The sequence below is a fragment of the Lupinus angustifolius genome, chromosome LG17 (genome assembly GCF_001865875.1).
Source record: "Lupinus angustifolius cultivar Tanjil chromosome LG17, LupAngTanjil_v1.0, whole genome shotgun sequence".
Taxonomy (NCBI): Eukaryota; Viridiplantae; Streptophyta; class Magnoliopsida; order Fabales; family Fabaceae; genus Lupinus; species Lupinus angustifolius.
This window is the reverse complement of record NC_032025.1, coordinates 10,984,832-11,056,920: the sequence shown is the minus strand read 5'-3', so window position 1 is coordinate 11,056,920 and position 72,089 is coordinate 10,984,832. Positions and strand designations below refer to the sequence as shown.

The window sequence follows — 72,089 nt, the reverse complement described above, 5'->3', positions numbered from 1 at the left end:
TTAAAGATAAACATGTAATAGCGCTCATTGAAGAAGTACTGTTAAATATATAAATATATGAAGTATGATCTTTAACAACACTTCTTCAATAAGCGATGTTAAAGATAACACATTTAACAGCATTTGCTTAAATAAACCTTGTTAAATATAACACATTTAACACCGCTTATTGAAGACGTGTTGTTAAATATATGAAGTGTGATCTTTAACAACACTTCTTCAATAAACGATGTTAAAGATAACACATTTAACCGCACTTATTGAAGAAGTGTTGTTAAATATATGAAGTATGGTCTTTAACATCGCTTTCTTCAATAAGCGTTGTTAAATATAACACCTTTAATAGCGTTTTCTTCAACGAACATTGTTAAGTCTCTTCCACCTTATAATTAAGGGCGTTCAACACATAAGCGTTGTTGAATGGGCATTGTTAAATACAAATTCTGCCATAATGTGTGGGACCCAAATAAAAATAATGTTTGTGTGAACACCCAATTTGGTTTTGGTCGATGATAGGTAGTCTCTTTTGCATCACATCCATGCTCAAGTTAAGAAGCCACATGAGGAACATAAATCATCCACATGCATGCTCAAGTTAAGAATTACATAGTTTTAAAGAGATGTGAAGCACAATTATCAACACCCCAAACGAATACAAAGATTTCTGGAAAGAAATTTCCATGTTATTATAATACTGCAAATTCACAAAATATAAATCATGTAGTAATAAAAAATTATGTCAAGCTGCATTATTTCTTCCAAATAAGTCATATGAATAAACTTATAGAAACTACACACTCATAAGATATTGAACTATTCTATTTGAGATGCAAAGTGCAGTTGATTGTATTGTGATCGTGGGGTTAACACCAACAGCAGTAGGAAGAACACTTGCATCACGTACAAACAAGCCTTGTGCTTCCCAACTCTCTCCATTTTCATCAACTGCACCTTCTTTTTCATTCACTCCCATTCTGCAAACTTCCCATTTGATGTGCAGAAGTATATAAGTTCCAATATTCACCTGATGATAGCACCCCTTCTACTGGATTCACATTCTCTATAAACTCTTCTACTTCATTTTTTCACTAATCTCAGCACCACCCATGAAGTCATCTTGCAAGTCCTTCAAGCAGACCTCGAGATGAAGTTCTCCTGCTCCAGCAATGATGTGTTCCCCAGACTCCTCAATAGAACAAACAACCATTGGATCAACTTAGTTCCAAAGCCAGCCCTGTAACGAGATCATTAGTACATCATTAAAATTAAAGATCTTCTATGGACAGAGGTGTAAAACAATTCAGAATGAAGCATGAAGAAAGGCAGATTGTAGTTCAAAAGCAGCAAACCAGAATACATATTCTCTTTTGGTTATACATACACTTAAGTAAATAATAATTATTCCAAAACAATCAACCTATACACCGAAACAAAAACAAAAAAAACCTCATGACATCAAGAGTCTAGTTTCATAAATTGAGAAGCACAGTAATAAACAGCAATGGTTTGTTAGTGAATAAGAATCAAGGACAGCCAATATGCTGCACATACAGATACAATGTTTATTCACTCACAATGATATGTGAGTGTATGGTGAGAGACCTATGACTGATATGTTGCAACTAATAGCCTGCAATGCATACAAATTATTCAACAACAATCCTTCTATATCCTCTTGTGACATTGATGGGAACAATAACAACACCATGCGGTGTAAAAACAGCACAAACTTAGAAATAATAGCACAATAACATGGGAAGGGAAGAATCGGTGAAGGCTGATAATAAAGATGCTCATGAACAATTACCATTACAAGGAGCGCAACAAGAACAGATAAAGTGGTCTGAATATCTTAAACAGTCCATTTCTTCTTGGAAACACAGTGTAGAATCAGACTTCTCAGTCTATCTATGTGGTTAAACCAGAAAGTGGGTTCGTAACAGAAGAATCGAGTTCTAGTTGGCAACAACATAAACAGCAAACATATCATGATCAAACCAGTTATATGATTAATTAGAAGGGGAAATGCAAACCAGAAGTCATCACCAGTTGGCATATCTTTTTTTCAGTTACGTATTCCAGTAAGCATAAAAGGCAAATTAATAGGGAATTTTCAGAAAAGGATTCCAAAACAGCAGGGTTAGGCAGCAATCATGGTCATATTAAATGGAGTAATTAGTGGTAAAATGATTATTAGTAATCATTGAGCATTATTCAAAACTGAAAGGAATAATCAGAAAAGAGCAAGAGTCAGGGTATATGTTCTTATCTCTTAGGTGAGAATGCAGAAATATCTCAGCAGTTACATATAATCATAATCAGCATGAATGGGAATAGTTATTGAGCAGTTTCAGAATGGATAACCAGAAAACAAAAGGCCAGTGCAACATAAACACACAACTATAAAAGGCATACAGCTATCACTAGAAAAGGGGAGAGCATAAAAAATCCCAACTGATCAGAGAACATACAGTTATACATAGGAAGAAGCCAGAAATAGTGCAATCAAAAAGCTTTAGAGAGAACACCAAACGCTAGAGAGAAAAAGAGGGCATTCGGTAAGAAAAAGGGAAAAAATAGACCAAGAAAGCGACACACAAAGAGGTTTAATATCACAATAGTTCACACGGCCACAACCAGGGAGCAATTACTATACATATATCTAAACAAAAGCAATCTGAAGGTAGAGTTACATGTCACAGGCATTATAAACCAAGAGGGCAGGGACGTATACATCATACAGTAACAAAAGGCATACACTCAGGTAAGCACTCAAATCATAAAAAATGCTCTGGTTCATTTGATTTATGTTATAGATTTATACGCCTGGTTCATAAACGTTTCCGATTGATCATATAAAATACCCATAGATTTCAACAGAAACACATATATTTACGCCCATACCTATTACGATTCATTTCTAGATGTCTGTTTGTCCAGATCGGTTATATAGGATCAATCCAGTTCCGGCTGTAAAATTAAAAAAAAAAAAGGATAAAAAAATCGTTACCGAAAATACCTTTTTTCACAGAAACACATATACTAGTTGAGAATGTAAGGCGATTGTAAAACCACTGTTCGTAAACAATTTGGAACCCCAGACATTTTATATGCACATCACCAACTAATTTTAAGCACTAAAAGATACATAAAAGCAAATAGCAGGGGGATACGATACCGTACTGGTTCTCCTTGCCTCAAGTGGTTCTCCTTGCCTCAACCGCACAACTCGTGGCTCCAATAGGCCACCTTCTTCGCCGATACCGTGACCTTGCATTCGGGGATATTAAGAATCCCTTGAGCACCGCAAATGCATCTAGAAATCTCGCATGCAGGAGAGACAAGGATAAGTCGACATCCCCAAATCAACCCTAACCCTTTCGGAAAGAATTAGTCGAAGAGAATAGCTGAAAATTTACCTTACTTTGGCGGCCACCATGGGAATAAGAACCCCAAATCGGGGACCACTGTGAACCACTTCACCGCACCTTCATCTATCGGCTTCCCTCGCTGCCGCCTCTGGATTGAGGAAGAAGATGGCCAGATTCGGGAGATTTTCTCCCTTCTTCCTTTGTCACCAGCTTTGAAGGATCGAGGAAAGTGAAGAAGAAAAGGAATTGTCATCACCGCACCTTGCCATAGTTGCCGTCTATCGTCGCCATGGTCACCGGAAGAAAAGATGAGACCGCCACTGGTGACCTGGTCCAGCGTTCGTGGAAGTCGCAAGAATAAAGGAGAGGAATTAGGGATTTTGAATCCCTTTTGGGATTCTAAAAACCCGTATTCCACACTCTGTTCTTTTGTTTTGTTATTTTTGCTTTTTGATTTTTGTTTATTATACTAATTATTTGAATAATCTTTTCTTATGCCTAAATCCATATATAATTAAGCTTAAACAATCCAATTCAATGTATGACCGAATCCAGATAAATATTATCACTTAAATCCCCATATGATTAATAAAGCTATGTTTATCACTTAATCCAATATTTAAAAATAATAATTTCAATCTTAATTCTATATATAAACCATCCCAAAACTATTTTTATTACCGGATTTCAAAATTTTAAAAGGATGCAACCCTATCTTATTAAACAAATTAGTTATTGAAATTTTATAGTGAGGTTATGGTTCGAGTTGTCTCTAACTTTTCTGAAAATGAGAAGAATGTTTACGACCAACAGCGTCTCTGAACTATTAATTCTATACATATAATTAATAATCTATTTTATCGCTCAAATTCTATATATACGAATAATTAGAAACCCTTACCAAATAAATTTTAGGGGATCTTTATAGTGAGGTTATGGTTCAAGTCGTCTATAGCTCCCCGGAAATGAGGAGAAGGACCAACACCGTCTCTAAAACTATTAGTCTTATTGAATCGAAACAATTATATATTAACCAATTCAATAAATTGATATTTCTAAACTTACCGATATTTTCTAAATCACTAACAATTAATTGAAGTAACTAAACAATCTTCGAACCAGAATTACGTAGTCTTGATTTCCATATTGCACTCGGGGATATGTAGGAGCAGGATAACCTCTTGTCAGATACAAATAAAAATATAAAAACTATCCGGTTTTCTAATTGAACTTTAAATTAATAAGTGTTAAGAGTATAAAAATTTGTGTAATTAGTGAAGGTACCGTTTTAATACTATCCAAATTGGGCATAAATTAAGAGTTTTCTACGTTTTAACCGCAAAAAACGTAGTGGCGACTCCAAATCAATCAGAAGAGGTAAAATTCGAATTCACTTCTCCCTAAGTCGTAGGGCCGGTCTTCCAACCAAAAACCAAGTCGCGACAATTTGCTATTGTGAAAAAAATTATTCTTAAATTATTGTGAGTAATAATAAAATATAAAATAATATATGGACTCAGATAAGAGGTAAAACTTTGTTTCTTTGGGGAGATGCTCTACAACGTTAACTTTTGTTTAGACAATTATTTTTGTGCATGCATTATTGTTCTTTGAATGTGTCTTGGGAGTGGTATCCTGAGGTGTTGTTGAGTAAAGGTTTCTGATTTTTACTTTTTTGATGTTGGTGTTGGCTTTTATGTTAGTTTTGTCGGTGGTTTTTGGATCATGGGTGTGCTCATAAAAGGAGCTCTTTATTAGGTGGTTTTTAAGTATGTTGGCATTTTCTGTCAGCATTATTATTTTCATCCTTATCCTTTTGATTGTCCTTCATCTTTTTCTATTTTTTCTCTAAGTGGTTTATCTATCCCACCAGAAAGTTCTCAAGTTATTTTTATATACTCAATACATTTTACTTTAAAAACACACAATCTGAAGGGTATTGCTTTAGTAACTTCAAAGATAGTAGGGAACCAATAGTACCCTAGATGGCTCAATCATATGCAACTAATGGTTTTATTTCATTCTAATAATGGCTTTATTGCCATCCTACATCTTATGTATAGCTTATATCTAGTTATCATAATTCATTTTATGTAGTCAAAATTAAAATATTTTTTTAACTAACTTCAAAAAAACATATTATGACCCAGTGGTGAAATGATTATAATATGAGAAACTTATTTCTTAGTGTATGTATACTAACGTTGTAGTACAAGATACAAAATATATTTTAATAACATTCATCAGTGTTATAAAAATTGATTCAAACTACTCGATTTGATAGTAAATTTGGCATCTGACTAATCCCAATAGCTCATTTGGTTAGTCTTGCATTAAGCAGAGAGTTAAATTTGGATGGTTTAAACCTAAAATTAGTAATTCAATTGATCGAACAATCCATTTTTTTTTTAAATCCTCAAACAATATCGTTTTGAGATCGAAAAAATATGTTACTTGTAAATTTATTTGTTTAATATATACTTTAAAGTTAATGTTTTTGTACGACCAATGATATTTCTTCACATTTTGGATACGACATTAATTTCTTTTATGATGTGTGACTGCCCCTCCCAACAAGTATCGCTTCCAGAAATCGAACCCTCAATCTTTTGGTCATGTTAGACATCTAGCAGAGTCTTACACCACTAAACAACGATCTTATTGGTATATTTTAAAGTTAATTGTGTACTTTTGATGTGATTACAATGAAAAATCTATGTTGGTCAATTAAATTTTTTATTTTTTGTGACATTTTGTGCTAGTAAAACATTTCTAATTGGTTATTTAATTAAGTACTTTCGTGATAACAATATTTTTAAATTTAAAGAATAAAGTTATCAAATAATATAAGGTATTATTATGATTTTTAAATGTAAAACGAGTTAATCATTTTAGTCATTGACTCACTAAGTATTGACCCAATATTCTGATCCAATTATTGACCTTCCATAGTTTAAAAACATTGTTATTTACTTCCTAAAGATATTGGTTTTCAAGTGAAGGATATTCCTATTGGAAAAAATAAAATAAAAAATCCATTAAATTATAGATAATTAGAAAACTGATGGTGAGAACGTGTTGGTGTTGATGGGCATGAGAGGAAAGAAATCTAAGGCAAGGGTTCTAATCATGTTTGATAATGCTTGATTTATATATAATTATTATATTATGTATTACTCATTTATATATATTTTTTTAAAATCAATCATTTAGTAAATATGAATAGTAAATAATATAATAATAAAATATAAATATAAGTCAATGTATACATTATTCTCAATTATTAATTTATCCAATCTTGGTAAAACTTTGGAAGGTACAACAAAATAAGGGAACATCTATTTAATGTTTTGTTCAAAAAATCACAATCCTGTAACTCTGTAATTAATGAAATATTTATTTCCGATTAAATATAAATTTTCCTTTAAACTTTTTAAAATTTGTTCATTTTGTATTTTTATTGTATGCATAATTTGGTACAGTTTTTCCTTTTATTTTACAAAAAATATTGGGATAGAGGATATATATAAAAGATACAAATATATTTCTAAATTACTTTTAAGGAAATTATTGTTTATGTTTTTGTTGAAAAAAACATTTTAACGTGAGGGCATAAAGTTTTATATTAAAGGCAAGAAAAAATTTAATTTGAAATTATTTATTAATGAAGTATATAAGTTAAAAACAAATCCATTTTAAGATAGAAATAAATAAACAATTATTTATGCATAAAATGTATGCTTATTTATAAGGTAAGAAAATAAAAAAGTATTTATTTTTAAATTATTTATAAGTAATTTATGCTTATTGTTTTTCAAAAATAAATTCATTTCAATGTAACAACATAAAAATTTATTTCTATAATAATGAATTAAAATAACTTTTTTTAAAAGCGATACATATTTATTTTGTATATTAACAATAATTTTAATTTCCTAAAATAAAAATTATATAATATTTGAGCCAATCAAATACTTCAACATAGTTAAATGAGTTCAGGTAATGCACTACTTAAATTCTTTATGTTCTATATTTTTAGACTTAGACCTGCCCTAGATTAATACTAGTACTCAAAAGGTCTGCTACTCGTGGGCTACTAGGTTCCTAGTGGACCGCAAAATTATTTAAAAAATTAAAACTAACCTATATATTTGTCCGCATATTTTCTATAATAATGTGTATTATTTTAGACAATAAAAAAAGAAGAAAAATGATAACAATAATTACAAATTGTAAATTAAAGTATAAGTACACAATTTTAAATTATTACTTAAATCTAAATCTTTTTTCTAAAAACATAATTTAAAATAACATAATAAAACATATCAAACATCTAATAACATCCATTAACATTACATCACAATTATGTATTAATAAGCAAAGCATCATTATTTAATAACATAATATCAAAATTATAACAAAAAATATTTTAATTATGTTATTATATATATAGAATTAGGAATTGAGTCTGAGTACTCGTAGGTCCAAGTACCTCATTACATGAATTCAACCAACAATAAATTTTGAAATATATGTTCTCAATTATCTGAAAATCCACAAACATTGACCAAAATTAAACCGTTGCGAATATTACCAGTGAGTACTGATAAATCTTGGAACCTATTACTATTGCTTACTGGAAAAACATTTTTAGTGATATGAAAATATTTTATTGGATATGACTCTAAGTTTTATTCTTTATTTTAAGGAAACACTATTAAAGCTTTTACTTTTCTACTTAAATTTTTTCCCTTAAGGAGGTATACATTCATTTTGTAACGCATAAAAAAAGTATTCAAAGATGAAAGCATAAATATTTAATTATTAAATAATATTTCAATTTAAGGAAATAAAATAAAAACATTTTTTATTATTTATTTAGTTGATAACTATTTATTAGGTTGGTCAAAACATTTATTTAAGGTGATAAAACTAAAATTTAATCATTAAATGATTTTATATTTATTTTAAAGTAATAAATAAACAAATTATAGAATTATTTATTAAGGTGGTAATTTTTTTAGTGAAAAGATTTATTTACACGTGATCAAAGAAACATTCAAATAAAAATATTTTGACTTTATTTGGAAATTAGATAAATTAATTACAAGGTTATGAATTGAAACTTCATTTATCAACATGATACATTTATTCTTTAAAGTTAAAATAAAATAATCCTTTACGGAAGAAACAGATATATGGATAGAAAGTAAAAAATATATTTAAATTTATATTACTTTTTATGAAAACTATATTTTTTAATTTAAAAATTACCTTAAATAAGATAAAATGTTTATTGCAATTTAATAATATTAAAATATTTAAACAATACTATATATATATATATATATATAGTTTTAAACCACTTTACCTTTTCTTTAACTTGTTTTTGGTTTTCCATTTACCATTTTCGCGCTGCTGTAGCAAACAATATTTTAGAAAAAACTCTCTTTTTCCTCATGACTAATGCGTTATGTCGCTTTCCTTCGCTATATAAATGTATGTTACAAGATCTTCATAATCACCGAATTTACCCTATTTTCTCTCTCACTTCTTTGATCAGTCTCTCTCTCCATGGACTCTTACTCATCCTCGATCCTTCCTTCTTCTCCCCCTCACCGCCCTGTCGATGCCTACCCCAATCTCAACATAATCAAATCCTTCCCAAACCACCCTAATTCTCCTGCTACTCTTGCTCCTCCCCCACCATGTAATGACGATCACCCTTCTTATTCCAAGGTAACCTAATTTTAACCATTTTAAATTATCTTTTCATTTAGGAGTGTTTTTATGACCTAATGTTAATTTGATTTCCTGTATTTGGGTGTGATTAAGATGATTTGTAGTGCAATTAGGGCTTTGAAAGATGAAAATGGTTCTAGCAAGACGGCTATTAGAAAGTACATCGCACAAGAGTACAAAGATCTCCATCCTCCCAATCACGACACCTTGTTGACTCAAAACCTAAAATACATGAAGGAGAAGAATATTCTCATTATGGTTAAAAGATCCTACAAGTTCCCAGCTGCTAGATCTGACAAATCGATGTCACTTTCACTATCTTCCTCCTCCCTTGTCTCGAGGGGACATGATTGTCTGCCAACGTCTATCAAAGCCCAATCCTGATTCGAAGTTGACTCCTCAATTGGAGCAGAATGTTGAGCCCAAATCAACTAAGCTTGGGTTGAATGACGAGGGTGAATTTAGTAGTAGTGTTGCTGGTGCTACTACTGAAGTGATGAAAACGAGTCAGAGTTGTTCATTGAAGGTTTTTGGTGAGGGAGAAGGGGTGAGTTCAACGTTGAGACTCGAAAATGGGAAAAGGGTTCGTCGTCCTCCAGTGAAGTATCAATCTTTTTTGAGTGTGGACATAATTTCTGACGACCACAAGCAGAAGCCAAGGCGCCCATCGAAATCCCATCTGAAGCCCATTGTCGTTCCCTCTACTACTCGTAGTAATGATGGTGGTGTCCCTCCCCCTGCCGATGCTCATGAGCTTGCTCAATTGCCATCGAATTCTGTACCCATTGGCTCTCCCAAGCCCCGAGGGAGGCCTAAGAAGAATGTTGTTGCATCACCATCTATTGGTGGTGGTTCTGCTGCCTATGGTGGCGGTAAGAAGCCTGTTGTGGCGAGGAAGCCAATGAAGAAATCCATTGGAAAGCCCATGGGCCGCCCAAAGGTGATACTTCTTACTTCTTTTAATGCTTTTTATTTTGCTTCTCTTACCCAATACACAAAATTGATGCATTTAATTGTTATTAGATTGATGTGCTCATTTGTATAAAAGTCATAGTTTTAATGTTTTTGGGTGGACACATTAAGATCCGTACTAGATTTTATTGCCTAAATTAAATAGACTAGTTTTCAATTATTACCCTCTTTAATTTTGGAAATACATGCATTGAAAACATTTTGGCTCGGATGAAAAAATGGTGTTTGAGTTTTGTAATAAGTTCCTTCGGTTTAGATGGTTTTTGTAATAATACAAAGAGAAGAAAAAATTCATCTCTTTATTTGTATTAACTATTTTCATATGGAAAAAATTTGTAATATTTTTTACTTCTTGTAGTTTTGTTTTTACATTCGAGTAAAACATTACTAGCTGTAATAATTTGAGTAAAACATCAAATACTAATATTAGTTTTTCTTGGGTGGACTTTGGAGTGAAGGTGATAGTAAATGAAAATATCTTAGGATGATGTTTGATGAAATCTTCTGAATTTTATGTGTGTCTCTAATAACTGATGAATGGATTATGCAATTTGATTAAGTGAATTTATGGATTTATAGAACTTATGTACAATTTGTATATCAACGTTTTCATGTGATTTGCCATTAATTTTTGTTCCCAATACACTTAATATTTTTTTCTGATGTGAATTTAAGTCAGTGTGTGGTTGTTGCTTGAAATTCATTTGTTTTTATTTTCTAAATTCACGAATTCATTTATTGGAGGTAATAATAAATGAAAATCTCTTATAGTACTGTTGGTTTGAGAAGTTGTGAATCTTATGTTTGTTTTGTAATGTATCTCTAAAGTTTTCACCACTTTGCAATGAACAGATGTGACATTCACACTTTTAAAATAAATGGATCATACATTTAAAAAAAAGAAGATGAATGGATTATACAATTTTATTAAGGAACTTTATGGATTATAGAAAATATATACCAGTTATATATCAATGTTATTGTGTGTTTTGTTATTATTTTATGTTCCCATTGTACTTAATTAATATTTGCGTTATACTTAAGTATTTAAGCCATTTTATACTTGTTGCTTAACCTCCGTACATTTTTTCTTTTGTAATTTTATTAGCTTAATTGCAGTAAAATCTTTATTTTTACATCTGGATAAAACATTACTAGAGATTATAATTTGAGAAGAAAACATTGTACATCAATATTCATTTTTTCTTGGTTGAACTATGGATTAGGGTGATAATAAATTATAATATCTTACAGTAATGTTTGTTGAAAACCTATGAATTTTATTTTTGTGTTATACTAACTCTAATTTAACAGTTTGCACCTGACAAATGTAACATTTAGACCTTTATGACGAATACATTATGCAGTTTGATTATTATATTATAAATAAAAATAATTATATGAAGACTGAATGATGATTTGACAATAAAAAATATTTACATTGTCCATGTTCACATATTAAATAAGAAAATATGTAAAGGTTTTTTGTGTGATATGTGATTAGTCTTTGTTCCCAAAATAGTTGATATATTTTTTGTGCTATTAATTGAAATCATTTTATTGTTTATTGCTTAACCTCAATTTTATTCTTTTCTAAGTTTATAATTAAGTGAGTTTTGCATATTTGCATATTACTTTGCATCATTTTTGTGTGACAGGGATCAAAACTTGCAGTTAAAAACAAGCAAGAGGATATTGAAGCTGACCTAAGAGAGAAGATTCGATATATTGTAAGTTCAAGCAATCTTTGGTTTCAATTCTTATATTGTAAGTATGTCATAATTTTAGCGACCGGATTAGATAACTTATCTTATGATACGAGCAGACATTAATGTAATAACTTGCAGTCACATTTTATTTGCTTTGAAACTGTCTTTAGCTTCTGTTAATATTCTAACTTGCTGTTGTAGTCGCACTTGCTTTATCGCAATTATGTTTGTGACTCAGTTATTGTGGAAATTCCAAAACCACAATAATGCAAGCACAATAATAATTACGGGGTGCAATTTAAAACAGAAAAAAACAATTTACATTTTAAATTGTATGTTTATCATGTTTCAAATATGTTATAACATTTTCATCCTTTCGATCTTTGCAATTTAAAGCAATCAAAAGTGAGAAGATCTGTTGAAGTATTGAGGACTTATTTTCACATGAAAAGTCCAGTGGCAGCACGTGCAGCAATTCACCGTCTACAAAATCTAGGAAATTTGGACATCAATTTGCCATTATGGGAAGATTCACCACCAGTGGTGCCAATTCATAACGCGATTAACAGACGGTGACCAACGATAGATATGATATTTGGTCATCTTCGATTCCTTAAATAGCTGGAGAACCCTTGCCACCCACATTCATAAGCCTATTACAAAAGCTTTTGTTGGACTTTTCTATGGTTTCTTTATTTGACTTCTAAAAACTTAATTACTCTAGTTACATTATTAATGTGTATGTGTGATGGCTACTTTTATTCAACCTATATATTATGACTCTTCTCCTGTTTTGTTTTAATTTTTACTAGTAGTTTATGTGTGATATTTCTTGTCATTACTCTATTATGACTTTTCTGGGTTATTTGTGCATACAACTTAATCTGTGGTATAGGGTTTCAGAGAACCTAGGATCCAGCGAAATCTTCATATATGATATACACATAGATTCATTCAGATTAAATGATCCATTATAAATGGAATTTTTTGTAAAACTTTTTTCATTACTGCATGTTTTTATTATCCTTTGTTAGCTTTTAATGCTGTATCTAATTATGTGATTTAAGCTAAAAAAAAAAAAGTTTGATATGTGGGTTGTTGTTTAATTTGAAAATTAGAATGAGGGATCGGTCAGGATTAGATGTTTAAGTGGTATATGAATAGATTATAGAGAAGTACGCTGAATTCTTTCTTGTTAAGACTCCAAGCATAAATAAAATGCTCTCATCATCATCATGCATCTAATTGTGTTTATGTGTTACATGTCATATCTAGTTTTTGTTTCTATCTGTCACATTATCCTATAACAAAGTTGGACATTTTTTATTCATTTTTGTTTATGATCTATTTGGGAGTTGGATTTTGAGTTGAAAGAATAGAAAAAAATACTTTATAATCATTTCACAAATACATTTGATAACTCTCAAATCTTTCATTTATCTTTCTTACCCTTTAAAATTATACTCTCAAGCGAAACCTTAGGAAGTCATCATCTAAAAATTAAATTTGGTTGAATTCCTTTTATATGAATTAATAATATTTTAGTGTTAAAGCTACTGTTGTGAAGTAGTAAAAGACTCAAGCATAGAGCCAAACGAGTGGCCTAGAGCTGCTATATAGTTTTGTCTGGATAGGAAAAATAAGCAGAAGTTTTCACATGATGCATAATTATAGATAGGTATTGGAAAAATAATGTTTGGATGTATGAAGGTTAATAGAAAGGTTTAAAGCTCTAAAATTTATAGTGCAACAAGACATTTTTTATATAATAGATGCCATTAATAGGTGGGATTTGAAGGGCAGTACGAGGTTGAATTATAGGAAGGTATACGTTCAGTTTAAGGATCATGAACAAAATATTAATAGCTTTGGAAGAGTTTTTTTAAAATAGTTTTGGAAGAAAGATTTTGGGAGGCAAAAGAAAGTATTGGGTACCAACCCTTTCCTCTTTCTTCCTCCACAAAATCTTATGAAGCCAATTCTTTATCTGTTGTTTTTTCATAGCATGAGCTGCGATGGTTGTGTTGGATTTACCTTAATTATGGAAATTTTGGGAAGTTATAGTTGTAATTGAGGTAGTGATGCGATTGAGGAAATTTCTAGAACCATAATAATTGTGGAATATAATTTAAAACATGGTATATAAAAGCATGCACTAGGTGTATACATTGAGAAAGTATCTTAAATTATCTCCAAATTTAGTCATTTTCTCATATTATATAAAATATTGAAGTATCTCCTTCAGGTTTTTACTTATGCTACTTGTTGACTGTTAATAAGCATGGTGATTTTAAAGAAACCAAAAAACTGTTTATTCCAAAGGATTCAAAACAGTGTGTTATGCAACCAAAAATATGTCCATTATCCATGTTTGTATCTTAAATACAATATGAGTAAAACCTTCAAAAAAATTTGTCTGAGTAGTTTTATAGGCCAAAAAAAGTCTAACTTTCCAAGATATGTTTCCCTCAAGTTATTAACCCTTTTGCTTTTAGATATTCAAAAATGAAACTTTTGTTTTTCCTCATATTGAACTGAGTTAATAAGTTTCCTTGTTATTTGTATTAATAGGGCACGATGTAATTTATCCAAACCTCAACCCATCCAACTACTTCAGTTTTGTATATGTGGGTTTGTAGGACATGTTTCCCTTCAAATAAAACCCTTTAGCCTTCATTGGGTATTTTTTTGGGTTATTCTGGGGTATTTTTTTGAGCTTCACTGGGATGTGCAAAGACCTAGTTAACTATTTTTTTATCAGCAATAAAATAAATTAATAAGAAAAAATAAGATTAGGAAAACAAATACTACTTCTATCCACAAAATCTCTAGAAATTAATAAATAAGGAGATAATTGAAATGGTGCAATACACACCCCACATATGAGTAGTAAGATTCCAAAATTGTAAGAAAATAAATTGCAACATCTCACCTAGGTGGAATGAAAAATTCTTGAATATAATCTTATTCATCACGTGCCAAATAGAGTTATCTATTTAGTTTCATATTCTAATTAAAATACCTAGGGTTTATGTTATAATGTCAGACGTGGGCATACGTGGGTTGTATAGAGTGTTCTTCAAATTTGACCATTTGTCCTCTTTACCTTTGACAGATAGAAGAATTTAGTGAAGACTTTCCATCATTGAGCACTGTGCATAAATGGGAGATGAACTAGATAAAACCACGTGGAATGTGAAATCATCACGTCTTTAAATCAATCATATTATTTCTTGATCAGTCATTTTCCCCACCTTTAATTATGAACAGCTATAAAAGCAACCATTAAGTACCACCATTGTGGTTTACTCAGTGATGCTTTATATTCATTTTTGCATTAAACCACATGTATTTTCCACTGACTATAAGCAATCCTACTCAAACCAAACTGCAGGAATTTTAACTTCAGACATCTACTTAAACAAGAAGAATTCTTTAGAAATTGATTTATCCGTTTATTGGTGATGCTCTCTATATTCTCTTAGCTTCTTAGCAACCATGCAAGAAAGAAAAGAAGGGAATTGAAGAGCAAAAAGAGAAGAAAATATTGAACTTTCATTATTGGAATTAAATTATGCACAAAGGCAAAGTGAAAAGAATGTATACAAAGGAAAATTGGTAGTTGCTTGAAACTCAAGCTACTATTTAAAGTAAAACTAATTCTAACTACCATAACCGAAAACTATCTAAGAATGAGTCATCTTGATCTTTAACATATTCATCTAAAGTTGTAATAATTTATTATCAAGGAAAATTGCATGTTAATCCAATGTATATGGATGCTTTAAATTACACTCAACAACTATAATGTGACCTCAATTTTGAGGATTTGTGAGTCTCTACAACGACATCACAACCGTAATTTCACCATATTCAACCACAAGCTTTCACAACTGTGATAAAGACAACACAATCACAATAATAACCACAATTTAGAACATTCATATGCACATTTATTGTCCGTAGTTTCATATATTCCCGACCATAATAATAATATATGTTCTCTGTATTGAGGTTGTCGGGTTGAAGGGTTGGAATCCAGGCAAGAGATTGTCTGAATGTTGTTTGAGTTCTGCGAGCGCTTAAGTGGATACCTGAAAAATATACTTTGATGCTCAAGTCAACATTTGAGAGATATGTGTAAAGAAAATATTATGCAAGAATATTATAAGATATAATATTATATGATGACTTTCTTATGAGGGTTTCCTCTAATCCTTGATGGTAGGGGGGAAGGTTTCTCCATTAAGAAATCACCCAATTTAGGATCTAGCTAATCTCCAAATTAGGGGTACAAACAACTCACACTGGTTTGGATCTACAAACTTATTGTCTAAGTTTAGCATCCTTAATAATCTAAGTTTGACTACATGCCTTATAAATGACTTATGGAGATGGTTAGAGGGAAACTAGGAGTGAAACTTAAATTGGAGAAGATTTGTTTGGGAATTTGAATTAATTCATAATCTTTAAATAATTCATAATCTTATGTTGGATATCGATAAGTTACACGAAAACATAAATGATTTCATGGGAATGACCCTACAATAAAGTCAAATATTATTTGGCCAAATCAACATACAAACTCATCATTCTACAAGTTACTATGAGAAACACAGCTGCTATCACTTATATTTCTTTGATACTGATATTAATATAAGCAATGAGTAAATTACCATATCAATAATACATGTTGTAAGTATGAAAACTTTTTTTTTAATAACATAATTATACCCTAAAAATGAAATTTTCTATATCCAGAGCATAGAAATTTTCCAAATAGCTCATAACAATCTTAAACTTTTATTTGATTTTGTTCCAGGTGGCACGACTCTTTGACCTTTGGCTTCAAAATCGTATTCACGGTGAAACTTGGCCTTCCATAGATCTTTAAAGAAAGTAACAATCTTTATTGGAAAAGATGTGTAAAGCCAATAATACTACAAAGTTGTGAATGCAAATCCAAATAACTTGTTTTCTTGTATGAAACCCATTTTGCCGAGAAAGATGTTATTTGAATTTAGATAATAAGCATTTGAATTTAATGATTAATAAAGAAAGATTTAAAATGGAAGATTATGAAAGTCTATGGATTCAAATGATATCATTTTTTATTAAAGAATATACATTTATTATAAATAATGGTTATATTCTGCAAGTTATATGTAAATAATCCATAATTCATATTATAACACTTTATGAGTGACTTTCAATGGTCAAGATCAATTGTAAGTTTAACAAATAATCTAACTACATGTTGCTTCATTGATATAAAATTAGAGACAAAATAATCTAGCTACATGTTGTTTCATGGATATAAAATTAGACACAAAATAAAGGATATGTAAGTTCAGTTTTCATATTTCCTGTGAATAAGTTCAAGCATGGTTCTACTCTACTCTTTATTTGATATAAATGATCTTGATTGTACCGTGATAATATCCATCTTTAAGTAACTCATTAATTGTCTATCTCTCCTTCATTATATATATATATATATATATATATATATGAGAGAGAACAATTAACATAGACTGATATTTAATTTCATTTTACTTTTATGTGAAAAAAGATCTAGGTATTATTAATGTAAAAACTTTTTTACAATAGTGTAATAATTATGCATTGTAATATTTATAGATAGTTAGTATATAAAACTTATATATTGTTAGTGAATATAATTTTTTTACTGCATTATTATTATTTATATTTAGAGAAAAATGTATGAACTAATAATGTATAAGCATATAAGTTTTACTCATATTTATTATATTATTCATCATTTATGTTTAATCATTATTAACTCTTCAAAAAATGAATATAAATAATGATAGACTTTTGGTAAAATCATTCCAGGAGATCACAAGATATCAAAAAAGAAAGAAAAATAATTATGATTTGCTCGTTTCTGAAAATATGTAGTAGAGAGTTAAGAATTCTAATTTGTTTTCATCCTAGAAATCAAAAGCATATTTATAGAAAAATAAAATTTTCCAAGGAGAATAAAGTCAATGTTGAATATATATAAAATTTTATACTAACAATATATATATTATATTCTTATATTTAATCATCATTAATTTTTAAATATTTCTAATACAAGTAAATTACACATAATATATTATCTCTATATAATAATCCCGAGATATTTTATAGTAGCCCTGATTTAAAATTTTAGGTACAAGAGCTATAGGTTTTAATATTGAATATTTTATCATTATTATTTGCAATTATCATTTTTCAATCGTTGTAAGTCCCGAGGCTTTTATGACTTTGGAAGAATTTAAAGCATGCTACCATATTGCACAAAGCTCTATTATTAAGATCGGTTATGATATTGATGAAAGTCACTGAATTTTGAGTTATGTTATATATTTTATATTAAATATAATATAGTTATAAATATAAATATTATTATTTGAAATATATAATAAAATTATTAAAATAGTTCAATGGTCCATAATACTAGAAATGACTATCAGGTTAATTCATTAAGTGTCATTTTGAAAAGATAAAATTTGTTCATGCACAATCTGGTTCTGAACAATTGGATACCATACAGTTTGACTAATTTTAGTTGGTATTTTTTATTTTGACCGATTGAATTGAGTATTCGATATATTTGTCACAGTTACACACTTAAAAAAAATACATATCTATATTTTACTGAAACGGGATTAGAATATACATAAAAGGGAATTAGAATTATCTCTAGTACCAAAAGGAAGACTATTATGGAAAAACAAAAAAAATCACATGTATTTACACTTTATTTATAGTGAGAAATACTTTTACCCTTAAATCTAAAAGGAAAACAATATCCTCTTCTCTAGTTTTGATGATCCTAACACATGGTGGAACTTTTCATGTATTGGTTGATGTTATCTTGTTAATGTTACATGTTGTGGCAATTTTGTTTGTCGTATAAAGTTGGGTCATAGCCTTAAGCCCACGTTTTAGTATTTATTTTGTAATAAAAGAAGCCCCGAACGTGCTTTTATGTATAATTATGCATGACATTGTCTAGATTCACGATTTAATAGATTAAATTAGTTATGCCTTATACGATATCTTTTTTAATTTGAAGTCCAACTCAATCAGGAAAGTGAGGTATTTCTGCTTCCACTTGGTTGTACAGTTAGAAAACGACATAGGATAGACATAGAGTTTGCTTGAAATATCAAGAATGAGTGAAAAAAAGATTGAGGAAAGAAAGGTTGACAAAAGAAGATGAATAAAAAATATGGTGACATTTTAGTTGTTTAATATAATAAAAAATGAAAAAAAAGTAAGGAGAAAAAATATTTTTATTATTAATAATGACGACATTTATCTTTTAGTTTACTTTCTCATAATTTTAACAAATTAGTGACATTTACGAGCATTGCTAACATAAAATATATTTTTTATAAAGTTGGCGAACTAAACTTTTCCATTTTAGTTTTCCTCCCAAATTTGAGAGAAAACAAAAAGACATGATTGTCATCATTTTTTATTTCATTCCCTTTATTGAATATACTATAGAAAATATTATTTGTACTCCCTTCCCATTCATTTTTCACTTTTCATCCCAACGGGGCAACCAAATATGTCCATTGATGATCACTTTACTACAAACAAGTAACTCATGCCACCACTTCCTACTTGTATTGCGAGATACTCCTCAAAATACGCAATCATATTAGGAAAAGAAAAGAATAGTATAAATGAGAAAATTAGTAACATTTTACTATACATTTTCATTAAAATAATTTATTACTGATACATTTTCATCAACATTTTTCTATACATTTTCAAACTATATTTATCATATATTTATTGCTTCATTAGAAAAATAATTTTTAGTTTTAAGATTGTATGTCACGAACCCAAAAGAGATTAGTTCCTTACTCATGAGATATTGGATAATCTTGGTACTAAAAAATATTCCAAATTCATCATTAATAAACTTCAGTATATAGGGCCAATTATTCAAAGCATCTCCTTTTTACTTAATAAAATTTGGGAGGTTCTTATTCAACATATTTTTTGGAAACTAAACATGATAGCTAACTTCATAGCTAAACTTAGCTTGAGTCTTCAAGTTTTCTTAATGTTCTAGGATGTACCACCTACAAGAACCTTTAGTATCTTGCATATGAACTAGTTACCTATGCTTTAGTTTGGTTATTTTCATCTTTAAGTTGTACAAAAAAGAAGATCTCAATTCATCAAAGAATGCATTTTTTTTGGTATATCGACAAAGAAAAAAATTCAGACTAATGGAGAAAGATCCATCTCTAAGATGTGAGTTACTACAATAGGAGTTGTATTCCAGAACTGGACGTCATCATAATTATGGATTCTAACTTTTGAATAAAGTATGCCACCATATTAGCATCTCTCAACACATGATTGTAACACCATCAATTTTTAATGTATATTGTAGTAATTATTTATTTTAACAAAAAATAATTTTAGAAATTAATCGATAATAATTTAGGCTAAATCGTAGTTGAGTGTTAGTCTTGTTTAGTGAATTCCTATTTTGTGGTAAATTTTCATAATTTGCTGTAACGGAAAGTTTTTGAGCTACTGTCGGGCCCAAATTCGGCCCAATAATGTATTTTTGAGTTTCATAGTTCGGAATCGAATTCTGATTGCGCCATTCGAAATATTATTTCTAGTCAATATAGACATCAAGTTTGTCCATGACACATTTCTAAATATTTTTAACTCCAAAATCGGTATTTCAAAATTCTAACCATAAACCGAAATCGGAAGATTTTAATATCTAGCCGAATGTTAACCGATAATAGTTGGACATGTTTTAATCGCGAATGTTTCGCCAAAGAGGTCACTTCACTGTCACAAGTGAACCTTGCATGTCAAGCAAGCAAAAATACTCATTTATTACACAAAACCCTTTAAACCCTTCATCTACCCATTACACCATTTACTCTTGAAAACCTTTGGTTTGTCTTCTCTAAATCTGATCCATTTCCTTTTAAAAGAGCCCCTCTATAGTTAGAAAACCCTTGACATTTTATTTCACTCTCCTTCTTCTTCATTTGGGTTTTCTCAAAAAACTCCAAGGTAAATTCTTAGTTTTCGTTCTTCATCTCTTCAAATCTAACCGTTAGTTGATTACGAAATTTTAGTATGATGTTTATACGTATGTTATGAACATTTTCAACCGTAGAAAATTTCTAATAATCTTCCTAACTCTTGTTTTACTCAAGAACTCGAAAAATGAGTTTTTGTGAATTTAGAAATTGTTGTTTTGAAACCATGAAACATTGTTGTTCATGGGGCTGTTTTAGTGTTTAAAATATGCATGTTGTTGATTTTGATGAAAGGAGATGATGATGAAATCAAGGCTATCTTGATTTAGATTGTCGTTTTGAACATGAGATCAATCCTTGTAAAGAAGTTGTTGAAATGATCATGAACACGATAGGAATCGTGAACGAGACTTTCGAAGATAAAGGATGGTTCAAGAATATGAATCTTGGACCGAATGGATGAAAGTATTGGATGTTCTTAAAATAGATTAACATGATGTCTTTATCTTAAATAGCATGAAAACGATTTAACTCACAAATCACTGATTGTTTTTTGTGTTTAGTTTCGAGGCGTTCGAAGTCGGACAACCTACTCATTCACGTAAAAGAGATCAATCATGCTACAACCTAAGGTGAGGGAGAATACATTGTGACATACTGGTATCCGAATATGACACCCGGATCTCCCAACTACCTCAAAAGTTGGGAGCTATATTTGTTTTTATTTAGAAACTCGTACTTAACCAAATGATTGTATGTCTGGATTAAGTACGGATGATTTCTTAAGTTGTATACCCTAGGATAAATTAAAATATCAAGTATTGCGGTAGTTATCCATAAAGGAACATCACTCGAGAAACTAAAACGCGTAGGGATCGAAAATAACGAAGATTTTTGATCTAGTGGCGCAAAAGGGCGAGGAAGCAGTCCAGGCTGATGGACATCTCTCGCCTAGGCGAGGGATAAAAAGTAGCTAGAGAATTCCTGGTCCCCAATTGTCGCTTGAGCGAGCCACTCTCGCTTGAGCGAGGGCCAAACAGTGCATTTCACCTGTTCTGGGCAATTCTGGTTGCCCGAGCGACAACATCTCCCCAGGCGAGACCCAAGAGGTGATTTTGACCAATTTTTGATGGATTTTTCACTTGAGCGATAACTCTCGCTTGGGCGAGAGCCATGCATAGAATTGAGTCTGTTTTGATGAAATGTCGCTTGAGCGACAGTTTTTTGCTTGGGGGAGAGACAAACAATATTTTTTATTGCTTTTGATGGGTTGATTGCTTAGACAATAACTCTAACTTGGGTGAGAAGTATATTTAATAATTGAGAGAGATCGTGGCTCGAACGAGGAGCTCGATGCCCAAATCAACAAACTTATACAATTACCTTTGTTCTTGCGCCTTATTCGGGCAAGGATTCCGACGATGACGTCGTGAGCAAGGCGATGCCTAAAAAGGATTACATGATACCACTCAACGAGGTCGTCTAACTATAAGAGGCTTGGCCATGTGGCCATCCAGGATAAATTCAGCGATGGTTCATAGTGGTAGGGATGTTATTCATATATTACATGATAACGTAAGATCGGGTGCCACAAGAAGCATTCATTTGGGAGATATCTTAGGATGAGTCAATCGATATATAAGAATGATTAAAAGATTTAATCGGCTAACCTCGGTTAGTGTGCATACTCATTATGAATAACGAAGTAGTGGAGAGGATATTTACAGGACATGAACGAGCTCCGCGATGTTGTGAGGGACGACGATGGCGGTGATTCATCAACAAAGTCTTGAGGGCGAGTATAGGTGAGACAAGTCCCTTGTATTCCTGGATGAGGTATTCTGTTGGACTGGATAGTTCTCATAGCATAAACTAGATAATCTCTGACAACCCCTCTTTGCAATCAAGATCAATGAGAGGGATGCTCAGAAAGTGTTTGATACGACACCGTACTCTTGGTTATTTTCGAATAGTTTATTGGGAGGATATTGGTGTAAGGATGGATGAAATAAGCATAACATCCATACATTGAGATTGTGGATATTGATCCTCATGATCTGAGTTATAACATCATTCATCATTGTGCATTTATGTATGAGCTATATATTGTGTATATTATGTGTGTCTGTCTGGATGTGATATTCCGTGTAATTCCACATCGTCAATGAATAATATTCATTAGATGTCTTACTCCCTTTTCTTTCTACTTGTCTTTAGTTCTCGTTCTCGTTCAGATGGACCGTACCGCAAGGATTCAGAGCTACTGATTCTCGATGTCTCAGGAGGGGACATGGAGAAGTGATGGACACCAATACACCTACAGATGCCCATGTGCCTTAGAGCTAGAGATGGTTTGTGATGGCTCTACTATTCGATTCCCTTCACATCATACGGACTTGGAGGCTTCTTTCACCTTACTTGTTTGGAGATTAGCACCTATTGCACCATCCATTCAGTTTGTGATTCCTCAGGGATTCACTATTGCGGGACCATATACTAGGAGACGGAGTTGGGACAACGTGCTTAATTCCCCATCGTGGAGGAGAACTGCTCGACGGATGCTGCCCAATCTTCAGGCTAATGCGGGAGTGGGAAGTAAGTTGCAAGGTGCGTTCAATGACCTGGAAGAGGAGATGGAGGTTGAAGAGGAGGAGCTGGAAGCCGAAGAGGAGGACTGTGTGGAGTGAGTCTATATAGAGGACTCCATTGAGGTGGTGGACCTCTCCTCCGATTCTGAGACGGAGGACGATCCAAGCGAGTGTCCTAGCACACTCGTTAACACAAAAGCTAGTCACTAGTAGTCATTTCCATTTCTATTTTTCTTTTGAGGCGGGTATCTGTGTAGGGTACTTTTAATGTGTTGAATAAAACAGTCTATTGTGTATATTTAAGTTCGGATAAAAATTGTATTTCCGCCTTGGTTTTTGTATAAACGCTTTCCGTATTTCAATAAAGAATTATTCCGCGATATATTAAGTAGCTTTTAGTTACCATTAGGTAACGATCATTGTCTTTTCCGTAGTTTAGGTTACTTAACGTGATGTTCCAAAAAAGAGTCAAATGTAAATGAAGAAGTTTTACATTACAAAATTTTTTTACCCATTTTTGGGCAATATTTTTGGATTAATTTTTGTAGCGTACATTGATGAAGCTAAACATCCCAATTTTCCATAAAGTAGACGGCAAATGTTGTTAATAATTCGAGCTAGATCACGGTTCCACATTTGTAAACATTTGGAAATGATGTTGATTGCCTACAAACAATCACTCTCCAAAATCAATTTCGATGACCCAAATTCCAAGTCAACCTTAAGCCATATTCAATTTCCTGAAGCTTAAAAAGGATGGGAGATCCAACACCAAAGTTAGTTAAAAATCCAGAAATATAGTGGCCGTTATGATCACAGATCACATCACCACCACTAGTCAAATTATCATTACATTGCAACTACCATCCACATTAAGTTTCAACACTTTATTATCTGGTTTGCACCAAAGCATGCTAGATTTAGAATCTTCAATAGAGAAACAATCCAAATAATTCCAGTCACTCATATCGTGATAAATATTATTTACAACATAACTAATATCTCAAGATAAGCTCCTAAATATAGAGTTATTCTTCCACCTATAGGCCCACCAGGCACCAGCTAAAAATAAATTCCCATGTAGACTTCAAGAGTTCCCCATTAACTAGGATATGCACGACTGATTATCCCAAAAAGGTTGATTGTTGAAGCCCATGCATTGCCAAAAAATATCTGAATCCTCACAGTCACGAGGAGTGTACATGATATTTTCCACATCATTATTACACATAAGACAGAGTGGTGAACTCACCATATTTCTTGTGTATCTAAGTAGATTAGTAGGCGAGGAATCATGAGAAGATAAACAACAAGGAAAGTTGACTTTTTTCAGAATTTGACTTTTCCACATCCAGCACTAGTAAGGCATGAAGTTGCCTACCCCATTCGTAGATTTTAACCAGTAATATCCCGAGTTTGTAGTGTAGTTACCAATAGCACGATTCTCCTAAATTCAGCAATCATCTAAATGAGTAGAGGATGTTGGGACTTGAATACCGCTAATAATATCTGATACCAAAGTAGGAAGCACCATTGACAAAATATTAAGGTTCCAATGCCCATCTCTCTAAAGATCATCCACTCTCATCCTAGTATTTGAAATGTGAACAAAATCCACCATAGTGCAAAGCTTGCCCATTTCAATCCAATTATCATACTAGAAAGATTTTCCACCACTACCTAGTTGTAGATTGAACCCATCACAAAGAACGGTTGTAGGTTTCACAATATTCTTCCAAATTGGTGAAGCAAGCGACTTAGTAGGAGCAAACAACATGAAACAACCTTTAAGGCACTTCTCTCTCAAGATATTGCACCATATTTTATTGATATCTTGGATCATACTCCAACTTAATTTTCCAAGAAGAGAGATATTTGCTGAGCGTAAGTCTCAAATCCCAAGACCCTCATGTCTCTTGTGTCTAGTAACGACATCTCATCCAACTAGATTGAGACTCCACTTTCTAGCATCACCACTCCAAATAAAGTTTCTACACATCCTATCAATATTGTTACACACACTTTGATGGAGCCATATACTCTGCATTGTATAAGTCATAATGTAAGTGGGAACAAATTTCACTAGACATAACCTACTAGCTTTATTTAGGAGGTTCAACTTCCAAGTAGTCGGACGAACTTAAATCTTCTTCATCAATGGATTAAAATTAGATCTATGAATTCTCCCCTTGAACTAGAGAGATTCCTAATTAATTACTCATATTAGTAACTGGATGCATACCACACATATTCATAAAGTTGGTCTTTTTTCTGCTAGTCACGTTCTTAGAGCACATGAATTTAGATTTAATCACATTAACCTTTATAGAAAAACATTATTCACATAGTTAAACACTATAACTATATGATACCCATTTCAACATGAAATCAAATGAGTTAAAGGAAGTATGTAAAAAGGAATAATACGTTTTGAGAAAAAATATATGCAAAGTGTAAGAGTTTTTTATATTATTATTGTGTCATCTATTATTTAAATCTTTACATTGAGTGTATATATATATTAGTGTGTGTTTGGTATAGATTATATTTTTAGTTTCAGTTTATAAGATTATAATCTGTTTATGTTCGAGTATCTTAGCTAAAAAATGAATATAAACTAATATGTTTTGTCTGAGTAAGGTAGAAATATTGTTTTTTATATAGTAAATTACAAAAAATGGTATGAGGTTATTTGTTTATGTTATGATTATTTTGATTGCTTTTTACACTATTTTTTAAATATAATTTTTTTTAATATTTACCTTCATATATTTTACTATAAACTTTTAAATTTGTAATATTGCATAAAAAATTCTAGAAATATATATTAAAACAAAGTACAATATAAAAACCAATATCAATATTAAAAAACAATATAACACACAAATAAATAGAAATCGCTAAACTTGAATTACATAATTCACAAAATAAATAATACACAAATATCAAAGAAAACCAGTATTTGTTGAAACTATTTTATGTGTTCATATACGTGTTTAAATAAAGGAAATTGTTATGAGAGTAAAGGGGTTTGGTGGTAATAGAGATGGAGGAAAATGAGAGTTATGAAGTTTGATGGTGATAATATAAAAAGTTATAGTATTTGGTGGAAGAGTAAAATAAACCAATCTATAATTATGGAGCTTCTATTTTTAGCTTGTTTTTTCAACAAAAAAACTAAGTTTATAATTTCATTTATTGTGAAATATGGGCTAAAACTCATACTTTTAATATAACTTCATGTAGTATACCCCGTAAAAAATAATAATTTGTAGTACCAATCACAGATTTTTTTTTTGGTGTGAGAGAGAATCATAGGTTAATAAGACAAAGGTATTACAAACTATGAGCATAAATGGTTAATTTATACCCTTGCCTTAAGTTAAGCAGTGTTTTGGTAACATTAATGGTTACTTGAAACAAGAAGGAAGAGAAACCGAGTTGTTTATGTTCCCAACCACTAAATTCACATTGTTTTTTTGTGGGAGTGTGAAATCCTTCTGACCCTAAACTCAAGTGGGTCATGCTTTGTGGTCCCTACACTTCCCACTTGCTACTATCTCCTGTCTTAGCCTCTGCCTCTTTGCTTAGCTGCCACCCTTTATTGTTCTGCTCAATACTCCATTCTCTCTTCCATTTTTGTGCTTCTTCTGTTTCCTTCAATTCACACAAAGATCCATTCTTTCTCCATATGGGTTCTCACTTATCTTGGTTTCCCTGATTTCTAATGGTTATGTATGGTTCAAAAATGATGTTCGTGTTGTTTTGGTATGTTTCAGTGTTGTCTGGTATATAAGAGACTACTCCAATTCAGTTCAAGCATAAGGGTCATTTTGATTGAGAAGGGTTTACTATAAAGGTTTTTGCTTTAATCTGTTTATGATGTTCTATGGTTTTGATTGTTTTGGTTTCTGGAGTTAGTAACTATTTGCCAAAAAAGGGTAGGTTTAGTATAAGTTTCTAAGACTTGGATTCATGCTTGGTGTAAGAAAAAGATGGAAATATTTCCAATTCTTTAACATTCAGTACTATAGCTTAGTGAAAAGATATGAAGAATATTCTTAAGAAGCTTCATATCATGTCTAACCAATCAGAAGATACAGCAGCACAAGGGTCTACTACTTCATCAAGGGGAAACAAGTTCAATGATGGTTCATCTACCCCGAAAAAGATTTCGAATTGGTTGCATTCAGTTTCTAATAGGCAGAGTCCTAGTCCTCCATCTCCCCAAAGAGTGGAGCTATTTGATTCAGTGAGCAGTGGTGGATTGGATATTGTTTCTGATCCAGTGAGGCGTGATTCGGGGTCTAGCACTTCAAGGGATCCTGAAATGGAAGAAGAACAGCAAATTCAATTGGCTTTGGAGCTGAGTGCAAAAGAGGACCCAGAAGCTGTGCAAATTGAAGCTGTTAAGCAGATCAGTTTAGGATCTTGTGACCCTGATAATACACCAGCTGAAGTTGTGGCCTACAGATACTGGGTAAGTCACATTTACTTAAGGTTGATTTCAAATACTTGTTATATGATGGTGCCACAAGAACAGAGGGAATTTGAAGACATAAGTTTAATTATCATGTGTCATTTGCGCCGTTTCCGCAATTTCTTGAAGAAATTTCTGACGCAGTGATGATGCTTAATTTGCATATTCTAAAGTATGAAGTTCTATTAACTGTAAAGATCTTAGCCTGGTGAAGTGTGGGGGGAATTATGAAAGGAAACATTCAGGGACTGTTTTATATTGCATTTGACCTCACTCATGTGGGCTATTTCCCCTTAAATGTTCATATCCTTGTGAAATGACATGGATATCAGAGTGTGATCATTAGTAGAATTTCGGTGTTGTTAAATATGATAGTAGCATTTTAAGCAATGCCGTTTCGGTTGGAAATACCTATAAACACCATTTGCTCATATAAGTGATTTGTGTTTTAAAATGTCCAGAACTGCAGTCATACGCATTGGAAAATAATGCTGAAGTTTCAGCTGAGATGCTTTGTTTACTTGGATTTTTGACTTATCTGGACATTAAGTGGGGTAGAATTATAAAAATAGGAAAATGCTTAACTTTACGAAAGCGGATTTGTGAATGTTTAGTGATGAGTATTTTGGGAAGTAAATTCCTTCCATTATCTCCTGTTCCTCATTTTTCTCCAACTGGTCTCCCTTTTCTCCCCATTTATTGTACAGCCACATCAGTTTGTGGTCAGATTTGTAGATTTTTTCATAGTAAATAGCACTACTCTATTAAAAAAATTGTCAGCATCTTGTTATGAAGATATTTCAAACTTCTTTTGGAGTTAAGGTTGTATTTAAGTACTTATACCATAATATGCTTCTTAGGAATTCATAAAAAGAAAAAGCTTCTTAGGTCTTTGTATGTCAGTCAAGGGTGGCCTTCCTTTTAAGATTCCGTGACTGCCTTGATAAAATGACCACTTGACCCATATCATGTTTTTTAGAAAATGGATGTAAATTATTTAGATTTGAATTAGTGCAAATATGTGCTTTCACAATTTAACTTCTAATTTTCAATTGTTTGGTCATATATATTGTTAATTATTGTTAACTTATGATATGGCTAGAGTTGTATACTTTGCCACACTGATTTCTTCAAAGTCTGTCCATCCTCTAGTTTTAGGATTCACTCAAGCAAATTCACAGAAACATTTTTTCTAATATTGTTAGCCTTCTCAAGTGATAACATTTATTGAACAGTTCTGACTTGAGATGAACTTATTACTATATGCCCCTTGGTTGCTTTACTCTAATTTATCCAATTTATATTCTTTTCTAACTTATCTCATATGGTAGATTTATCCATGCTTCACAGAATTACAATGCTCTTGGTTATGATGACAAGATCTCAGATGGTTTCTATGACCTTTATGGGATCTTAACCGAGTCAACATCTGCAAGAATGCCTTCCTTAGTAGATCTGCAAGGAACACCAACCGCAGATGGTGTCATATGGGAAGCAGTCTTGGTCAATAGGACTGGAGATTCCAATTTGTTGAAACTTGAGCAAAAAGCGCTAGAACTGGCAGACGAGTCGAGAACAGATTTTGAAGTTGTCGTAGATAGTAGTTTGGTGCACAAGATTGCAATATTAGTGGCTGACTATATGGGTGGACCTGTTGAAGATCCTGCAAGCATGACTAGAGCATGGCGGAGTCTTTGTTACAGTTTAAAAGCAACCCTTGGTAGCATGGTTTTGCCACTTGGTTCACTAACCATTGGATTGGCTCGGCATCGTGCATTGTTATTTAAGGTATTTGTCCCAGCATTTTCTTTTCTGGTATGCATTTCAACTAAGAATGTTCCCATGCATTAGTAATTAGTTGATGGAAGCCTCTAGTAGCATTAATTAGGGATAGAAAATTAAGAGAATGGCTGATCATGACAACTTTGTGCCATGTGCTATGAGATTTTTGCTGTGTTTTTTACGAAACTCCATGCTTAATGTAATAAATTATATTGTTCTATATTCACTGTAGGTTTTAGCTGATAGTTTAGGCATCCCATGCCGGTTGGTGAAAGGACTGCAATATACTGGTTCGGATGATGTGGCAATGAACTTTGTCAGAATTGATGATGGAAGGTAACTGCTATTAAAGTTGTATTTTGGCAACATAGGCAAGTAGGGAGGGTTTACTTGTTTACATCTAGCTCTTTCCTCTGTCCACTGATACACATTTTTTTATGCACACATGTCTCAATTATTATCTATCATCAATACTCAATTTGAGTAGAACACAAATGAAATTTTGATACTCAATCACTCCAATGCTACTTTCTATCTTCTATTGTTCCAAACCATAAACTTTATAACCAACAAGACGTTGGTCTAGTGGTGTAAGGCGTCACTAGATCCTAAGGGTTCGATTCCTGGGAGCGACACTTGTTAGGAGAAGCAGTAACGCACCCCGAAAGGGATTAGTTCCTTACCCATAGGGTGAGGGGATACCCTTGCTTATACCAAAAAAAACCAGAAACTTTATTTTGTTACTAGTGTCTTTGTCTTTTAGTTTGACTTTCCTCTTTTGGCATTTTGTTGATTTTTTCAATGGATTCTTTGAAATTGCCTGTAGCTGAATGTTCTGTCATTCTTCTTTGTAACTTTTTAAAGTTGGTGTTGCATGCAAAGCCTTGCTATTATGCATCTATAAGTTGTGGTTATGTGAATTACAGGGAGTACATTGTTGACCTAATGGCAGATCCTGGAACACTTATTCCATCTGATGCAACTGGATCACATATCGAGTACGATGAATCTTCTTTTGGTTTTGATTCCTCTCATATAGCATCGTTCAACAGCAGAGTTGGAACTTTGTCTAAAGAAACTTCAGACTTTGGGATACTGGATAAAGGAAACAGATCAAAACATAATGCATACACAGAAAAGGAATCTGTAGTAAGCAAACCTGCTACAAGGAAAGACGAATTAAAGAAACCGTCAAGTGAATTAAAAAATACTCCCAATGAAGAGAACATCACAGTGAGTGAATCTCCTACCAGACCTAATTATCCATATATGCATGTTAGATCTCCTTCTTGGACTGAAGGCATCAGTTCCCCTGCAGTACGTAGAATGAAAGTCAAAGATGTTTCGCAATATATGATCGATGCTGCAAAGGAGAACCCAAACTTAGCTCAAAAACTTCATGATGTTTTACTTGAAAGTGGTGTTGTTGCTCCTGCAAACTTATTTTCTGAAATTTATCATGACCAATTAGGTTCCTCATCCGAGGCTAGTTTACCAACTACAGAAAAAGATGAATTTAAACAGGGAGGTGTGCATAAAAAAACTAAGGCTTTATTTTTGCCTCCTTTGCCTCACCTCAGACATCATTCCAAAGCAAGTCCTGTAAGTCAGCCAGTGCCTTCTGAGCCTGTAGATGGTTTAGGAATCGGCATTCCTCCTGATACAAGGACAAACTCTGGACAACATGCACTATCTCAGGAAGCAGCAACTCAGGCAAAATATGGGGAAAATGTACCAGTTGCTGCTGCAGCAGCAGCAGCTGCTGCTGTTGTGGCATCTTCTATGGTAGTTGCAGTGAAGAAGTCAAGCACTGAATCAAATATCGAGATTCCTCTAGCAGCTGCTACTGCGACAGCTGCAGCTGTAGTGGCAACTACTGCTGCTGTCAGTAAACAGCATGAGCAGGGCAGTCGGAGTGACGGAGATACGGATGGTTCTGGTTATGAGCTGAAGGGTAGTGGTGATGGGGAGAATATTGCTTCGGGAGCAAACTCAGAAGGCGAGAGAACATCTGATAGATCAGGAGGTAATGACAGCACAAGATCTGAATCTGCGCTGGATGATGTTGCCGAGTATGACGTTCCATGGGAGGAAATCACCATGGGCGAGCGTATTGGACTTGGTATTAACTAAACACTTGTTTTTAGAAAGTGGTTGTGGATAAATAACAATTGAGCCCTATAAGACTCGTTTACATTCTTAGGTTTAGATGGTGCTATTGTGTAGAGACACACATTTTATCTGGTGTAAGATAGAAAGACTTAATTGCTACTGTTGTGGCATATGTTTGGCATGCAGGATCATATGGGGAAGTGTACCGAGGTGAATGGCACGGAACTGTGAGTTTATTATTATCCATGGACCTAATCAGTTGTAATAATTATAGTCCTGCATATGTTTTGCATATTTTTATTTTATTTATTTATTTATTTTTGTTTGCAATGAAGTGTAAACCATTAATGCTTCAATACTGTAACTGTGTATGTGCATGTGCTACAAATTATAAAATGTAACTATATTAACAGAACATGTTTCAATTATTCACAGCATTTAGATTCATTTTAGCCTGCACAAAATAATCATCAATGTTATTACCAAATCTACTGCTACCTTACTTGACCACCCCTCACTTATTGTTGTCAGTATTTAACGTTTGTATATTATGGATTTTTTATATTTACAGCATGTTTCTGCTCTTTGATTTGTAGGAAGTTGCTGTGAAAAGGTTTCTTGATCAAGATTTCTACGGTGAAGCACTTGAAGAGTTCAAAAGTGAGGTAAAAGCCACCTCTACTTTCCCACAGTTTATTCCTTTGGAATTTCTACACATTTATGTTCCTAATACAGCTAGCTGTGGTCATGTGATAAGAAAATCTATAGTGGCTCTAGTGAGAAAGGTAGATCAAATGGAAGATAATCCGATTAAAAGGTTAGAAGATCTTCTAAGAAAACTTTAGGAGAGAACAGTAAGAGGACCTTAGTTTGAATGAAATTTTAATGTATAATTTTTTTTGTTAAAGCCCAACAGCATCAATCGATCCATTTACTTGTAGCTGAGCTCACCTGGTGGGATAAGACTTGGTGGTTATTGTGATAACATATTTTATTTTTTAGATTTTGTTCACGTAGGGTTCTACATTGATTACGACATAATAAAGTTCAAAATGTCTTTGAGATGGCTTTCTGATAGAACACCAGTTTTGATCTGAATAATATTACTGATAAACACGGAAATTACGCACAATACAACAATAGAGTTTCTGTCCCAGAAACACAAGTCTATTATACATACAGAATACAGCAATGACTTGCTGTCCCATAGGGGTCTCCTAGAGAGAGTATTCTCTGTGCAAACTTACAAGATAACCAGACTACTATCACAGAATATATAATGCACCAAAAATAACTGTTCTTAATAACTACTGACATCATATATGCCTGCTAAAAACTGACAACATCGCTTCTGCATCGAAATAACTAAATCTGCCACATGGCACAATTATATGACTCCTAATATTTGTCTACATCAGAACTTCCTACATAATGGATATGTCATCTTCCACATTTATTTCAGATAATTACTAGGGAGTCTTTCATCCAAGATACTAAACTAAAGTGAAAATACTAGGACAATTATCATCGAATTATCATGTTTATCTAACATTACAGGATTTAAGTTTGAAAACCATCAAATTGAACCCTTTCCTGTTACATGTCGCGGGTAGCAATTCTTGCTGTGAAATATTTATAGATTATGGAAGTGCTTATTTGATTTATGATGTAGGTCCAAATAATGAAAAGACTGAGGCATCCAAATGTTGTTCTCTTCATGGGAGCTGTAACTCGACCACCAAATCTTTCAATTGTTACTGAGTTTCTTCCCAGGTAACTTGAAATTCTTAATTTCCTGAGCTTAATAGAAACTGTTGACTGCAGATTTACAATTTTTTGGAAGTTAATATCTTCTACCACTACCGGTGTAACTAGTGAAAATTGAAATAGATAAATTAGTTGTTACATCTGTGAAGACAAGTGAAAATGCGACATGTACCAAAAATGTTTTCTTATAGTAAAAAAATGTTTATTGGAAAGTAATAACAGCTGATTCACTAAGATTTTTTGGGAATAATAGCAGTACTCTCAAAAACACTTGCTAATTCTTTTTTATATTTTGTGATTATGCACAATCCATTGCATGTTCTAATTTATGAATTTCTTGCGGTGAACTCAGAAAGTTGTAGATAACTATAGGCATGCATTTGCAAATGCACATTTCTTATGTTATTGATTTAACCCCAACGAAATTTTGTATACTAGTTTATTGATTTCGAGGCTCGTCAATGAAGATTTATTTTATTTGATTAATGTCTTTCTGGAGGACATTCTTTTTTCGATTCTTCAAATACTGAGATGTAGATAATTTTTTGCAGAGGGAGTTTGTATAGATTAATTCATCGACCTAGCAATCAATTAGATGTTCGAAGGCGATTGAGGATGGCCCTGGATGCTGTAGGGGGTCTTGTCTTTTAAGTGCAATGCATCTTCATTCATAAAATTATTGCCATAATAACCAGTGAATCTCACATGATATAACCTGTCTCTTCTGACTATTCAGGCTCGAGGAATGAACTATTTGCACAACTGCACTCCAATGATAGTGCATCGTGATTTGAAGTCCCCGAATCTTCTTGTTGACAAAAACTGGGTTGTAAAGGTGCCAAATGAATCTTACGATTAACATTCCTTGGTAACATGCTGAATGCTATTTGTTGAAGCAGTAAGATATCTTTTTGTTTGTTGAATAATAGGTTTGTGATTTTGGCTTGTCGCGAATGAAGAATAGTACATTTCTTTCTTCAAGATCAACTGCAGGAACAGTAAGCTATCATAATTTTATTTCCTTAGTCCAACTGCTGTCTAAAATCCATTGCTTTTAATTTATTTATTCCTTCATCTTCTAATTTTGGCATTGTTTATGACATTCATTTTCTTGTATTACCATTCTGTTGTCTGCATTTATGAAAGAAAACTTCAAACTCACTGCAACTTAATATATTAGTTACTTCAATATGTTTAATATGTTTCAGGCTGAGTGGATGGCTCCAGAAGTGCTGAGAAATGAACTTTCAGATGAAAAGTAAGCTATGTTGTAAAAAACCTTCTTTTTGCTTTTCCTTTACTTAACATTCCCCTTCTTTTCATGTGTACTAATTTTCTGAGGCTCCCCTATCTCAAACCTATCTGCTCATTGGTTTTTTGCCACTTTCGAAACCACTTTTATAATATATTTTTTGTATAACGAAGGGTATCTTCTCACCCCATGGATAAGGAACTAATCCCTTTCGGGGTATGTGACTGCCCTCCCAATAAGTGTCGCTCATAGGAATTAAATATTTGACCTTTTAGCCTATCTGGGGATCCAGTGAAGCGTTATACCACTAGACCAATACCTTGTTAGTAGACCACTTTTATGATGAATATAATAAGTTGTGATTCATTTTGTAGGTGCGACGTTTATAGCTACGGGGTCATATTATGGGAGCTCTGTACTTTGCAGCAACCCTGGGGAGGAATGAATCCAATGCAAGTTGTTGGTGCAGTGGGTTTCCAACATCGCCGTCTTGACATTCCAGATGATATAGACCCGGCTGTTGCAGATATTATCAGGCAATGCTGGCAGACGTGAGTGGAGTATTTTTATTCGTTTTATCCCTCCATTCTTAACTGTGACTTGAATATGTTATATTTCTTTGTTGAAGAAGATAAAATATTGCTTTTGTTACCACAGTTTGAGAAAATTTTCTTTTCATTTTGTTTGGGTTGTTCATAATTACCACTGAGGTGCTGAAATAATAACAATCAAGTCTTAATCCCACTAGGTGAGGCTGACTACTTAATCAAATGACGCCATAATGCTTATCATTTTCATTGGAAAAACATTGGTCTCAAAATTCCTAATCATTTCTTCCGTGGTTTTTCTTAGCTTTCCTTTAAAAATTGGATTAACCTCCATTTGATCTATTCTTCTTGTTGGGGCTTCTAATGGTCTCCTCCACACATGTCCAAACCACCTAAGGCATGATTCTACCACTTTTCTACAATAGGAGTTACTCCAACTTTCTTTAGTGTGCCTACTCATCCAATGCAACATTCTCATCTATCTACATGGACTTTACTCTCTTGTGGAAATTTTACCTCTCAACATTCAGTCTCATATAACAATGCGGGTCTTATAGTTGTACGTTAAAACTTCCCTTAAGCTTGACCAACACCTTTCTATCATGTATGGCATGTGAAGCACTTTGTCGCTTCATCCCCGCTTGAGTCTTATGGTTTACATCAATTTTCTCATCACGTTGTATGATTGACTCTAGATATTTAAATTTAGTGACCTATGAAACAATTAGACATATAATATGATTCAAATGTTTCATAACAAATAGATGTTGTGATGCAGAACATATTAATATGATCTTTTAAAGGGTATAAACAAGCTTTTATGGTTGTGGTGTGGATATGTTAGTTTGTGGTAATGTATTTCTTTTAGTTAGTTCATGTAATAACTATATGCTTTTGAAAGATTTTCTTGCTACAATAAGATGTCCCACTCGGCATGCCAATGAACAGTCGACCCCACCTAGTGGGGCTAAAGTTTGGTTCTTATTTGTAATAAGATGTATGACTAAACATGTTACTTTCTTGTACTATAGAGATCCAAAGTTGAGACCAACATTTGCTGAAATCATGGCTGCTCTGAAGCCATTGCAGAAGCCAATTACTAGTTCTCAAGTGCCTAGACCAAGTTCTCAGTCATTGCGAGCTGCTGAAGATGCCATTTGATAGGAGACAATTGTGCAGCTAACAAAATCTTTTTCATTTTCTCTGCTAAAAATGTCAGAGCAAGTTTTAGAGTATATATGCCATTTGGGATGAGAAATGGTGATTGGTTCAAAGACCATTCTTAGCAAAGGTTGTGATTCTTTTCACTCCACCTTTTCCTTTCTTTTTTTCTGTTCTTCTGTTTCTGTTTGTTTCTTTTTTCTCCTCTACTATATTCAGTGCAGCCATTATCAGGTTGTGACATTTGTTTGTACAAAATTCTTTGGAAAATGTTGTAATTAATTTCTAAATTTTGATGTTCATAACAGCTTTAACTTGAACAGGAAGAAAGGATTAATCAATAGTGAGGATTGTTTGGTGTTGTAATTCAATAACCATGTAAATTGGGAAATTGTATTAAATTGTGAGCCCATTTGCATTGTTATGGGAAATGCTCTACCTATGTCACATTGGGAAGATACTATTTTATTCTCAGCTATTCGGGTACCTTGCTTCTAGCTTATGCTGTTTGGCAATTCTATTCTTATATCTTGTGATCATGTGAAGTAATGATGCTTGTACAACCACCAAATTGAAAAACATGGGTGCCAGTTTTGTCCACGATTACCTAAAGCTCAATCATAAATTATATTCATTAACAAATTATTAATATCTAAGCTTTTTTCTTAATTATTTTGCTTATAATTTTGTTGGTCTCCTTCTTTATATATAATTGAACTAGTTTTATTTGATCTACTCTTCCTACGAGACTTCTAATGGTCAACTATTTATATGTTTAAATCAACTAAGGTGTGATTCTACCATCTTTTTTACAATAAAAGTTACTATAACTTTTTTTCAAATACATTTACTTTTTATCCTATCTTATCGTAGAATTTCATGTTTATACTAGAAAGATAGAGAATCAACTATCATAAACTCATAATTTATATGTTGCACCCATTGTTTTTCGTGTATATCAATTGTGAGAGATGCAACAAAAGATTAATATGGAACCTACACATACATGTCCTCACAATGATGGATATATAAGGTGGGGGCTACTGCCCCTCATTGCACCTTGTAAGATGTTTTTTTTGCCATCATAATGTACCTAAACTAAACTTTTTGTCCTAAAATTATGGCAAAAAAAAAAAGCCCATAAAACCTGACACTTATTCAACTAAGGTTGATTCCACAGATTGGATAGCTACTTCCTTGACCAAAAGGTTTGGACTAGGAGCTGGTCTTGCATGGTTTGGTTTTCTTGCATTTGGTGTTATCTCTGAACAAGTTAAGACTCGCCTTGAGATTTCTCAACATGAGGCAAATACAAGGTCTTTGTTCTAAACACTTTTAGAAGCATGACTTTTTCCTCCTTTTTTAATAAAGTGATGGGCTTTGGTTGTACATGACTAAAATGTGTCTTCAAGTTTCCTTCAGAATATTTGGGCATGAGTTTTTGGGTCTGGTTAAGAACAAAACACTCAAGCTCTATTTGTAGCCAACTTATAACAATCATGTAATCCAACTTAAATAACTCATGTTTACAACAAACAAGTGCATTGAAATAAAAAATAAGATGCTATGTTAAATAGATGTATGCCAAGGGTTCGATTCTTGGGAGTGTCATAGTTTTTTATTAAATGGATACCCTTGGTAGTATCAAAAAATAGTTGTATATCTTAAAAAAAACAAATATCTTATAATGTACCATCAAAGCATCACTTGTATTGTATGGAAAAAATCCATCCTCATCATGTTGTAAAGAAAACCCAATAAGAGCAACAAAAAAAGTGGAAAGAAGAGTTGAAAAAATAGGAAGAATCAACCACTCATGTAATTCCCTTAGGAAATTTAGCTCTCATGTTCAACAGCAAGTAGCATTTTTAGTAGTGGTAACTTCATCAGCAACTATATGAATCTCCTTCCCACTCAAAATATTAATTGGTTTCTCATCCATTTTAGCTTCTAAACCTCTTTGCCTTGTGATATCATAGATCTTTGTGATCATTTCTAAGAACACTTCCTCAACATTCAGATTCTTCAAAGCAGATGTTTCCATGAAACATAACCCTTCTGTTTCAGCATACCCTTTTCCTTCTTCTTTCTCAACTTCTCTTGTTTGAACAAGATCAGATTTGTTTCCAACTAGAATAACCACCATGTCTTGTCCTCCAAATTCTCTTAACTCCAATAACCATTTACTTACATTTTCATAACTTGATCTTCTTGTTATATCATATACTAATAATGCCCCCATGGCTCCTCGGTAGTATGAGCTTGTGATAGCTCTAAATCTGTCAAAAAATATATTATATCCACCTTTCATAGAAAGAATATATAAATAAGATGAAAAAATGGATGCCCTTACCATTTATGATTTTTATATATTGTGATTGTATTATCTATTATTCATGTTTAATTATTTATTTATTTTTTAAAAAGTAATATAAATAAATAATAGAAGATATATTGAGTGTGTATAAATCTTTATATTGATAATGCATAAATAACTCACTCTAAAATAATAGGAATATATGGGATTACAAAAAAAAATTGTGAACTTAATGTTTGAAATAACTGAATTGGTACATTGTTAACTAGAATAAACTACTATTTTTAATCCATGGGTCATAAAGTTAACATCCCTTTGGTTCCTTAATGATTATTGACATTATTTTAGTCTTTCAAGTCTCAATCATACAAATACCCATTTAACCTCTTAATAATAAAAAAAACATAAAATATCAATTCAGTCCATTTATCAGAGAAAGTTAGCATCATTTTAATCCCTCAATTTCAAAATTTGTGAAAATAACTACAATTTTGATGTCACTTTCACTAAATTAACATTAGCCCTATTTGGCCAAAGGCATAGTTTACCTTTACTCCTCTTATTATAAAGTAAGAGAAATATCTATGTTTCACTTGATACCATATTTCCCTCTTTCTTAGGTTACATTAATATTATTTTGGCTTTAACTTCATACCTTACACTTTATTACTGAAACTAAATTTTGTATGAAATACCACCAAAGTGATGTGGTAAGCAAACTTGGTAGGGTCTTGACACATGTTAATAGTCTTATTGGGATGAGATTCTCTTCATGAGAGTCCAATATTGGAATATGAAATTATGACAAATTTTGACATTATTTTATTTAAAATTAATTTAAATCTGGAGTATTAATATATATTTTTAGGACACATCACAATCTTCATCTAGTACTGGAGATACTCATTACTTGACCTTGAAAGGATCATCATTCAATCTTATTATTAGGAAGTGGTCTGAAATCTAAATATTACGAACTTAAGACTCTAACTCCATGAATTTGGATCATCTCCAGTAGTCCACTACCATATTGATATTATGTTAGACATGGTATCTCATATTGCTTGATTATTCATAATGCAAAAGAGAAGGAATGTTGAAGACAAATCATTGATGAATAATACTTCTTATTGAATGAATTGAATAATGGATTTACAAACTATTTATAGGAATTTATGTTAGATGGAGTAACTAACATAACAACCAACTCCAAACTAACATGCCTAAAAGGGAAACTAATGAGACGTGCCTATATAAAATTAAAGCATGCCCATAAGACTACTATAAGCAGAAACAGTTTTAAGGCATCATTCCATCTTTTCTTTTAGTATCATTTTCTTTGGAGAGTAAATGGTGGAACATGCAAGGAGAAAGGGCTTTGGTTAGTAGGTTTACTATTTGTGAACTAGTAGGAATGGAAAGCAAATGCAACAAGCTAGCTTGAACCTTTTCTTTGACTGAATGACAATCAACTTCTATATGCTTTATTCTTTCATGAAATATAGGGTTTGCAGCTATATGAATGATTGATTGATTGTCATAGTAGGATATGATTGGTAGAGGATGAGCAATGTGCAAGTCTTGCAACAGATAAAGTAGTCATTGGGCCTCACAAGAACCTAGAGCCATTGCTCTATACTCTGCTTGCAACAACTTGTTGCTTGTTGCTTTTCCATGAGAAGAGAGAATTTCCTAGATAAAACAGTATGCAGAAACATATTTTCTAGAGTTAGGACATGCTTCCCAATCTGAATCTGTATGTCCTTTATCTTGAAATCAGAAGTTACATGGAAGAAAATACCAACACTGATGGAGCCCCTAATGTATCTTAAAATTCTCTTGGCCCCCTTGAAGTGTTTGTCGGTAGGTTTGGATAAAAACTAACTCAAGTGTACAATTGAAAAACTGATATCAGGTCTAGTATGAGTTAGGTATAGGAGCTTACCCATAAGTCTTCTATTGATGTTAGGATTGGTGAGTGGTGTTCCCGACTCAAGGCTAATTTTATGTTTTGCATATTTCGTTGGAGTAGAACATGATTTTGAAGCAAGCATTCCAGTTTATTCCAAGAGATCAAAGGCATATTTTCTTTGATAGAATAGAATACCTTTCCTAGATCTTGCTATTTCAATGCCTAGGAAGTATCTTAAATGTCCAAGAAGAGGTATTAATTTCACTCATGCTATTTCCTACTAAAACAAGGTCATCTACATATATTAAAACATCAGTAAATGAAGAAGAGGTAGATTTAGTAAAAAGTGAATAGTCAGTAGAGGATTTCTGATAACCTATTTGGAGAAGGATGTTGGTCAGGTTTTCATGTCATTGCCTTTTAGATTGTTTTAGTCCATATAGGGATTTTTTGGAGTTTACAAACCAGTCCTGGATGGATTTTCATATACACATTCTCCTTAAGGTCACCATGAAGGGATATTGTATTAACATTCAATTGGTGGAGATGCCAATTATTGGCTGTAGCTAAGGCTAGGATGACTCTAATAGTGGTCATTTTAATAACTAGGCTAAAGGTCTCCATATAATCAAGGCCTTCTGTTTGAGAAAAGTCTTTGGTAACAAGTTTTGCCTTATGACTTTCTATAGACCCATCCGATTTATACTTGAGCTTAAAGACCCACTTACATCCTATTGCCTTCTTGGTGCTAGAGAGATTGGTCAAAATCTAAGTGTTAGTGGCATTAAGAGTATCGCACTCATTTTGAATAGCTTTCTTCCAGCAAACATGTCTGATGGCTTCATCATAGCTATCTGGTTCAACATTAGAAGATATGCTAAGAGAGAAATGTTTGTGAGCACTAGACAATTGATTATAGGATAAACTCTTCGATATTGGATGTCTTACCTTTGAGATTTTGGTGAAGCTGAATAGGATGCAGAGGTGGTCAAAGCACAATGATAATGTGTAAATATTAAGGTTTGTGTTTGGTCCTAAGTGATCTTCTAGGGGTATGAGTCTGAACATCAGTCTCAACTTATATCTCAATGATGGCCACATTGCTATCAGTAGGGGTAGTGGACTGAGGGATGACCATATTATGGTCTCTTATTGTGGTATCAGATGAGGCTGATGCATCATTATATGTTTGAGTATTAGGCCCATTATTTATATCATTATAAGTCCAGTTCGTGGTACTTCCAATAAGTAATATTAGACTAAGGTTTCTCATAGTGTGCACTAACCCATGGAAGGGGAAAAATATGTCCATAAAATATAGTGTTTCTAGATATAATAATATCATGTATGTTGGTGTCAAGTATCACATATCCCTTTACTTTCCTTTTCAGTCCAAGAAACACACCCTCCTTGGACCTATGATCAAGTTTTCTTCTTTGTGAAGTAATAGTAGCAGCATAACAAAGGCAAAGAAAGGCCTTTAGGTGAAAGAGATTAGGTAGTATGCCATATAAAACCTTAAAATGACTATCACTAGAAAGGTGATTGCTAGGTTGCCTATTGATTAAGTGCACAACATGGGTCATGGCAAAGTTTCAAAAACAGTGAGGTAGGTTGGATTGGAAAACTAAAATCTAGCAACACCTAGTATGTGTTGGTATTTTATTTCAACTACCCCATTTTGTTGGGGTGTTTCAACACAACTAGTTTGGAGTTGGATTCCTTGTTCAACATAAATTGGCTAAGGGAAAAATCTTTCCCACTGTCACTTCTTATGCACTTTATTCTTAACCCAAACTGAGTAAGAACAAGTGAACTAAAATTTATAATCAAGCCATGAACTTCTGACTTAAGCTTCAAGAAATACAACCAAGTAAATCTTGACTTATCATCCACTATGGTCAAAAAATACTTATGACCAGATGTACTAGAAACAAATAAAGGAGATGGAAATCAGATTGGAAAAAGTTAGCTGACAAGAGATAGAGTGAGTAGCTTTGAGATGGAAATCAGATTGAAGTTAAAACAAGGTATGTATAAGACATCATTCAACTATAAGTTGGGAGAAAAAGTGACACTTCCTGAAATTTTGGCAGACACTTGATTACCATTAGGAAGAGTTAGAGAGACATGATTCATTTTCTTGTATGTTTGGAATTGTGAGATTGTGTGATACATGTGATCAGTTGCTCATGTATCAAGATACCAATCAAAGGCTCTAAAACAAAAACTCAATGAATACTTGTTACCTTTATCATTTGATCCAACAGATTGTGTGATGACCTGATTTGCATTATGAACAGTCCTTGATGTTGGTTGTTGTAATATGGACAGAATTGTTTGGTATTGTTGAGGAGTGATATTGACTCTAGAAGCTTGTGCGTCACTCTTGTTGAAGTTAGGCTTCTCTCTTATTTCAATTTGGTTGTCACCATTACATGATTCTCTTTCAAAGGTAGTGAGATTGTTGACATTATAATTCTTGAAATTTTCAGGTAGTGGGAAGCCATGTTTCTTGAAACATTGGTCAATTGTATGCCCTGATTTGTTGCAATAAGCGCATATCTTGGTGCTTCGTCCACCTTGATTCCTTCCTGAGCTTCTTCCTGCTTGATTTTAGTACATTCTTCCCATGCTTCTCCCTCTGTTAGTTTTAAAATTTGTTCCAAATTCATTGTTGTTATATCCATTCTCAGCAGTGTTCATGAGGACCTTAGGCTCACTATAATGTTAGTTAATGTGCCTTTCTTGTTGTATTAGGATATCAAAGGTCTTATTGATAGAGGGTAGAAGACCCATCAATATAATTTGGGATCTTACCCCCTCATATTGATCATTGAGTCCCATAAGGAAACATAGAACATAATCGTTTTCCCTATATCCCTTAATTGTGGGAACTAAAGTGCATGTACATTTGTGTATACATGTACATGAAGGAATTGGTCTAAAATTATCCAATTCCTCCCATAGGTCATTTATATGATTATAATAGGCTCCTATGTTAAGATTACATTTTCTATAAGTGTATATGTGTACAAGAAGTTCTGAAATTCGGAAAACATCCCCTTGGTAGTATATCTCATGCAGGTCTTCACATATTTCCAAGGCTGTCTTCATCCACAAGATGCTTTAGGCAATTGAAGCATCAATGTATTGTATTAACCAAGAGACAACTAGGGTGTTTCACCTGTCCCAGTAGATGAAGCTTGGATCATCAATGGAGGGTTTAAGAAGGGAATCGTTTATGAATTGAAGCCTATCCTTTGATTTCAGGGACATAGCCATGGTGCAGGACCAAGAATGATAGTTGTCACCATTGAGGGTTTTATAAACAATGATGGCTCCAGGGTTCTCATTATGGTTCATAAAGAAAGGTGAAGATGGATCTTGGAGGGGATTGACAAGTTGGATTACTCGGTTTTCCATTGTGTGACAAATCTTGGTAATGATTCAAAAGGATGAACACAAAAATAGAAACAAGGCAAGTAAAAGAAGAAGAAATATTGCAACGAAAGCAAGATTGGGAAAAGCAAAAGATATTACCCAGAGTTAAGCTCTAATACCATGTTAAACATGGTATCTCATCTTGCTTGATTATTAAGAATGCAAAAGAGAAGAAATGTTGAGGACAAATTAATGATAAATAATACTTCTTATTGAATGAAATGAATAATGAATTTACAAACTATTTATAGGAACTTAAGTTAGTTGGAGTAACTAACTAACATAACAACCATCTCCAAACTAACATGCCTAAAAGAAAAACTAATGAAATGGGTCTATATAAAATTAAAGCAGGCCCATAAGATTAATATAAGCCGAAACAGTTTTAAGGCATCATTCCAACTTTTCTTTGGTGTCATTTTCTTTGGTTTGAGTGATGGGATGATGAATTCCTTCCTTGAATTCTAACATATTATAATATATGACAAAAATTCTAATTTCAATTTATTTTTTAATAAAAATTATAATTTTCAATTTTCCTTATAACCCAATACCGAAGATTCCTTCATTGCATTTTAAGATTTCAATTTAAGCTAATATTCCCTTAATACCATGACATTTTACTCTTAGAATGAGAGAATAAACTTTGTAGTTGGTGAGCAAATTTTTCACCATCCTGATGTATTTCTTCACCTGACTAATTGATATCCAACTTGCTTTTCTGTTCTACTTCTCAATCACTTCCATCTTTTCTTTCTATAACATAAGATGAACAATTCCATGTCCTGGACCCACATTGCCCAATAGTTACGTTATTTAAGACTTCATTGCATTATGGAAAAAAGAAAACTTGATTTCTACACTTGCCCAACTAAAGTGTGATCCTTACTCTTTGAACCCACTTATTTTTCATTCCCATCATTAATAATATTGGTAAAGTAGCATATTCATTAATCAACTCAGCTAGAAATCTCATATAAACTAGAAATTTTCATCTATAGAGAGGATTTTCTGCTTTTCTCGTGATGAAAATATAAAGAAAAGAAAACTCTATAGAAAGGAAAAACTAAAAGGAATAGCAGGTTGTGCGCATGCACCTAAAGGAAAAAAATAAGACACCGGAGATGTGTGCACTGATTCTTATATTATCGTTGTATCATCTATCATTCATATTTGATTATTATTGACTTTTAAATATAGGTAATATAAATGAATGATAGATAATATACTGTCTGTATATAAATTTTTACATTGACAATGCATAGATATTACACTAAAAAAATAATGAAATTACTTTTATGGAATGGCAAAGAAAAAGCACCTTTAATGAGTGTACATGACATTAAAAAATGTTAGATGAAGCATCCATATAAAAGGAGAAAATTACGGTGAAGTTCCAATAAAAGCATCTAGCCATTCTTTAGTAAGAAATTTAAGCTAAACTCTCCTTTTATTAATTTATATATGCTACAAGTGATATAACTTGTAGGTGATTTAATTTATGCTACACTCCAATAACTTGTAAGCGATATAAGTATAAGGGCAATATAAATATAAAAGAAATAAATGGGTGAGATTGCATAATTTCTTAGGAAAATAAAATGGAAGAGAGGATCCATATAGAAACTCTTATTATTTGTTGTTGGGGTTTCAATTATGAATATGGATAAAAAAACTTATATCGGAAAAGAATAAATAAGTTAAAGTGCATATAAGTGATGATACATAGAGATTAGACAAAATATCTTATAATTTTTAGTTAAGATGTAATATCAAGTATAATAATGTGATAATAAAACATATGAAGAAGATACAAGCTTATGAAGATCTTGTGTTTGTGTATCCAGGGTTCTTAGTGTTCCTAACAATATTGGAGGCTAGGTGGTATGTTCCTACAGGTTTACACTCTAAAGGGGAAGTAATAGGTTCATACTATGAGTAATATGCATGAAAATTTGATTCAATATTGTAACAAAGAAAAGCCCATCTGTTTTTCATTAGTTTAACTCAAAACATTAACAAACCTTGGAACTTGGCTAGCTTATTTGCAGGACTAAAACAAAAGTGGAACATGATGTTTGTGGAGAAGTAAATAAGGGAAGAAAAAGAAAAACCGAAGTAAGAAGTCTAATAATAAGTAAGTCAATTGAGCTGAATTCATCTATCTTCTACCTTAAGCAAATTCAGTGGGCACCAACTTTTAAATTGAAATTAAAGTTTAAACCCAGATGAAAAGCCTTCACCTTCCATTGACACAAGAAAATGAAGACACTATACAAGAAACAAAACACATGATAAGACAAGAAAAAAGACAACACCTAAACTTTGTTCACCATTAAAACAATAACATTAAACAAAAAAATAAAAATAAAGGACCAGAAACTAACAAAAGGGACAAATAAAAAAGTAAGCAAATAAAAGTTATATCAAATGGTGGTTCCAAACACATGCCAGAGCTCAAAGATAAGAAACAACAAAGAAAACGTTGAACATTCTAGATGGATTTGATTGAATGTAAAAAACTCAAAATAATACTAGTGATAATGAAATTATCCAATGCTATACAATACAATGTAACTTACATATTCTAGTAATGCAAGTAACAATGTAAATAATCCTAAATAATTTTTATAGTTATATCTCTAAGACAAAACATACACTCATTCAATTCATTGGAAGTGATGAAATAGGTACAAAGAAGAATAATGAGTTAGAGTGAGTTACCTTTCTTGGCCAGCAGTGTCCCATATCTGAGCTTTGATGAGTTTATCACCAACCTTGATGTTCCTATAAGCAAATTCCACTCCTATGGTTGGCTTAGAATCCAAACGAAATTCATCTTTTGCAAACCTTGATAGCAAATTTGATTTACCAACTCCAGAATCTCCAATAAGAACAACCTTGAACAAGTAATCACAATCTTCATCATATGTATCATCCATAAATACATATATTATTAGTGATCTTTCTCTATTAATCTCTACCCTTTTTACTTCTCAACTCTTCTTACCCTTTTAGGAGAAATTCAAAAGGAATAAGGCTAATGTGGAGGTTAGAAAACTTAAGCAAAATATGTTGGGTTGTAAACTATAAAAGCAAGGAAGAAGGTATAATAGGGTCTAAGGTCATAATCATATGAATTTAATGTATGAAATTAGATTAGAAAACAAAAGGGGCACTAACCATTTCTTTTGGTGTTATTTTTTTGGAGTGTACTGAGTATTCACATGTGAAACCATTGATAAAGATATGATGGCTAGTCCTTAATGTTGTCCAAACTTTTAAATGTCATTAACTAAGTTAATTGAAGAGCCAACCATGGTTACCACTATATTCAAAGAAGGTCCAATAGTATTCTTCCACCTACCCCTTTCAATTTTTTTAAACTTACAAAATGGGCATTTTCATGCTTATGTGGCCTTCATAGATTGGCCTTTCATTGCTTGTATACATCACTGATGTGATTGGTTATCAATGACATAATTTAGATCATTGCTATCATAAGGTCGTAGAGGGCTAATGATTCAGAATTATCTCCTAGGAAAATATGGTTGTACATGTGATCACATATGTCTGTGGTTGGATGCCTTTGTAATGATCAAATTAACATTAATGGATTTGGTAATGAAGTTCTCTGAGAAAAAAATATATATATTGACAGTGTAAGAATTTTATATACTGACAGTCTATCAACTTTTTAAAAAGTAATATAAATGAATGATGAATGATGTATTTATTTATATAAATATCTACACTAGTAATAACCGAACGTGACTTGATAACTATATGCCTCTATGTATAATTATCAAGCTTAACATAGGCCAGATTCTTGTCTGTTATCAGATTATCATGTTTTCTGATTTTAGGGAGTTTATGTTTTTTATATTTCACAAAAACAAACAAGGAGAGAAGATTTTGTTTGTATTAAGAAAATGTACACATAGAATTCATACTTTATTATCTAAGATTCTTTATATTTTGAAGTGCGTTAGATCCTCACACATTTAAGTTAGGTTGTGAAGAGGAACATAGATTACTCGCCCCAATTTCTATGGCAGTCCAATAAGAAAGTATCGCTAAATTAAAAATAAAAATTATAAAATCACAAATTAATATTTTTATATTATTTAAATGAAGTTGATTGGTCCAGAATATAAAAATATACTTATTTTAAAATAGATGATCATTATTATGTAAAGATATCCACTTAAGAAGATAAAATTCTACCAGCACCTATTTTTCATTCATTGTACTCAAATATGAGGTTTTGGTTAAAGGGAGTCAAGCCTCTTATTATTTGGATTAACATTAAAAATAATTTAATTTAATATGTTTGACATTATTATTTGAGATGATTGATTATGAATGATAAGTGATAAGTTTTTAATAATTATTAACCAAGTTTTTATGAGCTAACTAGCAAGTTACTCGTGTATTTGTACGGGGCGGTATTCTTTTGTTGCATGATTAAGAATACATATTACATGTGTATTCACATGGTTAACAATACATGTTACTCGTACATTCTCATCGTTAAAAGCACATGTGTTACCCGTGCATTCGTATTGTTAAAAACAAACATGTGACCCTATGCATTTTAATGGTTAAAAATATATATGTTATTCATACATTCGCATTGCTAAGAACATACATGTTATTCGTGTATTTGCATAGTTAAAACACATATGTTACTTGTACATTAGCTTTGTTAAGAATACACATGTTTCTTGTATTACTAATACGTAGACAATTTTATAACATGATTAAATGTTTATTATTATCACATTATTAAATTTTATTATTATTATTATATGTTATATTGAATAATATATTGGGTAATGAACATAGAGTAGGGATGTACTTTTTATCCCGTGTGAGAAGATGTACATTAAGAAAGTGGTTAAAAACACATATACTACATATATAATCATATGGTTAAGAATACATATGTTACTCGTACATTGGCATGGTTAAAAACATACAAATTACTCGTGCATTTGTATTGTTAAGAACAAACATGTAACATGTGCATTTGAATGGTTAAAAACACATATGTTATTTGTACATTTATATTGCTAAGAACACATATTATCCGTACATTTACATAGTTAAAACACACATGTTACTCATGCATTCGCATTGTTAAGAACATGTATTAGTCATATTACCAGGTACAATTTTATAAAATGATTAAATGTTATTATTATTACATTAAATGTTATTATTATTATATTTTATTATTAAATAATATATTGAGTAATGAATAATGAATAGGGGTGCACTTTTATCTTGTGTGAGAAGATGTACATTAAGAAAATAGAGTGTTTTAGGAGGAAAAATGTTTGTTGAGGTTGTAACATGTGTCATGGGATTATATATGGTGAAACCTTTTTTACTATATAGTATATAGATTTCAAAGTCCTTGCTCTAGCTTAATTAGTTAGCCTTTGGTATTTCTTGTTCTTTTTGTTTTTCTTTCCTATCATAAAAAATAGTAGATATTGGTTGATGGTGAAAACAAGTTTACATCGTCTACGAGCATTCATTAAACTCTTATGTCACGAGACTTGGAGCATCACGGTGCACAACATGACGCACACACTAGCACAAAACTTGGGAAAAATTTACATGGATAGTGTAGTTTGACTATACTATCACATGTTTGATATATGTTTCAAAATATTTATCGGAATAGTGTAGCTTTTAGGGAACTCATGAATATCATCCAGGAGTTTGGAGAAGTCATGGACCAACAATACAACTTTGCTATGATCTCGTGCATTTGAGGCATGAGACTCTTACACCGTGCTAGACACCATGGAAGTCGTGCACATTAAACACAACTTCTACGCAAATGCCGTGGACGTACAACATGAGATCCAAATCGTGTATATGGTACACGGGATCCTAACAACATATATACATTTTCTACCTCCAGGCCAAATCACACTGAATGAAGAAAAAATATGAAATTTTTTTAGAATAATTTATTATTATCAAAGAAGATTAATTCCTAATCCAAGAAATGTCATTATACAAGGTAAGTAAGAATATTGTTTTGTTTTCAATTTTATTCACTTGTATTAATTTTTATTTAATGTTACTCTACGTTTATATGTAGATGGTCATTATTAGAGATATTGTTAGTGATTTTAGTAACGAGAAGAACATTGAACTATGCGGTGACGATGATGATGACGATGTTCATATTGCCACTAGTGAATCGATTAACATAACATATGTTATTCCTTCATCTTTTTTTGTTGACATTGATTATCAGTCTAGACAAGATTTTTCATATAGGATTAGTAACATAAGTAATGATATTGACAATGATCTGTTTGTTGGTTTGTAATTTAAATCAAAAGAAGCAACAATAAATGATGTAAAATAGTTTCATATTAGGAATTTTGTTGATTACCATGTAGATGAGTCTAGGTTAGATAGATATGATGCAAAATGTAAATATTATGGTACTGGATATGAATGGAGAATTCCGGCATCGAAAAATATGAAGCGTGATATTTGGGAGATTATAAAAATTAGTGGAAGACACACTTGTGTATCTACTAACATTTCTTAAGATCACACGAAATTGAACTCATCTTTCATCGCAAATTGTATTATTCAATTGATATTCGAAGATCTTGGTATATACCAATTAAATCATTAGTTAAAGAGGTAGTCACTCATTTTGGTTGTATAGTGACATATAGGAATGCTTAGACTTCTAAACAAATAGCAATGTCTCAAATTCATGGTGATTGAGAGGGATTGTACAAGGAGTTATCTAGTTGGTTGAATAATATCCAATATTATGCATTACATACAATTATAAGATATTCAACATCTAACCATGAAGACCATAATATTTTAGTTCATAATAGGTTATTTTGGGCTTTCAAGTCATGCATTGAAGGATTTGCATTTTTCAAACCAATCATTCAAGTGGATGGCACATTCTTGACTGAAAAATATACTGGAACATTGCTTATAGCTACTTCACAATATGGTAATAGACGTATATTTCTAGTAGCAGTTGTTATCGTGTAAGGAGAGACTAAAGAAGCATGATAATGATTTTTCTACAATATTCGGACATATGTTACCACTCAACCGAACATTTATATAATATCATATAGGGGTGGCAAATGAATGAATTTGGATTTGGATGTTAATGGATGGATGAAAAGTCATCCATCAATCCATATAAATTTATTTAAACTATATTTTAAGTTATCTAATTCATCATTATCCAATGGATTTCAATCCATCCAATTCATCCATGACTCCATTTTCATGGATTTGGATGGATGGATATTCAATCCATTTGATTATTATTATTGGAACTATAAACAGTATTGAAGAAAATCACTATTTTAAAAATTACTATCTCAACTAAATATTTTTTAAAAAGCGATTTTTTGAACTTTTATAGAAAAATGTTTTTTTCGATATTATACAGGCATGTGTTGTTTAAGGTTCTATGTGTAAAGTTTTTTAAAAATACTTATAAAGTGTAATATCTATGCATTGTGAATGTAAAGATTTATACATAATCACTAAATCATTTACCATTCATTTGAGTTACTTTTTTGAAGAGTCAATTATGATTAAATATAAATGCTGAATGATGCAGTAATATTATATAAAACTCATGCATTCTTAGTGCATATATTTTTCTCATACTTATATATGTTAAGTATTTAAGAATAAAATTTTAATATTAACTACGTACACATGTCATATAATTGACATCACTTTAATAAAATATTAAAAGTGAGAGTGAGAATCATGGATGAAATTGTTTGAATTTAGTTTTCTTAAATATTAAATGAAATTCCAAAGCAAAGAAATTCATTTTTGAATTTTGGATGGACTGAATATTCATCCAAATGGATATATCCATGGATATCCATTGGATATAATGGATGAATTTGAATCCATCTATTATCAATATTATATATTGGATTATACCCATTTAAATCCATTAGCTCTAATGGATGGATATGGATGGATTTAATTTGGATGAATTGTGGATTATGGATAATTGTGTCACCTCTAATATCAGATAGGGGTACAGGTTTGTTGGGTGCACTTTGTACTGAGTTGCCATAATATTGTAATACAGTATCTGTATATTGCATTTATTATGTTGCTAGCAATTTCAAAAAGGAGTTCCGAGATAATGATATGAAATAAAAAATCATCGAAATGAGTATGTATTAAAATAGTCATTATATAATAAATTGATAGGTTAAATTAGTGTGCTTATGTGATTTAGGTTAATATTGATATACTTATTGTAGGATATGCGTTGATGTGACCACGATTCGAGCGAATGCTTGGTGTTTTGCATCAAAATAATTGAGAGCAACAGCTTGGTTAGACAACATCCCAAAATAAAAATGGACGCAATCATATGATGAAGGGAGATGGTACGACCATATGACGACGAACTTGGCAGAATGTGTTAACGTTGTTCTGAAAGGATCAAGAGCCTTGCCCATTATTGCCCTTGTTAGAGCAACATATCATAGCCTGAATTCATGGTTTCTTCACCATAGAAATGAAGCAAGTTCCATGATAAGGGAGTGTCATATATATTGCAAATAATTGACTAAGGTGATGAATGAAAATAATTGTAAAGCTACATGTCAACTAGTATGTTGTTTTTCACGGGAGTCAAGTCTCAGAGGTTGAGGTTGTTGGTAGTGGTGGTAGTCGACACTACTATTACTGGTACGGTACAATGAGCACAAATTGGAATATTGTGTGTCTCAACTTGTTGGGTGCTATTCCAACTAACAGACAAATTATGGGTCAAAGGGTCCAAATGAGTTGGCTAGACTCCACTTTTGAAGTGCCCCCGTAAGATGCTAATGATGTTGTTATTCAACAACATGCAAGAGCCTTCAATCTGCGTATGATTGGAGGGATCCTCATTCCAGATACATCAAGGTCACGAGTCCACCTAACGTTTCTCCCATTACCGGAGGATTATCACAAACATACCAATACAGTTGGGGTTCACTATATTGGCATGTCTATATCAAGGATTATGTCGTGCAACATTGATAAGTTGTCATATTGAAATCGTAGGATGCCTACTACTTTTGTAGTCATGGGCATATAACTGCATCTGATGTTGGCTCTAAGACTGCAGAACGACGAATTACAGATATTCCCTTTAGTCCAAAGGTAAATATTTTTTTCAATTTGTTTTAAATTATATAACTTTTTATTTCAAATTATTAATTCCAACTAACTTCATATAACTTTACATTTTAGGTGGTCACAACATCTAATCACCACCAAGATTCCTGGTCATGCAACCAACATAATACAGTCAATGTTGGATCGTTTGCGTATTGATCAGGTAATTTATCTAATTTGTTATTTGTAATTTATTTTTTGCTATTTCTATATTATTTTTTGTTATTAATTTATTACTAATTTATTTTTATATATCAGTTTATCTGGACCCCATATAGGAACATTTCCTATGTGGGCAAGATACAAGATATATCATGAGCACATGTGCCACTAATATGCTATGAACTTGTTGAGTGACATGCTACTGATCGGGTTATGAAGCAGTTTGGTCTACAACAACCCATCCCACAAAATCTAATCAACCTGGAGAAACAACACAAGATGAATCTACGTGGAAAAAACGACTACAACAGACCACATAAGTATGACCAATGGATTCATATATGGAATAATCGGGAAAACTTTGTGGTAAATGTAAGACTGAGATTGCAACTAAGAGGGGGAGGTGAATTAGCTGACTTAAAATAATGGCCATTTTTTCTGCAAAATCAAGAGTTAAAGTGCAGCGGAAAATATATGCAGAAAATTAACAAGTAAAATCAAAGAGATAAGGGAGAAGATAATACAAGGATTTTTAAACTGGTTCACCTTCTTGTCTACCAAAGGCTACATTCAGTACTCTTGCAGCACAAGAGATTTTTCCACTAAAGATTATGAGTTACAATTACAATATCTCACCCCGAGATCTCTATGTACCTTACACATTCCTTAATCTTTATTCACCTTTGGAAAATACATTTCCAAGTGATTTTAATCCATTTTCTTATCACACCACGTGAAAGAAAGTATTTTGCAATAATAATAAAGAATGTTCAACAATGGCATATTTGCCTTTACAAGTATGAAAGAGATGTAACTTGCAATCCAAAAAACTCTTTTGTATACTTAGTAATAATGCTCTTTATAAGTTTTTAAACTTGAAACACTTTCACTTTAAGCAACTTCAGAAAAATCAACTTTGATAGTTTAAGAACTTGTTGCCAAAAGTGTAGAAACTAATTTCAAAATATGGGTAAGAGCTTTTGAAATTTGTATGAGAGTTGTGTATATGTTGTGTGTTGTGATTATGAGTTTTAATGCTTTTATATAGGCTTTCCAATCAGCCAAAATGTTCCTTTGAAAGAGTATGAATTGTTTGGAATGAACCATGTCTTTTGGGTTAAAACTCATTCACTTTGAATTTGAAAATATGATGCAACAACTCTAAGTAATTGATTACATCATTGAGTAATCGATTACCCAAATGTTTTGTCCACTAATCATTTATATTCGAATTAGAGTAATCGATTACAGCAAGTTGAGTAATCGGTTATTCAATTTTAATAACACTTATAATATGTTACTCAAATACAGTAATGGATTACTATGATTAGTTTTAGGTTGAATAACTCTTTTCTCACAATCGTAACATGTTACTTAGATGAAGTAACCCGTTACACACTATTTTTGAAAATTGTTTTAAGTATTTTGAAGTGTTTCAATTTTCTTTTAAAAATAGTTTGAGCATTACTACTATTGTTTAATCAAGAGTATAGGATAAAAGTACCTATTTAGACTTAGACTAAAAGTCTTGAATATCTTGAAGTTTGAATTTTTATTGTCTTCATAAGTATTCTTCATTTTCTTCTTTTTGGTGATGTTGGTGTCATCATCAAAACCGTGCCAAGGTCAGGAGTAAAGATCTTCTTCACAATAAATGGTTTTTCCAATGATCAGCCTTTGTATCACTACTCGCACTATATACAATGGTACTTACAAAGGACTAGGAAATATATCTCTCCAGTCGGAGCATATTCGGCTGGATCGGTAAGAATATTAATTTTTCTATTTATAATTTATATTAAATTTTACATTGATATTAATTATTCTAATTTTTTCCAACTTTTTTTTCGTACAATTTTATTAGAACGATTCAGGATTTGTGGGCTCCTACAAACGTTTTTCCAAATCTCATATAGACACTGAATGACATCTACCTAAACTGCAATGAGATGATAGAAGCATTTGCTAAACTACTTCCAACTGCTTTCTCTACCACTACTTATCAAGTTCCTCCTACACAACAGTTTGACATGCTCGCTGCACCTAAGTACCACTAGCATTATGAGAGTCAAACACAAATTGATACTTATTCGCGAGCATACACTCAAACTCTTGCTCCTCAACAACAACAACAACAACAACAACAACCCTTCGTGTTTGATGGTTTTGGAGCAATGAGTGACTACTCATTATCTCACTTCACATCTTCTTCACAATTTCAAAGAAAGTCATCAATGTTTGGTACAACTTCAAATAATCCATTGTCGGAATTCAACTCTCAACAAATTTTATCAGCCGACAATGCCTTCATAAGTTGAAGATGATGACGAAGATGAGGAGGAGCCACAACTGGTTAGAGGTGGAAATGTGTTAAGTTCCAAAATGTGAAGGAAATTTATATGCTTTTGGGGCACTTAGCGCATATTTTTGTTGTAATTGCATAAAACTCTCGATAACTTAGTTAATCTTGTATTGTTCAGGAATTTAATCGTGTTTTGTTGTTTGCAGCTCTAGAAATGATGAACAAAGGAAAACAAAGAGAAGAATGAGTTTCTGAACAGCATAACCCTCACCCAAGCGAGGGAATGGTTGCTCAAGCCATAATTCAGAAGAAAATCATCAAAAAATATTGTTGTCCCTCGCCCAAGCGAGGGACTGTCGCTCAAGCAATATTTGAGGGCCAAAATTCAATTAGGCCATGTGTTTCCCTTGCCCAAGCGAGGTGTTCAAGCGAGAGAAAGAAATTTTCTCTTGCTCAAGCGAGAATCCATGGCTTGAGCGAGAGAATAGCAGTTGGAACTTGATATAGGCAGTTCTTGACAACATGCGAAGTTATCGAAACACTTCTTAAGAATCTTTGGCATGAAAATAGTGAGAAACGCAGGGAGATTAGGATAGAAGTCGTGGAAACGATTCTACTTCGCATTTTCCTTGTATAATTTCATGATTTGAGCATTGTAATGGCGAGGAAGAGTGATTTGAGCTTTGTTGTTTGGATTTGAAATGTAATTTTCTTACCTTATACTCCTGGATTCAATTCTAATGTAATTGTTATTTGATTTTGGGAAGATTATCCCGATATTATTACATTGGTTTCATTAGCTACTGAATTCTTATTCTTGGGTTCAAGTTTAATTGGGAAGTTAAATTTGACACCTGATTTGGATTATCTTCATTCATACATCATTGTTTCAGGAATGAATAATGATGAATGAATTGATTTTACGTTGTTTTTAATGCTAGTTAATTAGTCAATTAGCCAAGGGATTGGTAATTGAGTGATTATATAAGGATTTTACACTCAAGGAATTGATGTAAATGATTTGCCGAAAATGTGCATCAAAATTAGTAACTTCGCAAGTTACTTGGAATTGAATCTATGGATATCAAAAGGGAAATATGATGAATTTCGATCCCAACTCTTTTAAATTCATAGTTAACCTTTTATTTTAATTTAACCTTGTTACAAAACCATTATCAAACAAATTCGTGTAAATAGTTGCTCAATTAATTCTTGTAGGAATTAGTGTAAATCCACTTTTGCTCCCTGAGGGCGATATTCCGGCATTTTACCAGATTTTATTACTTGGACGATATGGTGCGCTTGTCGTTCCATAAATATCTAATAAGTTTTTGGCGCCGCTTCCGGGGAGCAATGAGTGATTTATATTAGTTCTTTATAGAGTTTATTGAGTTTTGTACATAATTATTTTTTAATTCTTTGTATTATAATGTTAACCCTTCTGCTAACCTTTGCTCTAGTCTTTTTTATTTATGCTTTTGCGAGGTAAATCTAAAGATGAGCAACTACAATACAATCCAGAGATTGATAAGTCTACTAAAAGTAACCGAAAGAAAGAAAAAGAGAAGAGACATCAAGGTCCTCAAGAAGCATAATGTAGCTCTGAACCGACTACAATTTCTACAATTTCAGAATCTCAGTCAGAGAAGATGGAGAATGTCAATAATTCTGCCGATAATAACCCAATGCCTAATCCTCCAAGGAGGACATTAGGTGATTATGTCATGTATCAAGTTCCTCGGCACTACTCTAGCATTGTGATTCCACACACCGCAAGGATAGTGGAAATCAAGCCTACATACATGAATCTAGTTAGTGCTCATCAGTTCACGGGCAAGGATTATGAAGATTCATATGCTCATTTAGATAATTTCTAGGAGTTGGTGGCTACTATGGGGTATTCTGACACTGAGAGGAAAGCTTCATATATGATGTTGTTTCCATTTTCCCTCATTGGTGAAGCTAGGAAATGACTAAAATCACATCCAACCCACAGCTTAACCAATTGGAGCGATTTGGAAAAAAGTTCTTGACAAGATTTTTCCCTCCGGCGAGGTATGTGCATGCAAAATTTGAAATTTCAACATTCAAACAAAGTGTTGAGGATGCTTTTTATGAGGCATGGGAGCATTTCTAGATGTTGCTGAGGAAATGTCCCAACCATGGGTTTGAGGATGTTCACCAACTAAACAATTTTTGTAATGGGTTGAAGCTAGAGACTAAGATGATATTGGATGTCGCAGCTGATGGCACCATGATAGCGATGGATGCTGAGCAAGCCACTAGAAGTATTACTGCATTATCTGCTACAGATCGACAAGCTCAACATAATAGAAGGACAATACAAAAGAGAGGGGTGTTGGACTTGAATACTTCTGTTGTTCATTCTGGCTCGGAACAAAATTCTGACACAATAGATTGAGGCACTTACAAAGCAAATGTCCAAGTTGCCTCAACAATTAAAAGTGGTACAGACCCCTTATGTTCTTCAACATGTGCTACACTACGGGTTTTTTACAGGTGATCATGTTAATGGTCATTGCTCAATGCCTACCAACATACAAGCATAGGAGGTTTAGTATGTTAACAATCTACCTCGTTAGGCTAATTTCCCTAACAACCCTTCATTAAACAATCAGTTTTCACAGGGTTGGAGGGGAAACCAGAATCAGAATTTTGGGTGGATGCAGGATGCATGACCATCTAATAGTCAACCACCTTATCAACCATCTTATTAGCAAGGTCCACATCCACCATTACATGAGAGGCAGGCAAATTTGGAAGAGACATTAGAGAAATTCATGCAAGTCTCCATTTCAAACTAGAAAAATATTAATGCTTCTATCAGGAATTTGGAGACTCAGGTGGGTCGGTTGGCTAAGCCAATGGCAGAACAGAATTCAGGTCGATAGCAATTCTCCACCAACACTCAAACCAATCCAAAAGAACACTGCAAATCTATCACTACTAGAAGTGGTAAGCTCATTGGTAAAGTTATTGGTGAGAACTTAGTTGGATTTTGTCATCATGGATATTGAAGAGGATAAGGAGGTTCCTCTTATTTTGGGCATACCTTTCATGAAGAATGCTCGGGTTATTATTGATGCTGATGTTGGGAAGTTGAAGGTCAGAGTTGAAGACCAAGAGGTCAATTTTAATGTTTTTGAAGCTTTGCAACATTCTAGGGATAAGCAACACTGCTTTCGGGTGGATGTCATTGAGGACTTATTCATCCTTGATGACATTCATTTGAATAGGAGTAGTCCCTTGGAGAAGGTATTGGGGGGAGATATAGAAGGAAGCAGTATAGAGGAAGATAAAATGATCAAAACATGTTTGGCAAAGTTAGATGCACCCCGCAAGGTTGTATCTAATCAGAATCGAGTTGAAGAGTTGGGAAAAGAGAAGACATCTGAGGCTCCAAAGGTGGAGTTGAAAATACATCCTTCGCATTTGAAGTGTGTATTCTTAGAAGAAGGATGGCAGAAATTGGTAATCATCAGCAGCGTCTTTTCATGTGATGAAGGACAACTGTTAATTAGGGTGCTGAGGAAAAATGTAGGGATGATAGGGTGGACACTGGCTGATTTGCATGGAATTAGTCCATCTTATTGCATGCATAAGATCCATATGGAAGAGGATTATAAACTGGTGGCACAACCTCAAAGGTGTCTTAATCCCACTATCAAGGAAGTGGTGAAGAAAGAAGTGATGAAACTATTAGATGTTGGGGTGATTTATCCCATATTTGATAGTAAGTGGGTTAGTCCTGTTCAGGTGGTCCCAAAGAAAGGGGGTATGACTGTAGTTAGGAATGATAAGGATGAATTAATCACGACCAGAACAGTCAATGGATGGGGATGTGCATTGATTATCGGAAACTGAACCAGGCTACTCGCACATATCACTTTCCTCTGTCATTCATGGACCAAATGATTGAGAGATTGGTTGGACAAGCATTTTACTACTTCCTGGATGGCTATTCTGGCTATAATCAGATCACCGTGGATCCCCAAGACTAGGAAAAATATCTTTCACTTGTCCTTTTGGTGTCTTTGCATATAGGAATATGCCATTTGGACTGTGCAATGCACCAGCAACATTCCAGAGGTGCATATTAGCTAATTTTTCTGATCTTGTCGAGTAGTGCATTGAGGTGTTTATGGATGACTTCTCGGTCTTTGGGTCGTCATTTGAGATTTGTTTAGCAAATCTAGACATCATTCTACAATGATGTATTCAGACAAACATGGTACTGAACTGGGAGAAGTGTCACTTCATGGTAACTGAAGGAGTGGTCTTGGAACACAAGATCTCTTCTAGGGGCATCGAAGTTGACAAGGCGAAGATTGAGGTCATGAAGGACCTTCCACCACCACTTAATGTCAAGGTAATTCAGAGTTTCCTTGGGCATGCAAGTTTCTATAGAAGGTTTATTAATGACTTTTCTAAAATAGCAAAGCCACTCAGTAATCTTCTCAAAAAATATACTATTTTTCAATTTGATGCTGAGTGTGCAAAATCTTTTGAAACTTTGAAACAAAAACTGATTTCTGCTCATGTTATAGTAGCGTCTGACTGGCATCTTGATTTTGAACATATGTGTGATGCTAGTGAATATGCCATCAGCGCGGTACTAGGACAGTGAAAGACTAAAGTTTGCCATGATATACATTATGCTAGTAAAGTATTAAATGAGACACAAGTTAACTATGCCACAACTGAAAAAGAATTAATAGATATAGTGTACGCCTTGGAAAATTTTAGATCTTATTTGATTGGCTCAAAAGTTATAATTTTCACTGATTATGCTGTCATTAAATATCTGCTAACCAAACCGGATTCAAAGCCGAGATTGTTGTGTTGGGTTTTGTTATTGCAGGAATTCGACTTGGTGGTCAAGGATAAGAGGGGGAGCAAAAATTGTGTAGCAGATCATCTATCGAGACTGGTCAATCAAGAGGTAACAGTGAAGGAATCAGAGGTGGTGGAGGAGTTTCCTGATGAGAAGCTTCTCTTGGTTCAGGAAAGGCCATGGTTTGCTGACATGGCTAACTTTAAAATTGCAGTGGTAATTCCCAAAGAGTTGTCGTGGCACCAAAAGAAACGATTCTTGCGAGAGTGTCGTCAGTGTGTGTGGGACGACCCTCATCTTTTTAAGATTAGGTTGGATGGACTATTGAGAAGGTGTGTATCTACAGAGGAGGCTAATAACATCATATGGCACTGTCATAGTTCGCCATACGGAGGGCACTTTAATGGAGCGAGGACAGCTGCAAAAGTCATCCAATCTGGCTTCTACTAGCATTCTATATTCATGGATGCACATTAGTATGCAGATTAGTCTAATAAATGCCACATTTCAGGCAGGATCTCCAAGAGGAATGAAATGCGATTGACAAACATTCAGGAAATTGAGGTGTTCGATTGTTGGGGGATTGACTTCTGAAAGTGTGCATGTCAAGAGGAACACTTTGGAAAGCTCTCCTTGAACGTCATGGTTTTGATGAGGACAACGTGTACCTAAAAGTGCTTGAAGATAACCAACAATTCAACGTGCTTAAGTCTTTTATTTGGTACTAGGCTTAGACTAGATTCTAGTTTAAGTTGAGTCGAAGGCTTAGGGCACCTAATACATGTCTCACATGCATTTATCTTTAAATCATTTCATCCATGAGATATGTTCATTTGATAATATGTTCATGCATTACATAAATACATGTATATATGCATTCTAGGCATAAAACTAAGTGTCAAACATGTATTATCTAAGTGCATAACATATTCGATGTTTTCTATTTGAAAATACACATTTTATTTAGTGTTAATCGATTAACCATACCTTTAATCGATTAACCCAACTGCTGTGAAAAGTGGTTGCTACTGGAACACGTTTTTGAAATGCAGTTAATCGATTAAGGCTTTACGTTAATCGATTAACCTAACTGATTTTTAAGTTGTTGAAACTGAAAAACTGAAAAACAGAATCAGTTATAATTTTTAGTCCCGTTAATCGATTAAGAAGGCATTTAATCGATTATCTGGGGTTCTGGACTGATTCTTTATAAACTGCGTTTTCAGAATTAATCTCATAAGTTGCATGTTGCATTTATTAGAGAGTTAGAGCATTCTACGTGTTAATTGCTGCATCTATTTGTTAATTGCATTAGTGAGTTTAGAAATGAGAGATTCCTTGCTTTAGGATTGAGTGCATTTCATGTTATAATCTCTCATGTTTTCCCTCACATGTTCATGCATATTTTTGATGCGTTTTTCATGAATTTTATAATTCTGTAACTTCTGTTTTCATAACTAATACTTGTCATTTCACATGTGTTTGTGTTAAATGTGCATTAGAGTAAAGCCTTCATGTTGTATTTGAGCTTAGGTATAGCTTAATATTACTCTTGTAATTCTTGTGTAATTGTTGTGAAAGGGAATCTCTTGGTGTCGTATCACCAGTAGAGATTGTGTGTTTCTTCATAGCTTAGAGTGTAAGAAAAGGAAAGAACGAGAGATTCTTTGGCTGGGGCTACGCCGAAAGAAACGTTTTCTTTATCGGTAGGAAGGGAGTCAAACCATTGGATAGTTTCTTTGATTTCTTGTCATTTGCTAAGTGTTGTAATTGGATAATGTGTTTGTAAATTACATTGATTCGATTATAGTGAAGGAAATCTCCCAAGTCAGCCGGGAGGCCTGGATGTAGTTTGCAGTGGACAGCAAACGAACCAGGATAAAAATTCGAGTTGCAGGATTTGTTTCTCTCTCTCTCTTTACTGTTTTCAATCGATTTAATTTGTATATTTGATTCAACTAATACATTCTGTTCTTTTGTTGTATTGCAAGCTATTCTGATATACAAATTTGTAAGCTCTGTATTCGTTCTGTTATCGGTTATTTGTTTCGCATTTAATCGTTTCTGTAATTGCTTACTGGTTCTGTTTAATCGATTAATATTCCTGTGTTAATCGATTATACTGTTTCTATTAATCGATTAAAATAGTTTCTGTTTAAAACTGTTTTTTGTGTTAATCGATTAAGACTGTGCTTATAATCGATTATCCTTTTCTCCTTAATCGATTAAATAGGGTTGATTCAGCATTAAGTGTTGATTTGCGAAAAGCGGTAATTCTAACCGCGACACCTATTCAACCCCCCCCTTCTAGGTGTATTGTAACCACTGATACCTAACAAGTGGTATCAGAGCTAGTACGAAGTGCTAGCTCAACCGCGTATTCGTGATCCTAAAGGGAAAAGGAATGGGTTCTTCAAATCCATTTGGTGGTGATGGGTCATCCATTAATCGACCACCAATATTCAGTGGTGAAGGGTATGCCTACTGGAAAGTGCGCATGCAAATTTTTATTGAGGCCATAGACTCGGATATTTGGGAATCCGTAGTCAACGGCCCTTACGTTCCACAACATCTTGTGGACGATCAACCTAAAGATAAACCGAAAAGTTTATGGACCGATGATGAGCGCAAAAAGGTCCAGCATAACCTGCGCGCCAAAAACATCATCACATCGGCCCTATCATATGATGAATTCTTTAGGGTCTCGCAGTGCCATAATGCGAAAGAAATGTGGGACACTTTACAAGTGACTCACGAAGGCACTAGCGAAGTCAAGCGCGCAAGACTGAACGCGCTGACCCACGAATATGAGTTGTTTCGCATGTTACCAAGCGAATCAATATGTGATATGCAAAAGCGATTCACTCATATTGTCAACCATTTAGTTGCTCTCGATAAATCATTTGCTAGAGGTGAACTAACTAATAAAGTTTTGCGTTGTCTTGACAGGAGATGGCAACCAAAGGTGACTGCAATTGTTGAGTCTAAAGATTTAGATTGAGTTTCGACAAGCGGCTAGTTTAACCGTGACCCCTATTCAACCCCCCCCCCCCCTTCTAGGTGTATTGTAACCACTGATACCTAACAACTTCATGGGACCAATTCCATCCTCGTGCTCACAAGTATGCATTCTGGTGGTGGTGGATTATGTGTTCAAATGAGTAGAGGCCATAGCTGCACAAAAGGATGATGTTAAGACTGTGATCAAGTTTTTGAAAAGGAATGTATTCAGTCAGTTTGGCACACCTCGAGTACTTATTATTTATGGAGGATCACATTTCTGCAATTCACAATTGGAGAAGGTCCTACAACACTATGGAGTCCGACACAAGGTAGCGTCACCTTATCATCCGCAAACAAATGGACAAGCAGAGGTGTCCAATTGAGAGATCAAGAGAGTTCTGGAAAAAAATAATGTCAACCACAAGGAAGAATTGGTCTCTTCAATTGGATGATGCACTATGGGCCTACAGAGCAACATTCAAAGCCCCCACTGGATTATCCCCATTTGAGCTGGTATATGGGAAGGCTTGTCATTTGCATGTAGAGCTTGAGCATAAAGCATTATGGGCCCTCAAGTTTTTCAATCTGGATCCCAAAGCAGCATGTGACCAAAGGAAACTTCAGTTGCAACAATTAGAGGAGATGAGGCTCACTCCCTATGAATCCTCAAAATTATACAAAGAGAATGACAAGCTGTATCATGACCGGAAGATCCATCAAAAAGACTTTCGGGTGGGTCAGAGTATGTTGCTATTTAATTCCCGGATGAAGTTGTTTCCGGGTAACTTGAGGTCCAAATGGTCAGTACCCTTCCTATTTAAGGAAGTTAAATCACATGGTGCGATCGAATTGCAAGACTCGGTGTCTCAGAGAAGCTGGGTAGTCAATGGCCAGAGGGTGAAACCTTACTTGGGTGGTGACGTCGAGCAGCTCACCATAATCATCAACTTATCATATGCATAACAGAACAGGTGTCGAGCTAATGGCGTTAAACAAGCGCTAAATGGAATGCAATCCAGCTTTATTTTTCTGTTTGCTTAGGTTGTAATCTATGTGTAAAAAAAAACAGGCGAGGAGAAGGACCTTTCAGTGTCAGGTCCCTCGCTCAAGCGAGAAATCCCTCGCCCAAGCGAGGAAGGTGACCTTCCAGTACCAGGTCCCTCGCTCAGGCGAAAAATCCCTCGCCCAAGCGAGAAAGGTGACCTTCCAGTACCAGGTCCCTTGCTCAGGCGAGAAATCTCTCGCCCAAGCGAGAAAGGTGAACTTCCAGTACCAGGTCCATTGCTCAGGCGAGGCAAGCCTCGCCCATGCGACATTAATTTGGTTGCTCTCTGTCTGTTTGTCGAGTAGGCGACAAGGCCTCGCCCAGGCGAGGATGACTGACCTTTCAGTTCTGAGTGCCTCGCCCGGACAAGAGAACACGAGTTTCCTTTTAAAAAAAGGGGGTGTGGGGTTCATTTCCTCACATCCCCATTACAAAGAAACAAGAGAAACTTCTAGCTCGTGCCATCTCCAAGAGTTTGAATCACATTGTCTGCATCTTCTAGTTCACACACTCCAACAAGCATCCTGAGCGGAATGTAAGTGCATTTTTTATTTCATTATCTTCTTACTTTTGCATTGTGTTAAGGTTCAATTTTTTAGGCACATCATGGATAGATTAGGCGCTCTTGATGCTATATTGTTGTTACTTTGCATTACATTGTGTTGTGGAACTATGAGTGTCATCATCAAGAGAATTCGGGTTTCTAAGTGGGAAACCCTAGTTTAGTTCACAACTATGACATTCATGCGTGATTATAATGTTCAATGTGGTTGCTTGTGGTAATGTCATTGATTGTGGTTTTGATGTATTACAAGAGAAAAAAGACATTGGCTTAAAAAAACCCCACCTAAGAAGTTGAGAGGAGCATCAACTTCACAGGGCCCCTCAGAGTTTGACCATGCTATATTCATAAAGAAAGGGAAACATGAGCGATATACCCTTCTCCTCAACTAGGTTTTCGTTCCTGAAAGGAAGGTGCAAATGGAAACACATGAATACCCCGTTTTTACAACACCCCTGATAGAGCTGAAATGGTGGGCATTGGCCACACCAACTGACAAGTTTGACCCAGACATCGTTCATGAATTTTCATACAAGTCTTAGATCAGAATTTTCATACAAGTTCGACCCAGACATCGTTCGTGAATTTTATGCCAATGCCTACCTACTAGAGGGGTAAGAATTTTCATACAAGTCTTAGGTCAGGGGGAAGACCGTCTTGTTTGACATAGACACAATCAATGACCTGCTGAACAACCCATTTGAAGCATGGGAGAGGGACTTGTGCCAGTTTTATGATGTTGAAACCAATGGTGAGTTCACTAATAGAGGCATTGATGCACTACTGTGTGTGGCTGGAAGGTCATACAACACCAATAGTGATGGACAACTCCTCTGGATCTATAGGAAGCATATGACCACTTTGGCTCAGGTCTGGATGAATTTTTCTGCTTCATAACGTGTTTCCAAGTAGTCATATGTCATCTCTGTCCCTCTCTAATTGTTGTATCATCTATGCAATCTTGAACGGTATGACGATTGATGTGGCTAAGATCATTGTGTGGGAGATGTACAAGATTGTAGGCAGGACTGGGAAGAAGGGATCTTTGGGGTTCCCAACATTGATCACTAAACTTTGTTCTCAACAAGGGATTCAAGTTAAGAGAACTGAGAAGATCAAACCCCCAATCACCTTGCAGTACATATGCCACAACTGCAAAGAGGAGTCTGGTCCGCAGCAGGGTGATGTGTCTAATCAGCTAGAGGCCCCTCATCAGTAGTCATCTCCATTTCAGACACCACCATTCTCACCTCAACAACCAAAGATGCCTCACTCGGCACCATCTCAGGAGTTGCCCATCCAGAATTAGCTCGACCAACTCAGATTGCATATGGAGCACCTTGATGAGCCTATAGGGGTCCACCGACACGTTTACCCAGCAGTTCCCTTGGCATGGGGTCAGACCTATCTTTCTGGAGGGGACAGGACCTTCTGGAACCACTAGAGATGTTACAGTCGCAGAGGGTGATGATCATGAAGATGATGAAATGGATTTCATACTTTGATGAGCCAGTGGGCTGAAACTGGTTCCTCTATTTTGTTGTTGTTTATGTTTCAATGTTTAGGATGTATGTTTAGGATTGTTTAGGATGTATGTTTAGGATTATTTAGGAAGTATGTTTAGGACCACTATTTAGAATGTATGTTTAGGATGTAGGAGTAATTGTCATGTGTTTTGCTTCTGTATGTTGTTTGTTTCAAGTTCAGTAACAAAATGTGTAGTCCATGAAATTATGTCTGGTTAAATGTGTGTCTATTGTTGTCCAATTGTGTTGTGCTAGAAACATGTGAATGAAATTTTGGGATAAGACTCTATGATTGTAAATGATTAGGGTTCTNCTCATCCTCATCCTATCCTCATCCACATCCTCATCATGTCCTCATTCTCATTCTCATTCTCGAGAGAGAGACCATTAGTGCATATGAGTCTTGTTAGGCAATGTGAATGAAGTCTGTGTTTATGAGGGTAGTGAAATTAAAAAAGGACTCTTTCTTCAATCGTGTGTTAAATGGTAAAGCATGAAGCAACGGAAAGAAAGAAATAAGTGAAAAATAAATCATGCGAGAAAGTAGTGACTCAAAAGAAAAGAGTTGGTTGAAGAAGGATAATCCAATGGTTGATAGAAAAGAACATGGTACAAAGAAATTGGAAATGGAACATGTGAAGAAAAGGTAAGTATGCACTAATGGTCTACCTCCCTTTTTGAATTGTAGAAAAACTAGTATTCTTTGTAGCCAGGCCTCATTACAATCCTCAGCAGGGTGATGTGTCTAATCAGCTAGAGGCCCCTCATCAGTAGTCATCTCCATTCAGCCACCACCATTCCCACCTCAACAACCAAAGATGCCTCACTCGGCACCATCTCAGGAGTCGCCCATCCAGAATTAGCTCGATCAGCTCAGATTGCATATGAAGCACCTTGATGAGCCTATAGGGGTCCACCGACACGTTTACCGAACAGTTCCCTTGGCATGGGGTCAGACCTATCTTTCTGGAGGGGACAGGACCTTCTGGAACCACTAGAGATGTTACAGCCGCAGAGGGTGATGATCATGAACATGATGAAATTGATTTCATACTTTGATGAGCTAGTTGGCTGAAACTGGTTCCTCTATTTTGTTGTTGTTTATGTTTCAATGTTTAGGATGTATGTTTAGGATTGTTTAGGATGTATGTTTAGGATTATTTAGGAAGTATGTTTAGGACCACTATTTAGAATGTATGTTTAGGATGTAGGAGTAATTGTCATGTGTTTTGCTTCTGTATGTTGTTTGTTTCAAGTTCAGTAACAAAATGTGTAGTCCATGAAATTATGTCTGGTTAAATGTGTGTCTATTGTTGTCCAATTGTGTTGTGCTAGAAACATGTGAATGAAATTTTGGGATAAGACTCTATGATTGTAAATGATTAGGGTTCTAAGGTTTGACTGTTTCGGGATGTGGATGTTGATTCAGAGATAGACTGAATAGGTTGAATAATGAGCAGTTTAGTCAAAGGACAAAGCCTATAACCGAGTGAGAGAGTGCACCTAAACACAGATGAGTGTCTTTGCTGGATTTCACCAATGAACTTTGCCTAATTTTTATTGTCATTAAGCAAGGAATAACATGGAAATGATTAAGGCTTAATTTAGGATAGTTGAACTACAGCTAGAAAGCCTACCCGGATGAATTATGAACGTGATCTTTATTAGCCCCATTGAGGTGAAATTTTTTGTGTGAAAATTATGCACCAAAACCACATCAAAATGTATCAATCCCCATACCCTTGGAGAGAGACCATTAGTGCATATGAGTCTTGTTAGGCAATGTGAATGAAGTCTGTGTTTATGAGGGTAGTGAAATTAAAAAAGGACTCTTTCTTCAATCGTGTGTTAAATGGTAAAGCATGAAGCAACGGAAAGAAAGAAATAAGTGAAAAATAAATCATGCGAGAAAGTAGTGACTCAAAAGAAAAGAGTTGGTTGAAGAAGGATAATCCAATGGTTGATAGAAAAGAACATGGTACAAAGAAATTGGAAATGGAACATGTGAAGAAAAGGTAAGTATGCACTAATGGTCTACCTCCCTTTTTGAATTGTAGAAAAACTAGTATTCTTTGTAGCCAGGCCTCATTACAATCCTCAGCAGGGTGATGTGTCTAATCAGCTAGAGGCCCCTCATCAGTAGTCATCTCCATTCAGCCACCACCATTCCCACCTCAACAACCAAAGATGCCTCACTCGGCACCATCTCAGGAGTCGCCCATCCAGAATTAGCTCGATCAGCTCAGATTGCATATGAAGCACCTTGATGAGCCTATAGGGGTCCACCGACACGTTTACCGAACAGTTCCCTTGGCATGGGGTCAGACCTATCTTTCTGGAGGGGACAGGACCTTCTGGAACCACTAGAGATGTTACAGCCGCAGAGGGTGATGATCATGAACATGATGAAATTGATTTCATACTTTGATGAGCTAGTTGGCTGAAACTGGTTCCTCTATTTTGTTGTTGTTTATGTTTCAATGTTTAGGATGTATGTTTAGGATTGTTTAGGATGTATGTTTAGGATTATTTAGGAAGTATGTTTAGGACCACTATTTAGAATGTATGTTTAGGATGTAGGAGTAATTGTCATGTGTTTTGCTTCTGTATGTTGTTTGTTTCAAGTTCAGTAACAAAATGTGTAGTCCATGAAATTATGTCTGGTTAAATGTGTGTCTATTGTTGTCCAATTGTGTTGTGCTAGAAACATGTGAATGAAATTTTGGGATAAGACTCTATGATTGTAAATGATTAGGGTTCTAAGGTTTGACTGTTTCGGGATGTGGATGTTGATTCAGAGATAGACTGAATAGGTTGAATAATGAGCAGTTTAGTCAAAGGACAAAGCCTATAACCGAGTGAGAGAGTGCACCTAAACACAGATGAGTGTCTTTGCTGGATTTCACCAATGAACTTTGCCTAATTTTTATTGTCATTAAGCAAGGAATAACATGGAAATGATTAAGGCTTAATTTAGGATAGTTGAACTACAGCTAGAAAGCCTACCCGGATGAATTATGAACGTGATCTTTATTAGCCCCATTGAGGTGAAATTTTTTGTGTGAAAATTATGCACCAAAACCACATCAAAATGTATCAATCCCCATACCCTTGGAGAGAGACCATTAGTGCATATGAGTCTTGTTAGGCAATGTGAATGAAGTCTGTGTTTATGAGGGTAGTGAAATTAAAAAAGGACTCTTTCTTCAATCGTGTGTTAAATGGTAAAGCATGAAGCAACGGAAAGAAAGAAATAAGTGAAAAATAAATCATGCGAGAAAGTAGTGACTCAAAAGAAAAGAGTTGGTTGAAGAAGGATAATCCAATGGTTGATAGAAAAGAACATGGTACAAAGAAATTGGAAATGGAACATGTGAAGAAAAGGTAAGTATGCACTAATGGTCTACCTCCCTTTTTGAATTGTAGAAAAACTAGTATTCTTTGTAGCCAGGCCTCATTACAATCCTCAGCAGGGTGATGTGTCTAATCAGCTAGAGGCCCCTCATCAGTAGTCATCTCCATTCAGCCACCACCATTCCCACCTCAACAACCAAAGATGCCTCACTCGGCACCATCTCAGGAGTCGCCCATCCAGAATTAGCTCGATCAGCTCAGATTGCATATGAAGCACCTTGATGAGCCTATAGGGGTCCACCGACACGTTTACCGAACAGTTCCCTTGGCATGGGGTCAGACCTATCTTTCTGGAGGGGACAGGACCTTCTGGAACCACTAGAGATGTTACAGCCGCAGAGGGTGATGATCATGAACATGATGAAATTGATTTCATACTTTGATGAGCTAGTTGGCTGAAACTGGTTCCTCTATTTTGTTGTTGTTTATGTTTCAATGTTTAGGATGTATGTTTAGGATTGTTTAGGATGTATGTTTAGGATTATTTAGGAAGTATGTTTAGGACCACTATTTAGAATGTATGTTTAGGATGTAGGAGTAATTGTCATGTGTTTTGCTTCTGTATGTTGTTTGTTTCAAGTTCAGTAACAAAATGTGTAGTCCATGAAATTATGTCTGGTTAAATGTGTGTCTATTGTTGTCCAATTGTGTTGTGCTAGAAACATGTGAATGAAATTTTGGGATAAGACTCTATGATTGTAAATGATTAGGGTTCTAAGGTTTGACTGTTTCGGGATGTGGATGTTGATTCAGAGATAGACTGAATAGGTTGAATAATGAGCAGTTTAGTCAAAGGACAAAGCCTATAACCGAGTGAGAGAGTGCACCTAAACACAGATGAGTGTCTTTGCTGGATTTCACCAATGAACTTTGCCTAATTTTTATTGTCATTAAGCAAGGAATAACATGGAAATGATTAAGGCTTAATTTAGGATAGTTGAACTACAGCTAGAAAGCCTACCCGGATGAATTATGAACGTGATCTTTATTAGCCCCATTGAGGTGAAATTTTTTGTGTGAAAATTATGCACCAAAACCACATCAAAATGTATCAATCCCCATACCCTTGGAGAGAGACCATTAGTGCATATGAGTCTTGTTGTGCAATGTGAATGAAGTCTGTGTTTATGAGGGTAGTGAAATTAAAAAGAACTCTTTCTTCAATCGTGTGTTAAATGGTAAAGCATGAAGCAACGGAAAGAAAGAAATAAGTGTAAAATAAATCATGCGAGAAAGTAGTGACTCAAAAGAACATGGTACAAAGAAATTGGAAATGGAACATGTGAAGGAAAGGTAAGTATGCACTAATGGTCTACCTCCCTTTTTGAATTGTAGAAAAACTAGTATTCTTTGTAGCCAGGCCTCATTACAATCCTCAGCAGGGTGATGTGTCTAATCAGCTAGAGGCCCCTCATCAGTAGTCATCTCCATTCAGCCACCACCATTCCCACCTCAACAACCAAAGATGCCTCACTCGGCACCATCTCAGGAGTCGCCCATCCAGAATTAGCTCGATCAGCTCAGATTGCATATGAAGCACCTTGATGAGCCTATAGGGGTCCACCGACACGTTTACCGAACAGTTCCCTTGGCATGGGGTCAGACCTATCTTTCTGGAGGGGACAGGACCTTCTGGAACCACTAGAGATGTTACAGCCGCAGAGGGTGATGATCATGAACATGATGAAATTGATTTCATACTTTGATGAGCTAGTTGGCTGAAACTGGTTCCTCTATTTTGTTGTTGTTTATGTTTCAATGTTTAGGATGTATGTTTAGGATTGTTTAGGATGTATGTTTAGG

At 33.8% G+C, this 72,089-nt stretch overlaps 4 protein-coding genes and 1 long non-coding RNA gene across 13 annotated transcripts in view; 3 read left to right on the top strand and 2 right to left on the bottom strand.

Annotated features, from left to right (window-relative positions):
- LOC109330761 overlaps positions 1–3,827 on the bottom strand; it is a 14,469-nt gene extending 10,642 nt beyond the window's left edge. The window contains exons 1-4 of one of the 3 annotated variants that reach the window (XR_002105711.1): positions 3,420–3,827; positions 3,179–3,316; positions 2,905–2,970; positions 1,090–1,234 (exon numbers count right to left, since the gene is read on the bottom strand). This is a non-coding gene — a long non-coding RNA (uncharacterized LOC109330761). Of the gene's footprint in view, positions 1–1,020; positions 1,235–2,904; positions 2,971–3,178; positions 3,317–3,419 lie in introns of those variants that run through there. The other 2 variants (XR_002105709.1, XR_002105710.1) reach the window with 2 other exon arrangements.
- On the top strand, positions 8,913–9,497 carry LOC109330870 (histone H1-like). Its single transcript, XM_019565141.1, has 2 exons — positions 8,913–9,110; positions 9,207–9,497. The coding sequence occupies exons 1-2, from the start codon at positions 8,946–8,948 to the stop codon at positions 9,495–9,497; spliced, it is 456 nt and encodes a 151-aa protein (XP_019420686.1). The 5' UTR covers positions 8,913–8,945.
- On the top strand, positions 26,939–36,952 carry LOC109331650 (serine/threonine-protein kinase EDR1-like). 7 transcript variants are annotated; one of them, XM_019566286.1, is made up of 14 exons: positions 26,948–27,121; positions 27,206–27,906; positions 29,257–29,694; positions 29,921–30,024; positions 30,615–31,810; positions 31,987–32,027; positions 32,397–32,465; positions 33,473–33,573; positions 34,119–34,197; positions 34,304–34,402; positions 34,497–34,565; positions 34,776–34,825; positions 35,194–35,370; positions 36,399–36,952. In XM_019566286.1, the coding sequence occupies exons 2-14, from the start codon at positions 27,475–27,477 to the stop codon at positions 36,526–36,528; spliced, it is 2,985 nt and encodes a 994-aa protein (XP_019421831.1). In that variant the 5' UTR covers positions 26,948–27,121; positions 27,206–27,474; the 3' UTR covers positions 36,529–36,952. The 7 variants fall into 7 exon arrangements, with proteins under 7 accessions (XP_019421837.1, XP_019421834.1, XP_019421831.1 ...); XM_019566288.1 differs by having other exon boundaries at positions 26,948–27,906; positions 30,615–31,621; positions 31,655–31,810; XM_019566285.1 differs by having other exon boundaries at positions 26,948–27,906.
- LOC109330716 (ras-related protein RABA6a-like) lies at positions 38,191–47,431 on the bottom strand. The gene is made up of 2 exons (XM_019564996.1): positions 46,926–47,431; positions 38,191–38,807 (listed from the first exon to the last, which is right to left on the bottom strand). Exons 1-2 carry the CDS (start codon positions 47,141–47,143, stop codon positions 38,378–38,380), a joined length of 648 nt encoding a protein of 215 aa, XP_019420541.1. The 5' UTR covers positions 47,144–47,431; the 3' UTR covers positions 38,191–38,377.
- LOC109330869 lies at positions 64,097–64,702 on the top strand. Its single transcript, XM_019565140.1, has one exon. The coding sequence runs from the start codon at positions 64,097–64,099 to the stop codon at positions 64,700–64,702; it is 606 nt and encodes a 201-aa protein (XP_019420685.1).

Excerpts from the sequence above, each read along its gene's own strand:
- LOC109331650 (XM_019566286.1), top strand. The coding sequence starts at position 27,475 with ATGAAGAATATTCTTAAGAAGCTTCATATCATGTCTAACCAATCAGAA. Across the intron at positions 27,907-29,256 it reads TTGTGGCCTACAGATACTGG|AATTACAATGCTCTTGGTTA; the intron begins GTAAGTCACATT and ends CATGCTTCACAG. Across the intron at positions 34,198-34,303 it reads TGAGGATGGCCCTGGATGCT|GCTCGAGGAATGAACTATTT; the intron begins GTAGGGGGTCTT and ends CTGACTATTCAG.
- LOC109330869 (XM_019565140.1), top strand. The coding sequence starts at position 64,097 with ATGGACAAGCAGAGGTGTCCAATTGAGAGATCAAGAGAGTTCTGGAAA.
- LOC109330870 (XM_019565141.1), top strand. The coding sequence starts at position 8,946 with ATGGACTCTTACTCATCCTCGATCCTTCCTTCTTCTCCCCCTCACCGC. Across the intron at positions 9,111-9,206 it reads ATCACCCTTCTTATTCCAAG|ATGATTTGTAGTGCAATTAG; the intron begins GTAACCTAATTT and ends GGTGTGATTAAG.
- LOC109330716 (XM_019564996.1), bottom strand. The coding sequence starts at position 47,143 with ATGGATGATACATATGATGAAGATTGTGATTACTTGTTCAAGGTTGTT. Across the intron at positions 38,808-46,925 it reads GACACTGCTGGCCAAGAAAG|ATTTAGAGCTATCACAAGCT; the intron begins GTAACTCACTCT and ends ATTTTTTGACAG.